The sequence below is a fragment of the Ovis aries genome, chromosome 13 (assembly GCF_016772045.2).
Source record: "Ovis aries strain OAR_USU_Benz2616 breed Rambouillet chromosome 13, ARS-UI_Ramb_v3.0, whole genome shotgun sequence".
Classification (NCBI taxonomy): Eukaryota; Metazoa; Chordata; class Mammalia; order Artiodactyla; family Bovidae; genus Ovis; species Ovis aries.
The window spans coordinates 54513046-54566758 of NC_056066.1; the positions used below are offsets into that span (position 1 = coordinate 54513046).

A 53713-nucleotide genomic window follows, 5' to 3' on the forward strand; every position below is an offset into this window, starting at 1 on the left:
CGGCCAGATTCTGGTTCCCAGAAGCCTGGAAACGACTCTGTGAGGGGAAGGGCAGGAGGCCCTACCATGCTCTGAGGGCTTCACTTCTGGCCTCTGACCTCATCGCTTCCGAATCATATCTCCCGTGTGTAAAACGGGCCAAGTGGTTGGAGGTCACAATTTCCAAGTTCAGTTCTGGCATTTCTTTGCTTTTTGATATGCAGAGGCGCTCAGAACACAGTCACAGGCTGGGCCTTTTGTCTTGACTTCGCAGAGACCCTGGTGGCCAGGAATACCCACCGCAGGCCACATGGAGGGAATCAGGCTGCCCACCTGTGCGAGGAGAGCAGTGAGGCCGTGTGGGGGCAGGATGGAGACAGAGGACAAGGCACGATGTTGACCCCTGACCTCCCCACCCCCAGGGTCTGGCAGTCACAGCCCCCTCTCCCCATGGCCTGTGCCAGGCCATGTGTCCTGGGGTGACACTGGGGGCTGAGAGACCCAAGGAGTTCCCCAGCCCCTCTTGTCTGCGCTGTGCTGCCTCTCGGAAGACAAGGCAGATACGGGGGGAGGGGGGGTGGCAGAGCCCCTGCCACAGGCGAAGCAGGTGAGATCTACCAAAGAATTTGGAGGACACAGAGCAGGTGAGATCTACCAAAGAATTTGGAGGACACACTCCCCAAAATTTTCGTGTGTGTCAGGTAGGACTGCTGACCATGGGCCAAGACGAGCCGTGTCCCTCTCACAGAAGTCCTTCCAGCAAGTCCAAAATGGGCTGGGGGGCTGGTGGTGAGAGGAGTCAGGCGGGGCCCCACACTGCTGGGCCTGTTGGTCAAGAGGAGCCTTTCAACCTCCTCACTGGGGAGCTTCCCTGATGGGGGCTCCTGACTCCCCCAGGCAGAACTCAGAGGTCACCCAAGGGCACTGGCGAGCTTGAGGCCAGCCTTCAGACCCCTGAGGCTGATCACTACCTTAACCCACCCAGGAAACCAGAGGCCTTGGGCTTGAGGCTTGAGGGTGGCATCCCCCTGGAGGACAGGAACGGTCCTCAACTTGAAGGCAGCTCCCACTAGCCTGTCTCTCAACCCCTGGGAGCAAGGAGCAAGGGCTGGGGGAAAAGGGACAGAAGAAGGGCTGGGGGCGGGATTGACCCTTGTCTACAGTCACAACGGGTGGTCTGATTTCCTCAACCAAGTCTGGAAATCCGTCCCAGACACATGGGAACAAAATCAGCTGAGATGAATGGCTTTGGAGGTCCTCCCCCCAGAGAGCCCCTGCTGGGTTCCAGAAGGGTGGAGTGGGGACAGTCACCCCACCACAAGCTCCTCCAAGTCCTCAGTACAGAGCCCGGAGCCCTGAAATCACAGCCCAGTGGTTAGGGAGCGCATAATGGGTTTCTCTGAAGCTTTTAAACTAAACACAGAAAACCCTTAAAGCAGTGGCCTCCTTAAATCAACAGCTCTGAGCCAGCACGTGCCGCCCACTGACGATCGGGGTTCTCCTCAAGCCGCGCCAGGATTTTCTGGAGAAAGATTTAAGGCCCGCCAGCCCGGCCCCGTGAACCTTCCTAACTAAAACACAGGGCCATCCGCTTCCGGCCTGCTGGCCACTGACAAGTGGCCACTCCCCCGCTCTCGTCCCTAGCGGTTTCCTGCACTATGGCCCCCAGACTCTGCGGGGCACCCCGGCCACGCGCAGATAAATCTCCCTTGTTTATTTTATGAATGAGAGGGGACATTAAATACTCACACGAAGTATGTCTCTGCACTCTGGGGCCAAGAGACACTTAGAGCGCCAGCCCTCCCTGGGGCCCTTAGTCATGTTCGACTGTTTGAGACTCCATGGACTGCAGCACGCCAGGCTTCCCTGTCCTTCACTATCTCTAGGAGTTTGCTCAAAGTCATGTCCATTGAATTGGTGATACTATCTAACCATCTCATCCTCTGTCACCCCCTTCTCCTCCTACCCTCAATCTTTCCCAGCATCAGGGTCTTTTCCAATGAGTCAGCTCTTCGCATCAGGTAGCCAAAGTATTGAAGCTTCAGCTTCAGTCCTTCCAGTGAATATTCAGGATTGATTTCCTTTAGGATTGATGGCTTTGATCTACTTTCAGTCAAAGGGATTCTCAACAGTCTTTTCCAGAGGCTGCTCTGAAACACCCCTGGCCCTCTCCATTGCCCCCTCACTATCCCTCTACACACTCCCACCCCTGCCCCAACTGCGGGATCCCATCCTCTGGGCCTCAGTCCAGCTCCAGCTTCCTTGAGACTCAGGTACTCCACCGGTGCTCCCCAAGCCCCCCAACACATGGCTGCTCCCCCAACAAGGTGGGGGCTCCCAGCCTCTCGCCCTCTCCTGCCTCCCCCAGATCCCAGCTCCAAGACAGGTGTGCAGCAGGCATTCCATAAAGGCCAGTCTTGGGCCGGTAAGGATGGAGGGGGCCCAGGGCCCATGCCAGGCCTGCAGAGAGTGGGCTGGGAGCCCCTCCTCTCTCTGTACCCAGAAGTATCTCACGCTCCTGTTCCCTCTACCCCAACACATGGACAAGAACCCTGTCAGAATGACAATAGGCTCTAAAAATACCCAGAGGGCAGGCAGGATTTCCCAGGAACATCGTAAGTTCTGTCCAGCGGAAGTTATAAATACCAAATAATGCTAATTCGGAGTCGTCAGTCATCCGGGGACAGCCTTGTCCTTTGTGACGGCAAGGGATGTTTTTCCAGATTAGTGATTTATTGCTCTTTACAGTTAAATCCAGCTACAGTCAAAAAGAGGAAAAATGGAAAAAACAGAATTTCCCTGGAGCCGCTGAGAGCCAGGGCAGTGCCTGGACCACCTCTGTCCTGGCCCCCAGGCCTGTGAGCAGCCCCACCACTGCCCCCACCTGCCCCTCGTCAGCAGCCCTGACTCGGGTTCCCTCGGGGCCCCAGCATTGTCCTCCGTTGCTGTGCAGTCGCTCAGCTGTGTCCGACTCTGCGACCCCATGGACTGCAGCACACCAGGCTCGCTCAAACTCGTTTCATTGAATGAGTGATGCCAGCCATTTCACCCCCTGTCGCCCCCTTCTCCTGCCCTCAATCTTTCCCAAAGGCATCCTTGATCTTCCTCAAAGCGTGTCCTGGCCCGCCCCCTAAGTAAGGCTCTACATCTGGCGGATTGCTCTGCCCCTCAGGCCATCAGGTGACCTGAAACCTCCCTCACCTGCCTTCCTGATCCTCCCTGGTGTCTGCCTCCCAAGCTCAGCCCTCCAGGTAAGAGCCCTGTGGCTTCCCAGGGCCCAGCAAGCACCACACTTACCCGCCCTCCAGCCTCTGCCCGCCTCCTCCTCGCAGACCCCTGCCGGAGCCCTCATCTCCCACCTCCCCACTCTCACACTTCCGGCCTGGGCTCTGGTCTGCCCCCTCCCTAAACTGTCCCCACTGGGGTCTTGTAGGCTCCTGATGTGGCCATCCACCTGGGGCCCAGCACAAAATTGGGCACTGTCAGTCCCCCAGGGACACACCAGTAAGTGCCGCAGCCTCTTCAGGGAAATTCAGAGGCTGCTGGGCTCCTGGGGCACAGATCTGCCCGGACAGAAAGGTGGGGAACACAGGGGCTGCAGGGCCCATATCACACAGGCCCAGGCCTCCTCTGACACCAGGACAGGCCTGGGTCAGTTAAGAAAAGCCAGGTGGTCAAGGAAGGGTGGCCCATGTTCTAGCACCCAGGGTGGGGCAGCGGGGGTTAATGGCCCTAGAGACATCTGCCACAAGTGGGGTGCATGGGGATCCCAGTGCAAAGGTCTCAGAGAAGAGAAAAACAACCATAAACCAAAGGGCAGCATTCCAATGAACAGAGCGTTCAGGCAGCAGCTGGTGCCCAGTGGAGGAGACTGTGGGTGCTGGGATCTTCCCAGGCCACTGGGCTTAGGTAGGGGAGCATCAGGTGGGGACACTGGACTAGGGGATGCGCACCCCTGTGGTGGCCAGGAGGGACATCAGGGCAGGGTGACGACTGTGAGGGGATGCGCCCGGGGGCAGGCAGGGCTGTGCACACATCACTCCTGCAGTGTGCGTCCCAGACAAGCCCACTCGGGTTCAAGGGAAGCAGTAGAGACCCTTCTCATGGGAAGAGTCCCTGGGCCTGCCCCAAGGAAATGAATCCTGAGTTGCTGGTTCCTCTCTGGGCCCCTCCAGGCAGCAGCCCAGGCACCAGCGATGGATGTGGGCTGAAGGGCTGACCCACCACTTCCCACGCGGGACTGGAGCGTGGGTGCAGGTGGAAGGGCAGGCATGATGGTGGGCCGCCTATCTCCCAACAGCTCAGAGCGGTGACCACGTCAGCTCACAGCTGCCCCCACTCCAGAGAATGGCCCTGGGCAGTGGGGGACCAGGAGATCCCTGGGGACAGATGCCCACCATGCAGGGGCAGCCATGGCTCGAGATAGACAGGCAGAGGCAGGGGACTGATTCTGTGTATTTCCTGCTCCGGAGGGCCCTCAGTCACCACCATCACCACCACCACCCTCCCCCCACCACTGGGAGCAGGCTGAAGCTGGTCTCCAGCTGAGACCACCTCCTGGCTGATACCACCTCCTTGCTCGGTGTCCCCAGCCCCACCCTGCATCCCACCACCTCTCCCTGAGAACCCTCCCAGGGAGTCACAGCACAGGGGTCTTGTCTCAGACTCTGCTTCCAAGGAACCTGTTCTGTCGGGTCCCGGGGTTGGGACAAAGTCTGGGAACCAAGGCTGCACTCAAGACAGCTGTCCCAGCACTGTCTCCTCCAGACTAGAGCTCCTAGCTCAGTTCTCTACCAGGTTCAGGCCAGGTGCAAAGGGGAGAGCTGGCCCTGCCGCCTCCTGGAGGAGGGGGAGAGCTGGCCCCGCCCCCTCCTGGAGGAGGGGGAGAGCTGGCCCTGCCCTGGAAAAGTTGGGGAGGGGAGGGAAGGGAACCAGGGCCCTTGAGGCAGAATCTTGAGGTGGCCTCGCTTCATCCCAAACCCCAGCCAGTCGGACTCTGCAGTTAGTTTCCTCCCCGAAGTGGAAGATTGAGACAGCGTTTGCCGAGGACAGAACCCCAGGCACAGAACGCCCCGCCATGCCCCCTCGCCAATGACAGATGGGGTGGGTTTTCCATTCAGCCTCCTGGCGGACACCCCAGAAGGGTCCAGCCACCTGGGTGGGGTGGAGGTGGTGCCAGCTCTGCTGCCAAGCAGAAGTGTCTGCTGATGCCCTCGGGAAGGAAGGGACCTAACGGAGAGCCAGCGGCCAGGGGAGGGGAGACTCAGATTTTCCGAAGACAGCAGGGTGGCCAGAGGCCCGGTTGATGAGAGGACAGCCCCTTCATCCCCACTGGGTCTGCCTTTGCAAACAGTGGCCAGTCACAGCCACAGGATGTGGCCCGGGGCTTGCCCAGGGAGGTCCGGACTAGGAGCCAGAGTCAGATGTGCCCTCCCCCGAGGGGGTGGCGGCCTCCCCAGGGCCTTAGCCAGCTACAGGCTCCAGAAATGGGCCATAGGTCCCTCATGCAGTTCTTACACCCACATAGGACCGAACAAACTGGGTTGCAAATAGGATGAGGATGAAGACTGCTCGGTGGGAGGGATGAACAGAGGGAGGTCCTCTGGGCCCCCAGGGAAGCACCTGCTCTGTCCCACACAGTCACCAGGTCCTGCAGCCCGGGCCCAGCACATGCCTTACCAACGGGCCAGCAAATGGACAGTGGTCAGCACAGGTCATCAGCACTGGCCCCACATATCCTCCAAACATCCAGGGGCAAGACCTGACTGCACAACCCCACCCCTGCACGTGCCACGGCATCAGGGAGGGGCAGGTGCAGGCTGGTCAGGAGTGAGGACCCTGGCCACACCCCATGGGTCCATCCCAGGCCTCCACACGCTGACTGCGCAGCCTTGGGCAAGTCACTTAACCTCTCTGTGTCCCCAAGCAGCCCTGCTGGTTCCTGCAGACAGCAGAAGCCTCCTCCCCTCAGGCTATGGGGGGATGGACAGAGCACAGCAGGGGGCTGGCCACCTGGCGAGGTCTCCTGGTTGCTCCACTTGGTACAAAACGCCAAGCTGCGAGGTGAGGCATTCGTCTGACCCCACATCTCTGTCTGCGTTCCCGGGGCTGACGCATGGGCCACGTCCTGGAAGGATGAGGTGGCAGGGGGAGGGGACATCGGGGCCTGTGAGTCCACGTGGCAGCCACATTTACCCACACTGCACGTTTTCCCTCCTGGCAGCCCCATTCCATATGCAAGGGCACAGAAGCCCAGGGCTCCAGGTGACACGGCCAAGGCTCCCAGTGAGAACATGCCTCTGCCTGTCCCCTGGGCTCCCCCACCTTACCATCCACCAGGCTCCAGCAAAGTGCATTCACACAGTGGGCACCTTTGGGAGGCCTCTGGGCAGGATCAGCCTGCGGCAGACTCTGGGGCACTGTGGATGGGAATGGGGGACCCTGGGAGGCCTAGCCCCTCCCAACAGCCCAGTGCCTCCCCTCCAGTCAGACTCTCAGATCTGTAGGGCCAAAAGTCAGCCAGCAGAACTGTGATGATCGGTGCTGCCAGTAATGACCCACAGGGCCCCTCCCCACATCCAGGAGCAGCGGCTACCAGGAGACCAGAAAAAGGGCTGCTGATAACAGAACTGTCTCTCTGAAACCCCTGAGCCTGGCTGAGTTTTGCCACCATCCTGAGTAATCACGAATCCCAGGTGTGAGGGTCCACTCGTCAGCCTCTGGACCCTGTGCTGGCCCCTCCTCTCCCCCTCCCCCGCCCCTTAGTTCACAAGGATTAGCGGGAACCAGGGGCAGAGGAGGTCCCAGGTATTCAGCCACGTGCTCAGGAAGGCCTGGCTGCACTGTGTTGGGGTGGCCTGAGGATTCTGGGGTCAGAGGGAGGCAGTAGGGGTGAGACCTGGCCAGGCTGGAGAGGACACATGGTCTGTGCCTGAGGGGACAGGACCTGAGAAGCCCCCAGGCAAAGAGGTCAGCCTGGATCATCACCGGTGGAGGAGATGTTTCCTCAGTTACTCATCCAGCCAGACGTGTTTACAAGTGGCCGTCATGTGGGTGTTAGTGTCCCGGGCGCCTGAAGCAAAGGACTGTAACCTAGGGGGTCTGACGGCAACAGGAACCCACTTTCTCATAGCCTGCAGGCGACAAGTCTGAAATAGGGGGGTCAGTAGGCTGCGCCCCCTCCGGAGGCTCCAGGGGAGGATCCTTCCAACCCGTCCCTGCTCTCTGTGCTGCAGGCAGCCCCTGTGTCCCTGGGCTTGTGGCCGCATCACTCCATTCTCCATCTCTGTCAGCACGCAGCTTCTCCCCGTGTCTTCCGTGGACGTCCTCTTTTAAGGACACCGGTCATTGGATCAGGGCCACCTTGTGACCTCATCTCCACTGGATCACTCCTGCAAAGACCCTATTTGCAAAGGAGGCCACACACATAGGTTCCAAGATCAGGACCTCCTGAGGGGTCAGAGTTCACCCTCAAGAGCTGCCAGGCTCTGGGGAGGCAGCCTTGGGGAGGCCAGGCCCCTCATCTCCTGGAGCGGATACTCCAGTGGGAGCAAGATTGACAGCGTGGGGGTGAAGCAGGCATAAAGGCCCTGAGGCAGGCACCCAGCTGGGGGAGAAAGGGAAGGAGGGCTGAGGCTGGCCAATCATGGGCTCCAGCTTCTCCTGTGAATGAGGTGGGGGCTGCAGGAGCAGGGAGAGACAAGGGCCTCAAACTTCCATTATGGGGGCCTTTGCAGCCATGCTGGGCAGAAGCGTGAGCTGTGCTCAGAGCAGGAGATCAGGTGGCCTTCAAACCGCACTCAAGGACCACTGAAAACAGGACAAAGAAGGATCTAAATGCCAAGCATGGGAGGGCTGAGCAGCGTACCCGCCAAACAACCCGGGGGAGCAAATGAGACGCCCCAGATCCACAAGTCCCTAGGCCTTGAGAAGAGGGGTCCCCAAAGCTGAGAAGCAATCAGGGCAGTGGCCTCCTTCCCTCACTCGTGTGCTCAGCCAGCCTGGGCTCTGAGGGCCTGGGTGGGGGGGGGGGGGGGGAGAGGCGTCTGTCACATCTCCCCAGGGCTCACATGAAAGCAGGTGGAACACCTGGCTCTGTCATGCTGCCTTGTAAGGATGGGGCCTCAGTGATTCCAGGGGACCCCAGGCACCTGCTCCCACATACCCAACATGGTCCTCTCAGACTCCTGGGTGCTGAGCCCCAGGATGGGGCTGCCTCTGAGGGGACCTCGCTCTGGCCAATCACCCTCTCCAGCCCTCAGCCGCATCGCGGTACCAGTGATGAAGGAGGTCCAGGTGCCCCCTAGGAAGACCTGGAGCAGGGTGTCCTGATGCCTGGGGCCCCTCACGAACTCAGCACATCTCCGGAGCAGCGCTGGGCCTCTGCCGGCCAGCTCCCTGGCGCCAGCTGTGGGCCCCGAGGCCGGGCAGCTGGCGAGGCGCCCGGCAGCTTGCTGTTGCTCACTGACCAGCACACTCCACCCTGATGGCCCTCCCTGGACAGGCGCAGATGGCAGCAGTGAGTCCTAATGAGCATCTGAAGCCAGGAACCCGAGGGGCCTGCCTGGTGGGAAGGGGCCCCAGAGCCATGGCTGCCCAGATCCGAGCTCGCTCAGAAGGCCCCGCCTTCGGAAGGACCAGGACGGGTTACTCTGTGTCCTCTTCTCCTCTGAAGAGGAGGTCATCCCTCCCGCCTTTGATCTTCCATAAAGCTCTGCGGCTTCTGCTTCGTGTCGGCCGTGACATTGACAATTGTTTATTAGTTCTAAAATAGCTGAAATTCATGTCAAACATTCCACATGTTAGAAAAATGTTTATGAAGTGTTATCACGGTTTATGTAACTGTGCGTGTTTGGGAAAGCAACATAGGATGTGGGGACCACACAGGCCTCAGTCCCAGGCCGGGCCTGCCTGGGTGAGGGAGGGTCCCAGGAGCACCCCACCCTGCTCTGAGGGCTCCCACTGCCTCTCAAGGTCAGGGAACTTTCCGTCTGTCCCCCTGGCCACCCACCAGCCTCGGGTTCAAGGGAGGGAGGAGTCTTACCATCCCCACCTCTAGGGGTTTATTAAAGGAAGCCTAATATGACTATATTACTATTACTGAAACTTCAAGGGGTCTCTCCCACTGGGCTGGTCCCTGGTCTGTCTAGGGGTGAGAACACTCTCCTGCTTGTCTCCCCAGATTTTGAAGTGTCCACTTATCAGTCACTGGATGGACCTTTCTCTGGAGGCCTTTGCAGTCTGTTCCAGGACAGGGGTGGCGGCACAGGCCACATGGTTTGGGACTAGGAGTCTGGGCTTAGTCGCAGGTGAATTCCGAGTTTCTGACTACTCCGCACAGGACCCTAATCTCTGACTGCTCCGCACGGGACCCTGGACAGCTCACTTCACCTCTCTGAGCGTCAGTTGTCCTAGCTTCAAAGCAGAATCAATACCCCCTGAGAATGGCTAAAATTCAAAGTACTGACAGCTCTGTGTTGGAAAAGACTGGAGAAGCTGGACTCTCATACCTGCTGGCCAGAATGCAGATGGAGCAGCTGCTGCAGAAAGCTCCCTACAGTGTGTGGCTGCTTCCTACAGTCAAGTAGATGCCATGTTAACCACCATCCATCTACTCCTGCGTATTTGCCCGCAGAAAGGAAAACCAACGTTCACACAAAAGGGGCACACAAACAGCAGCTCCACTCAAAAACGTACATCAACAGGAGAGCAGATAAACTAGTGTAGTCCACCGACTCGAGGGAACTCTCTCAGCAAGCAGAGTGACCACCGCAAAGGGACCTGGTGGGTGCCTCTCACACGTGTGACTTTGACTAGCAGAGATTACCCGCTGTGTGACTGTGCTCACCTCTGGTGCCGAATGTGGGCTAGAGACTGGGAAAGACAGACGACAGGAACGTGGATACATACGTACCCGCGGTCACGGCAGCGCTGCTCACCGTAGCCGCAGGAGGGAGCAGCCTGTGTCCCTCACAGGATGAAGGGTCAATAAGATATGTCCATCCACACGATGGACCTCCGTCGGTCATGAAAGAGAACAAAGAACCGCACCGGCTCCCTCATGGATGAGTCTCAGTAACACGATGCTGAGTGAATACAGCCAGACACGGGCTACCATGTATCATAGGACCCCGTTTGCACAGAACGTCCCTTGAGACAGACAGTGGGTCGGTGGTCACCAGGATCTGGGGGAAGAGAACAGGGGGTGAAGGCTTGATGGATACAGGGTCTCCTTTCGGGGAAATAGAAGTGTTTTAGAACTAGACGGAGGTGATGGTCACACAGTGTTGTGAAGGTACTAAATGCTCCCAAATTGTTTGCTTTAAAATGGCTAATTTGAGATCGTGGTAATTTCACTTTAATTTAAAAAATTAAAATAAAGCCTGATCAAAGCTTTAGAAGAGTCCAACCCTGGGTGTGCAGTGTTTTGGGTACACACAGGCAGCAGAGCTAAAAAAACCCCAATGACCGGCAAACCCCGGGGGAGTGCAGCAGAGACAGAAGCACCACCGGACAAGAGAATCTATTCACCTGGCAGCCCATCACCTGTCCTCGCACGCTCTCAGCGCTCAGGGGGAATGACCGCCCACTCGATGGTATGGGACAGCCACCCCGACTTCCACCATCATAGACCCTTCAGGCCCCCTAATCTGCTCATTTGTAGAGGGTCATTCAAGCTCTTCAATCCATAAAATAAAGGCTTAAATTCTGACCCCCAGAGCATTTGCCCTCTGATGGGGAGCCAGAAAAATCCCCTTTCTGTGAAGAACTGGGGTGAAAGGAAGTCCTCGGTACATTCCAGCCGCTCCCAGAGTCAGGGGACCAGGCTGACGGGAGGCCCAGTTGCTGCTCCCAGGCTTCCCTGGACATGCAGTGGCCCCCCTCCCAGGCCTGGCTTGTGAATGTTTGGACGACCCCAGCACCCCTCATCCTATCACGTACCCCCCCCAAACCTCCCAAGGAGGAGGCCCCGAGAGAGTCCACAGCCCGCAGGGGGCTACTGGAGACTGGCGACATCCATCACAGGCCCCTCACCCCCAGGATGCTGAGACCAGCAGGGACAGAGTTTGTGAACTCCGTTCCCACGTCTTCATCATTTAACTTTTTTTTTTTAAAGCCCTAACGTTCTAACTTTTAATATTTTCAGCTCTCATTTCTCGTAAAACAACAATATCAGTATTTCTGTAAAGACACATGGCCCATTAATGTATCTTTATGATGTGTGTGGGATCTGTGGCACATGGGCCATGGCTTTCTGACATCACACTCTGGGCCGCAAGGCACCATTACAACATCCTGGTCCACAGGGCCCCGCCCCCCACACACACCCCCCCCTCCTCCCGAGCATTGCAGGAAGATGCAGTTTTATTATCTGTGAGGTGCCAGTGGACAGCCCAGCCCAGGGCTGGGGTCACTCTCATCACAGACACCTCCTCACCCCTGCCTCCTCTCCTAAAACCCCAGATCAAACCACCCTGACTGGGTGTGACTTCCAGTCTCCACTACGTGTGCCCATAAATTCCCGCAGCTCCAGGAAGCCAGGGCCACTCTGCTCAGACATGCAGTGCCCGAGAGCACAGCCACTGTGGTCGCTGTTTATATCTGGGGACAAGGAAGCAGAAAAACAAGTTTTAAGCTTCCTGGAGTCAGGCAAAGAGGGCAAGAACTGCTGGCTGGGCTCCAGGCGGCCATCACAGCCCTAGTGACCAGGATGCCATGTTCAGGGGCGAAACCACCTTTGCCGACAGCCCTGCTCCCTAAGCCTATGCGTCATCTGGTTGCAAGGCTGAGGTGTCAGTGCCCTTCTCAGCCGCTGACCTCCAAAATGGCAACTAACAAAGAACTCTCAAGACTGCACATTTGAGAGGACTTGCCTGGTGGTCCAGTGGTTAAGAATCTGGCTTGCAACGAAGGGGACACAAGTTTGATCTCTGGTCTGGGGACTAAGATCTCAGATGCCCCCGGGCAACTAAGCCTGAGTGTCGCAGCTACTGAGCCCACGCACCACAACTAGAGGGAAGACCGAGCACTGCAAGAGAAAGATCCCACATGCTGCAACTGAGGCCCGAAACAGCCATACACACACATATAAACTCTGTCTAAAAACAGGGTGCACATTTGCAAGGACTCAGCAGGCCTGGCACCACCGGGGCCTCCCACATGGGCGTTCTCTCATCAAATCCACCAGGAGACAGACACCTCGGACACCCCTGTTGTCCCCAAAATGAAGCTGAGGTAGGTGACAATCCAAGGCACACCAGGTTTAGCCCCAAGCCCCTCTGTACTCCTCAAAGCCCCTACCCCAAAGCCAGCAAAAGCTGTTTCAGAAGGATGTGGAAGATTCAGTGAAATCCCAACCAAGATCCTAGCAAGTTAATCTGTGGATACCAACAAACGGATCCTAAAGTTCATGTGTGGAGGAGGCAAAAGACCCAGAATGATCCACACAACGTTGAAGGAGAAGGGACTTCCCTGGTGGTCCAGTTGTTAAGACTCCCAATGCAGGGGCTGGGGTTGGATACCCGGTCAGGGACCTAAGACCCCACATGCTACCACTAAGATTTGTACACCGCATTGACAAGGGACGGCCCTGCAAGCTGCAGCTGAGACCTGACACAACCAAATAAATAAATAAATATTTAAAACGTTTGAAAGAGAAAAACAAAGCTGGAGGAGTGATTACCCAGCTTCAGGACGTACTAAAATGCTAAAGTAATGAAGACGGAGTGGTTCGGGGAAAGAACAGACAAACAGATCAATGGAGCAAAACAGAGAGCCCAGAAACAGACCCCCATAAACACAGTCAACTGATCTTGGACAAAGAAGCAAAGCAACACAACAGAATAAAGACAGTCTCTTCAACAAATGGTGCTGGAACCACTGGACACCCCTTCACCAGCAAAAGATGAATCTAGAGCAGAACTTACACCCATCACAGGAATGAACTCAAGCGCATCACAGACCTAAATGTAAAGTGCAAACTAAGAAAATCCTAGAAAATAACACAGGGAAAAAAACCTAGATGACTTGGGCAAGGTGATGCTTTTTCAGATATAGCACCAAAGGCACAGTCCATAAAAGAGAAAGCTGATAGGCTGAACTGCATCAAAACTGAAAACATCTGTTCTACAAAAAACAATATTGGGGCTTCCCTGGTGGCTCAGTTGTAAAGAGTCTGCCTGACAAAGCAAGAGACACAGGTTCAGTCCCTGATACGCAAGATCCCGCGTGCCGTGGGACAGCTAAGCCCGTGTACCACAACTACTGAGCCTGTGCTCTAGAACCCGGGAGCTGCAACTGCTGAAGCCCAAGAGCCTGGAGCCCGTGCTCCGCAACAAGAGAAGCCACTGCAATGAGGAGTAGCTTCATCTCTCTGCAACTAGAGAGTAGCCCCACAACTAGAGCAAAGTCCTCACAGCAACAAAGACCTAGCCCAGCCAAAAATAAATAAAATTGCAAATTTAAAATACATATATATTTTAAAAGACAATATGAAGAGAGGACTTCCCGGGTGGTCTCACAGTTAAGATTCTGCCTTCTAATGCTGGGGGTATGGGTTCAATCCCTGGTCGGTGAATCAGGATCCCACGTGCCTTGAGGCCAAACCACCCCCCAAAAAAAACACCCGATATACAATATTGTAACAATTTCAGTAAAGACTTTAAAAAAAAAGATCCACATCAAATCAAAATCTTTAAAAAACATGCCTATAGCTATACCCTAAAACAAAATAAAAAGTTCAAAAAAAAAAAGATGGATACAAACAGCAGTCCCCAAAGGGCACACACAGTATGAGCCCATAGGGTATTTTTGGAATGACAGATTATTCTAGAAATGGAGAACAGGTCAGTGGCTGCCGGGGTTTAGGGACAGGGGCCCCAGGGGCGGTGTTCATAGGACAAGGGGAAGAAAGGTCACAGTAGGTACTGGGAATGCCGTCTCAGCATTGGCGGTAGATCTGGGAAACTACAGAGGAGATGAGACTGTGTAGAACTTCACACACACACCAGGGCAGTTAATGATCTGCAATTCAATGAAGACTTTAAAAATGGTCCACATAAAAAAAAATCTTTAAAAACATTTTTAAAATTAAAGAAAATTAAAAAAAAAATCAAAACCCAGAAATGTACATTATGTCTCTTGATTGCTAAGCTTTTAGTGCCACCTTACATTTTCTTACTCTCGCCTCACCCAGATTCAGCCCTGGTAGGGACTCTAGCCACACGGACAGCCCTCTTCTCCTGGCCCTTGCTCTCCACCAGCCCCCTGTCCAGACTCTACAGGCCAACCTGGGTCCTTCACCTGGTCTCCTGCACGGCTCAGCTCAGGACTGGCACAGCCCTCTGGCCTGGAACAAGCCGGGGTGGATCCTACCCTGAGACTCCACTTCTCATCTTTCTGCAAGAATCAGTTGCCTCCAGCACTCTGTCGCAGGCAAAAAACAAAACGAACCCCAGAAATGGAAGTGACATGGTGGGACTTCCTTGGGGGTCCAGAGGTTAAGACTCTGCCTTCCAATGCAAGGGGTGCAGGTTAGATCCCTGGTCAGAGAATGAAGGTCTCACTTGCCATGGGGAGGAGGAAAAAAAATTTTTTTTAAGAAATGGAAGCAATAGGAAAGTCTACGGGTAGAAATGGCTAAATTCAGTGAGGTCGCTCATGTGGAGGAATGCCCTGAAGCTGTCGGTACGGAATGAAGACTAGCCTGATCCTACAGACCATCTAAGAGCTTGCTAAAACAAGAGGCTCTGGTCTCACCTCCAATCTGCTGACTCCCAATCTCCATACCAGCCTGAACATCATCCATCCATCCATCTATTAATATCATCCATCCATTGATCTATCCATCCATTCATCTATCTATCCACTTATCTATCCATCTATTGATCCATCAATCCATCTGTTATTATCATCCATCCATCCATCCCTCTCTATCCACCAATCCACCTAGGTACCTGTCAGTCAATCTCCCTCTCTCCAGCTATTTGATTACCATCTGTCACTCTTGACCTGCATTTTATGACTACAATAGACACATACACAATTGTTTTCAGTAAGAACCCCAGAAGGCATCAGGATGTGCAAAACATGCTGTGCTAAAGACTGTGTGTGGTTCTCACCAACTGCTCAATTAAATCACCTCATTGTTAAAATTCTGAATCCTCTGGCAGCTCAACAAAAGTTAAAGAGAAAGTCATCATACGACCCAGCACTTCCACTCCTAGGTATTTACCCAGGAGATCTGAAAACAGGTGATCGGTAAAACATGTGTCCATGAGTGTTCATAGCAGCATTATTCCCTGTAGCTAACAGGTGGGGTGGGGGGAACAAAAGTCCACCAACAGGTAAATGGATAAACAAAACATCTGTTCATACAATGGAATATCATTCAGCCCTGAAAAGGAGTACTGCCACATACTACAACATGGGTAAACCTGGGAAATACTCTGCTCAGTGAAAAAGCGAGACAGAAAAGACCACATGGTATGATTCAATTAAATGAACTGTCCAGAACAGGCAGATCCATAGAGGCAGAAAGCAGCTTAGTTGTTGTCAGGGGCTGTGGGGAGTCATGGCTAACAGGTACGGGGCTTGCTCTGGGGATGATGAAATGTTCTGGAGTCAGTGGTGTTGATTGCACAAACCTGGGACTGTCCTAAATGCTCGCTTTTAAGATGATTAAATGCACAGGTAGGTGGTTATACACAGAAAGATCTGGGGGGAAATGCAGTCAGCCTTAGCAGAGGTTACCCTGGGGAGGGGACAAGAGGTGACAATAAAAAGAGACTTTGGCCTTATTTGTGGTGTTTTACTGCTTTGCAAGGTGGGTTGTCCTTACATTTCTTATGTTATCAAAAGGAATCTTCCAAATAGGGTGCCTGGTCTTGAGGCCACTCAGAGGGAGGGTTGGGGGGTGCCACACCCTCTCTCTCCCCTAAGAAATCCCAGGCCCCCTCTATCCTTCCAACTGCCCAGGCCAAGCCCACTGCCAGTTGCCCCCTCCCCCAGCCAGGTCACCAGGAGTCTGTCTTCAGTGAGGGTGGGAACAGCAGTTCCAGACATCACAGGAGCCCCTCCCCACCCCTACCCCCCGCTTTGCAGGGCCATATTAATAGGTGACCCATTTATCTGGGGGCCAGTGCCCCCCACCCCCTCCCACCCCATCCATCAATCCAGTAACACAAACAGCAGGCAGAACAGGCCCAGCTTTTAAAGGTACATTTGCAAAAGTCTTTGATGCCTTATCTCCAACCCCTCCCAGTGCAGGGATAAAAGCCCAGGAGAGCACCTCACCCGGCCAGGGTTTTGCCTCCAGCTGTCCAGGGAGGCAGGGCTGGGGGCCTGGAGCCCTGCTTCTGCAGCCCCAGTCCTCGGGTATCAGAGGAAGGCCGCCTGGTGCAGAGGACCCCCAGGTTGGGCTCTGGGACCTGCCCCAACTCCCTGCTCTCCTGCCCTGCCAGCTCCAGCCTTGAACTGAAGTGGAAGACTGAGGGCCCTGGAGCAGCCCCTGAGCTCTGACACAAGGCCACAGTCTCCTGGACAACATGCCCTCTGAGAGATGGGTGCCCACCTGGTTAGGTCACCCCATCCCCAGCTCCTGGCTCCCTGGGGCATCAACTCTGAATGAATGCATGCGTGATGCCAAGACACAATCTCACCACCTGCCAAGTGGGCATCCTTGCCTCTGGGGTACAGCTGAGTACAGTGATGCTCAAAGAGTGCTCCCAAGCACCTGATTCTGACAGCCAGAAGTCTCCTAAGCGGGAGACACCTGTTTGCATCAGGGTCGCAACCATGTGTGCACCCAGATCTTAGGACTGAGCCCTGTAGAGGCTCGAATGAACACATGAGTGAGTGAGTCTGTGGCTGACTGGAAGCAGAGGGTATCTGCCACCCTCTAGACCCTCTTTTGGATGCCCCTTCCTTAGGCCAGGAGGCACCTTCCCCTGCCCTCGCCCTCCACCCATGACCCCAGAGGTAGAGAAGCTTTGCATGGTGCTCCTGGAAGTTGCTGGCCTGCCCAGTGGTGCCTGCACCTGAACCCTGGCCAGCTGTGGCTCTCCTGATGGTCCCTCAGTCCCAACACACTGAGAGGGGTGTCCCGGACCTCACAGGGCATTTTCCTGTACTTTCATATCCACTGAGCTGGTCCAGCTTTCCCAGGCAGGTCCTTGGTGACGGCCAGTCAGATGAACAGGGAAACTGAGGCTTGAACCAGTTCCCCCAGGGGATCAGGGGCAGTTGAGCTCAAGATCCAGGGCTTGATCTGCCCAGCAGAGTAAAGGAGACTCCAGGCTGGGGACGGGGACCTGTCCCTGAGCTCCCAGGCCCTGCTTTGACCTCATGGGCTCTGCTCACTCCAGGTGTACTCTCTAGCCACGTGGCTTCTCCCTCTTGCTCTCACCCAACGTCACCCTCTGACCTCTCAGTGGATGCCACCTGCTCTGCACTCCCTCTAAAGGCCCCCTCATTCAGTTAAGTCGCAAACACATCTGACTATTCTCAACCCCATGGACTGCAGCACGCCAGTCTTCCCTATTTATCACGAACTCCCAGAGCTTGCTCAAACTCATGTCCATACAACTGGTAATGCCATCCAACCATCTCATCCTCTGTCATCCCCTTTTCCTCCTGCCTTCAATCTTTCCCAGCATCAGGGTTTTTTTCCAATGAGTCAGTTCTTTGTATCAGGTGGCCAAAGTATTGGAGCTTCACCTTTAGCATCAGTCCTTCCAATGAATATTCAGGACTGATTTCCTTTAGGATTGACTGGTTGGATCTCCTTGCAGTCCAAGGGACTCTCAAGAGTCTTCTCCAACACCACAGTTCAAAAACATCAGTTCTTCAGCACTCAGCTTTCTTTACAACTCTCACATCCATACATTACTACTGGAAAAACCATAGCTTTGACTAGATGGACCTTTGTCAGCAAAGTAATGTCTCTGATTTTAATATGCTGTCTAGGTTGGTCATAGCCTTTCTTCCAAGGGGCAAGTGTTTTTTCATTTCATGGCTGCAGTCACCATCTGCAGTGATTTTGGAGCCCCCAAAATAGTTTGTCACTGTTTCCATTGTTCCCCCATCTATTTGCCAGGAAGTGATGGGACCATGATCTTAGTTTTTTAAACATTGAGTTTTAAGGCAGTTTTTTACTCTCCACTTTCACTTTCATCAAGAGGCTCTTTAGTTCCTCTTCACTTTCTGCCATAAGGGTGGTGTCATCTGCATATCTGAGGTTATTGATATTTCTCCCGGAAATCTTGATTCCAACTTGTGCTTCATCCAGCCCAGCATTTCACATGATGTAATCTGCATATAAATTAAATAAGCAGGGTAACAATATATAGCCTTGACGTACTCCTTTCCCAATTGGGAACTAGTCTGTTGTTCCACATCCAGTTCTAACTTGCTTCCTGACCTGCATACAGGTTTCTCAGGAGGCAGGTGAGGTGGTCTGGTATTCCCATCTCTTTAAGAATGTTCCACAGTTTATTGTGATCCACACAATCAAAGGCTTTGGTGTAGTCTATAAAGCAGAAGTAGATGTTTTTCTGGAATTCTCTTGCTTTTTCTATAATCCAATGGATGTTGGGAATTTGACCTCTTGTTCCTCTGCCTTTCCTAAAACCAGCTTGAACATCTGGAAGTTCTTGGTTCACATACTGTTGAAGTCTAGCTTGGAGAATTTTGAGCATTACTCTGCTAGCATATGAGATGGGTACAATTGTGCAGTAATTTGAGCATTCTTTGGCATTGCCCTTGTTTGGGATTGGAATGAAAACTGACTTTTTCCAGTCCTGTGGCCACTGCTGAGTTTTCCAAATTTGCTAGCATATTGAATGCAGCACTTTCATAGCATCATCTTTTAGGATTTGAAATAGCTCAACTGGAATTCCATCACCTCCACTAGCTTTGTTAGTAGTGATGCCCATAAGGCCCACTTGACTTTACATTCCAGGATGTCTGGCTCTAGGTGAGTGATCACACCAGATTGTAGTTATCTGGGTCATTAAGATCTTTTTTGTATAGTTCTTTGGTGTATTCTTGTCACCTCTTCTTAATATCTTCTGCTTCGTTAAGTCCATACTGTTTCTGTCCTTTATTGTGCCCGTCTTTGCATGAAATGTTCCCTTGGTTGCTCTCGTTTTCTTGAAGAGATCTTGAAGATATTTCTAGTCTTTCCCTTTCTATTGTTTTCCTCTATTTCTTTGTGTTGATTACTTGGAAAGGCTTTCTTATCTTTCCTTGCTATTCTTTGGAACTCTGCATTCAGATGGATATACCTTTCCTTTTCTCCTTTGCCCCCTCAGTTCAGTTCAGTTCAGCTTAGTCGCTCAGTCATGTCCAACTCTTTGCGACCCCATGAACCACAGCACACCAGGCCTCCATGTCCATCTCGAACTGCTGGAGTCCACCCAAACCCATGTCCATTGAGTCGGTGATGCCATCCAACCATCTCATCCTGTCATCCCCTTCTCCTCCTACCCTCAATCTTTCCCAGCATCAGGGTCTTTTCCAATGAGTCAGCTCTTCACATGAGGTGCCCAAATTATTGGAGTTTCAGCTTCAACATCAGTCCTACCGATGAACACCCAGGACTGATCTCCTTTAGGATGGACTGGTTGGACCTCCTTGCTGTCCAAGGGACTCTCAAGAATCTTCTCCAACACCACAGTTCAAAAGCATCAATTCTTCGGTGCTCAGCTTCTTCATAGTCCAATTCTCACATCCATACATGACCACTGGAAAACCATAGCCTTGACTAGACGGACCTTTGCCCTCTCACCCTGTCACAAACCATCCTTCACTTCCTGTCCCCCGCAGCTCCAGCATCTGCTCATGTGACCAGGGTGATGGGATGTCACCAGGGCCTGCACACAGCAGACTCTGCAAGCAGCGGCCTCTTTCGGTACTACCCGTCCTCCAGTGGTGCTCTGTGACCCTCCAGGTGGGGTCCTAGGCTGCGTGTCTCCTGTTGCTCTGCACCTGGCTGGTCCCACTGCTCCCACCGATGCGGCATGATTAACACAGGAACAAATGTCTTATGATCAATGTCCACATGTGTCTGGGACAAAGAGAGGGAGCCTGAATAAAGCTGTGGCCCCCCATCACCCCTGGCCCCAGGATTACTGGTCTCTGCACAGTGTGGCAGCAAGCTCAGCCGTTGTCACCTGGGAGCAGCCCCTAGCCTGGCTGGATAGTGGAGTCTTATTCTCTTCAGGAACAGGGCTGGGAGAACAGCATGCCTGCGTATCCTAGAGAGCATTTCAGCTTTCTCAAAATCAACTTCATTCTTATTAAACTAAACATGCTCTGACTATCCATACCATCTAGCAATCATGCTCCTTCTATTTACCCAAAGAAGTTGAAAGCTGTGTCCACACCAAAACCTGCACGTGGATGTTTACAGCAGCCATATTCATAACTGCCTCAGGCTGGATGCAATCAAGATGCCCTTCAGCAGGTGATGGACAGACAAACTGTGATGCACGCAGACGGTGGGGTATTGAATAATATTCAATTGAATGGCATGAGAAAGAAATGAGCTATCAAGCCATGAAAAGACGTAGAGGAATGTATAAGTGAGTGTTACGAAGTGAAAGAAGGCAATCTGAGAAGGCTGCAGACTGTGTGATTCCAGCTCTGTGACCCTCTGGGAAAGGCAGAACTATGGAGGCAGTGAAAAGATCAGGGGTGGCCAGGGGGTGGAGGGAGGGAGGGATGAATAGGTGGAGCACAGAGGATTTTTAGGGCAGTGAAAATACTCTGTATGATGCTATAATGGTAGATACATGTCATGATACATTTGTCCAAACCCAAAGAATGTACAACACAATAGTCAGCCCTGATGCGAACTGTGGACCCTGAGTGGTGATGACGTGTCAATGCAGCTTCATCAGTTGTAACAAATGCACCATCTGGTGGGAGGTTTGGATAACGGGGGTGGAGGGGTGGGGGCAGCACAGGGGGCACATGGGGAATCTCTGTGCTTCCTTCTCGTTCTGTTGTGAGCCTAAAACTACTCTAGTGTATTAATTTTAAAAAAACTTTATTGGGGTATAATTTGCAAAAAACAAAATTCACACTTTTAAAGTGTTAAGTTGATGGGTTTTGCCAAACAGGTACTCCCCTGTAATACCAATCACCACAATGCTGTATAGAATATGCCGTCACCCTAGGAAGTTTCTGCCACCCTTTGTTCATCCGATCCTGGACCCTGGCAGCCTCCCACTGCCTCTGGCTGTTCCCTCTCCACACTCTCATCTTGGAGTCTGCTGGCATCCCCTCCTGAGTTGCCCTCCCCCAGCGGGATGCCTGACATTCACTGCATCGCTGGGGTGTCAGAGGTCTTCTCCTCCCAAAGAGGTGTGGATGGCTTGTGGATGGTTCATCCACGCACCCATCGGTGCACGGTGCGTTGCTACAGACATGGAGACAGTGCTGCAGGCACCTCGGATCCCTGGGTTGTGGGATGGCTCTGAATTTCCCTTTATGGGGAACTAGAGCTTTTGTTCAGCTACTAACATGGTCCAGTTGGAGCCCATGCCCAATCCACTGACAAGCACAGTGAGCACCTCCTGGGGCAGACCCTGGTCCAGCTGCCATCATGAAGCCAGTTTTCACAAGGCCATGGCTCAGAGAGGTGGGGTGACTGGCCCAAGGTGAGCCAGCTCTCAAGGGACAGAGTTGGGGTTCAAACCTGGCTGAGGTGGAGGGAGGGGGGCAGGGCTCAATTAGGCTGACCCTGGCTGCTTTGAGGGTTAACCCTGCCCCTGCCTCTGCCCTCCCCATGGGGACACCCAGACACAGGCACACAAAGCCAAAGCCACACAGCCCACCCTCACATCTACAACCCCAACCTTGAAAATAGCACACCACTTACACAACAAGAGCACACCAAACACGTGAATAGACAAGCTGAGGGGTGAGCGCACACACGCACACGGTCCCCACAGGCCAGGCTGCCCCACGCTCACCATGTCCACCCCCTTGTGCAGAGCACATGCCAAGGGGCCCACAGCATGCAGACACCTCCCCCAGGGGCCCAGCCAGGAGGCATCTGCAAAGCTCCCGGCAGGCTAGAGCCTGGGGGTGCCCACCACTGCTCCCCTGAGAGCCTGGGGTGGGGGTGGGGGGCAGCCGGAAGGGGCCTCACCAGGGAGCAGGAAGTGCCTCCTGGGACCTCACCAGGGCAGCTGGCCTGGAGCCCGGGTCCTCCCCCATGGAGCCCTGAGCACTCCCTGGGGTTCCCTCAGGTACCCCAAGGGAGGGCTCCTGTGCAGAGTTGGGAGTAGGAATTTGGGTGTAGCTTAAGGGGGATCAGGGTGAGGGAGCACAGGGTGGGGGCTTGTGGAGGAAGCAGGGGGGAGCCGAGGGGGAAAAGTAGTGGGTGGCAGCTGCTGCCCTCCGGCCAGCTCTTTTCTGCATGAGTGCAGCCACAGGGTTGCGAGCGGAGGACAAACACGGAAAACCGCAATGCCCGGCTCCTCCTGTGCCCACGGTGGTGGCCCCTGGCCCAGCCTCACAGGGCACCCCAGGCCGCCCTGAGACCCTAGATGCCCACCCGCCTAGGCCACCTGCCTGTTCTCTTCTGGGGGGTGGAGGAGCCAGTGAAAGGCAGGGGCCCCAACCCAGCAAGGCCACTGCCAACCCCACATCTAGACTCCATCTCCAGAGGTCCAGCAGAGGCAGGCCCGTGGTCATCATCCCCAATTTACAGACAAGGAAACTGAGGCAGGACAGCTCAGCTCACGGGAGCCAGGGGAGAGGCTCGCTGCTCTCCTCCACCCCGAGATGACAATGCTCCTTCCTCCCCCAGCTCCCCCACAATCTGCCCCTGCCCTGCCCCTCACGTCCACTTCCAGGCCCTGGATTCTCCTTGCAAACTGCCCGGCTCCAGCCAGAGGCCCAGGCCATGCAGAGATCATGGAGAAACAATCCTCTCTCTGTGAGGGTCAGACCCGACCCGTTCTGCCACTTTCTGTGCGATGGCAGAACCCGTTGGGCGGCTTTGGGCCGGCTCTGCCTCCTCTCTGCTCCTGGCCGGGGGAATCGAAAACCTGTCAAGCGGGTTTGGCCAAAATTATGTCTTGTTCCCAAGCAAGTTCATAGTGCTGGTTTCCATCTCTCAGGCGGGAGCGTCCCGGAGCAGAGCGGAGGTCCCTGGAGGTCGATGCGGACACGGGGCCATGTGAGTACCTGGGGGCCTCCAGAGCCCCAGTGGCTTCAGTAGTTGGGGGCAGGGGAAGGGGCACAAGATCTGGGGTCACTGTGGGGTGCTAGCTACCAGGCAGAGACCCAGCCCCTGCTCGTGGGGGCTGGAGGAAGGGCCAGGGTGGGGTGGTGGCCACAGCCCCTGCTCTGGGGTACACGGTCCAGGGGACTGAGTGGGAGCGCAGGCCGCAGCGAGCTTGCTGGGCAGACAGGCTGGGGGAGTCAAGGCTTGGAAGGCTGGGGTTGGCACTGCTGTGCTGGGAAGTCCCTGGGTCTTCTGGGGACACTGCGAACAGGCTGGGGGCCTGGCACTTCATCCTGGTCCGGCCTCACCGCCTGGATCCTCAGACAGGCTGCAGCTGGGGAATGAGGGGTGGAGCGTGGTGCAGCCAGCCACGGCTCCCTGCCGGGCACTGTAGGACATCAGCTGCCCTCAGTTCGGTGTCCCCTGGGAAACAGTGACAAAAGGCTCCCAGGCCTCGGCCCTGCTCAGCCTCCCCCACCAGGCCTCAGGAAGGCGGCTGAGAAGTATCAGTGGCCCTGGGCCGGCCCATCCTTGAGGAATCAGGTTGCAGGGCCCACTGTTACTTGAGCCACCAGCGACACCTCGGCCTTGCTGAGCGAGTGCACACCTGCCTTGTGCCTCCGTGCACGTGTGCACACGCACATGTGGCACGCGAGTATGTGTGCACACGTGCAAGCAGCTTTCCTCCGTCCTGCGCAGTGCCACGTGCACAGTGGGGGGAGCGCACGCGTGTGCACACGTTTCTCTGTTGTGCAGTAGTTGTCGGGATGTTGTTAGGATACTGTTGTGTCTGCACGTGTGGGCATCACATGTGTATGCTCATGTGCCATGGGTCTACGTGTCTGGCGATGCTAGAAACCATCCAGGTAGTGGCATGTCTCAGGACCTGCCCTCTGAGCTGACCCAGGAGGTCACAGGAGGCTGCCCTGGCCATATCCTTGCGAGCTGGTGACTGTGGAGTAGTGCCATCTCTCAGGACCATAGATCCTTCATCTGCACAGTGAGGGCTGTTATGGCCACTCCACAGGCAACGTGAGCCCAGGGACTGACTACCTGAGACGTTCCTGCCGGACGCCTGGATGTGGGGGCTGGCAGGTTGGCCCCTGACCACCTGCAGTCAATGGGCACTGGATGCCTGCCACATGGAGGAGACCCGGCAGCCCAAGGTGGTGCAGACTCCTGTCCCCAGGAGCTGGGCCAGGACACTGCCGTCATTTTGTGGCCAAGGACACTGAGACACAGTGGGAGAGAGACTCAGCTAAGGTGACCGGAGAAGGGGCTTCTCCCTCACCATGCGGGGCATAGGGAGCCACCGCCAGTCTGACCTGCTTCACACCTGTCCCTGAATCTGTAGAATGGGACAGTGAGTGCCAGAAGGCAGGGGGAGCTCCAATCATACCCGTGGGCTGAGCCAGGGCACACAGCAGGTGCTCCACGAAGACCTGTGTGGGGACATGGAAAGGGCTTGGACGGTGTGCCCAGCCTTGTGAGGCCCCTGGTGACGGGCAGGCGGAGCGTGCCTGGGTCACTCTGGGACCTGGTAGGGGGCCTGCAGTAGACGCCGCACAGCCATAGAGCCCTGGCCCGGGACTCGGCTGAGCGCATGCCCGGGGAACAAGGGCCACTGCTATGGCTATTGCTGCACCATTGTCATCGCGTTACTCACAGGTGGGTGGAGAGATCAATGGCAGAGAAGGCGCAGAACTGGGGGCCTGGGGCCCCTGGACCCGAGGGCATGCTGGAGAAGAGGCCTCAACAAGAGAAAGTGGCCAGGGCCCTGCCGGCCGGCCCAGGAGCCGGGCAAGAACCTCACCACCAAGGCTTTGCGGCTCAGTGGACAACACCCGGACCAGGGCCACAGCTGGGGCTCTGGTGGCCTTCTCTGTACATGGCGGCAGGGGCATTTCCCTGAGACACGGCCACGAAGACCCAGTGGTCCCTGAGTGTCCATGCAGGGCACGAGTGTGTATCATCAATGCTGGCATCTGAGACTCTGCTCTGAACTCAGGGGCTTTCTTGTCCTCCTGTAGAGGGCCTTGGTGGCACTTGAACTTGGGCTTCTGTAAGGAGCCCTGCTGGGCCCCTGGGGCTGCCTGCAGGAGGCACTGCGTGTGGTGGATGCAGGTCTCCATCTGCAGCTAGCTGAATGCCTGCCGGGCCCTGCGCTGAGTACACAAATCACCCGGAAGGCATCGTCTGGACACACGTACTTGGTGGGACACACCCACAACCACCTGAGGAGGTGGCGCGGTTACCTCAGATGAGGGACTCAGGCTCTGGGGACACACTAGTCCTGTCCACAGAGGCTCCAGGCAGGCCAGGGCGCACTGCGCAGGCTGACCTTGCCCAGGTGAGTGGCAGGTGCACAGGGTCACCGGTGTGCCTGACCCCTGCCCTGCCCTGCAACCTGCAGCTTCTGGGGCTCCACCCAGCAGAGACCTTCCAGCCTGGGTGTCCAGAGCAGGAGTAGGAGTGACCCTGGGCCCTTGAGGAGCAGCCCTCAGGTCTCTGCCTCCAGCACCACCACCACCCGCCCCCGCAGTGGGCAACTCGGGCCACCCTCTCCAGCGCCCAGGGCCCCCAGGCCCAGAGGCAGCAGCCAAGACCCCACGCCATAACCTGCTCCCTCCTCCTGACACCACTGTAGCCCCCACCCCAGGCCTGGGGGCAGCCCTCCTGCCTCTCCCCTCAGTGGCTCTCAGCACACCTGGCAAACACCAGGGAGGCCCCCAGGGAGGGCTGGCCCACCGTCCTCGGGCCGAGACCACGTGCACTTTTTAAAAGTAATTTCATTTATATTCATTTACTTGTTTCCGTCTGCACTGGGTCTTTGTTGCTGCACAGGCTTTTCTCTAGTTTTGGCAAATGGGGCTACTCTCCAGTTGTGATGCACAAGCTTTCCATTGCAGTGGCTTTTCTTGTTGAGGAGCACAGGCTGTAGGCAGGCGGGCTTCAGTAGTTGCGGCTCCCAGGCTCTAGAGCACAGACTCAGTAGTGTGGCTTAGTTGCTCCACGGCATGTGGGATCTTCCCAGACCAGGGCTCGAACTTGTGTCTCCTACACTGGCAGGCGGATTCTTATGCACTGAGCTACCAGGGAAGCCCCCACATGCACTTTTACAGCTGAGGTTCTTCCTACCCACAACCACCAAATTCCTATCAGCTGGGGACCCACCTCCTCATCCTCCCGCTGCTTCCTTGGACCCGCCCCGCCCCCCTGCACTCTGAGGGTGGGGGCTGGGTCATGGGCTGCCCCAGGAGACTGACTGGCCTCTTCTCCTTGGCCAAACACTCTCTGTCGCCTGCCCGCCCAGAGGAGCCGCACCACCCCCGTGGCACTGTCACCAGCGGCTGGACAGTCCTGGTCATCCCTGGGAGATGTGGGGCTTCCAGCAGAATACACCCTCCAGCTGTGCTGCCCCTGCCCAGCTCCGTGTCTTGTCCATGCTGCCCCCTGCCCATCAGAGATCCCAGAGGGGCAGCCAGGTGGGGCCTTTGGGCGGTTTGGAATAGAGAGGAGCCTGGGGTACCCAGACAGAGGTGGGTATCTGGGCCTTTACCCACCTGACTCCACACCACAGTGTTGTCTTTAGGAACAATGTTGACCTCTCACTTGGACCTGCACCCATCCCCAGAGCCTCTCCTGGGCCTGGGGCGCTGCAGGTTCCCAGGGGCGGCTCCTTCACGGGCGTTGGCCCAGCCCACGGCCCATGGTAGACGCTGATGGGGAAGAACGGCCTGTCAGGCAGGTCTGGGTGGAATTTCAGGCACAGTGGCTTGGCCCTCCCCAGCTGGCCCACCTCCCCCTGCAGGGAGCCTGCGCTGAGGAGAGCTCCTCCCACAGTCCCGTCTCCCACCATCAGATGAAGATGAGAGAGCCAGCAGAGCAGGGCCACCTGGAGCGCATCCCTGGTCCACAGCGGGCAAGGACACATCCTCAGCCCCAGGGAGAATTCAAGCCCCGACTCCCGTTTCCCACTGGGTAGCCAGGGAGCATGACTTGATGTCTTTGGGCCTCAGCTCCCCTATCTGGAAAGTGGGCTCCTTGCAATGTGGTCAGGGTTAGATGGGCTCAGGAAGTGAGGCTGGATTACCATGTACACCCTACAGCCCTGGTCTCCCCTACCCTCTGCAATTCAGCATCTTGTCCCCTAACCTGCCAGGACATTCCTCTGGCTCCCAGCCTCAAGGAAGAGGCCCCACCAAGCTCCTCTCATTCCCAGAGCCCTCACCCACCCAACACAGAGCCAGTAAGCAGGGACCCCCCCCCCTTCCCTGGCCATCTCTTGGGAGTGTCGCAGAGGCCCACCTTCCTGTCACTCCGTCCGTCTAGCACATCCCTGCCTGTGGGCTCTGGCGGCCACCATGAGACGCAGGACCGTTCTCTGTCCTCTTGCTGGGCCTGGGGTTTGAGGACCCAGCTGAGAGCCAGCCTCCCTGTCAAGTCCCCTTGGAAAGCTCCAGGACAGTGCTTGCCCTGGCCTGGTTTCTCTTGGGGTCACGGGGCCTGCCCCCTCAGTTGGTGACCCCACTGCCAGGGCGCCCACCACCCAGCTTCGGGGAGCCCAGAGCAGCTGCGCCTCTGCTGCGCCTCCTGTGCAGGAATCCTGCAGTGTGCTGGCTTCCCCGGCCTGGCCCTGCTCTGCAGTCTCGGAACCAAACCTGAGCAGCCCCGGACTGTCATCTCTCCTGCCACCGCTGGACACTACCAGCAGGCACTGGAGGGTTTCTAGTTTGGGGACTGCTGATGCAAACACTCCGGTCTCTGAAATGCAAGTGAGACCACACACCTCCTTCAGTGAGGAGCAGGGGGAGGGAGCTGCGTGTGGCCTCGGGCGAGGCCAAGAGGTCTTTGGGCAGAGGTTTCCAGGGTTTGTGAAGAGGCCCTCCTAGGGGAGGTGGAGCACTATGCCAGTTGGTGGTGGCCTGGGCCAAGGCAGGCTCTGCGAAGGAGGGAAAGTGAGGTTCTGGGCATGTACAGACGCAAACCCAGGGGACCCCAGGGCTCCTTGGACTGAGGACAAGGAGGGACCAGAGGGGCTGCCTCCCCCTGGCCTGGAGGTGATGATGGCAAGGGTCTGGGCTGGTGGCATCACTGCTGACCTGGCTATGAGCTGTGGGTCTGACTCCCACTGGGTGACAGGTAGTGCCACAGAGCAATGGTGGCCTGTGGTATCTGCCACCAGAGGTGAGCCACCAGGACTGAGGGTCTCTCACCCAGAGGAGGGTGGTGCCTGGCATCACAGTGAGGAACCTACTGCTGGGCTGAGCCCCGGGCTCACTCCCAGCTCCGAGCTGGACCCTGTGGGACCCCAAGGCATACTCACCAGGCCCACTGGATGGGCCCTGTGGCCACTACCAGAGGGAAGAAAGGGCTGCTCAGAGGGGCCAGAGCTCACGACAGTCACACAGCGGGCAAGGTTACCCAGCTCCCAGCTTGGATTCTTAATCCCACAAACTTTTAAGTTTTAGCAAACGCTTCGTGGAGGTGAAACACAGGCAGGAAAAAGGGCCCAGGCCATGAGGGGTGGCTAGGTGGACTTCTTCCAGTGCACGGCCACCAGTTCCTACAGAGAAAATAGCCAGCCAACCCCCGAAGTCCCCACCTTGGCCCCACGGGGCCATCCATGCCACTGCAGGCACCTGGACCCTCCTGAGAGCTTTCCCATTGGCTGAACACACCCTGGCTTACTGACCCGCCAGCTGTTGGCCAGCTTGGGCATCTCCAGTCTGGGGCTTCATCACAGGTCATGTGCACACTCATGGCCCCAGCACCAAGTGGGAGCTGGTCCCCTCAGGCCATCTGCTTTGCTGTGAAGACTGGATTAGGGAGTTGAGATGAAGTGAGAATGTCCCATCCCTACAGGATGGACATACATGCCCCCCTCAGGCGTGGACATGACCCAGTGGGTGGTCACAGGACAGGACTCCCACACCTACCTCCTGCACCCTGCAGCCCACAGACCCCTCCTGAGCCAATGTGACTGTCCCTTGGTTTCCTGCTCCACAGGCTGGAAACAGAGGGGCAGTAGAGGCCAAGGGGCTGTCCCCACACCTGGAGCACAAAGGACCCAGGGCCGGGGCCGCGGGAGCCATGGAGAGTTTCACAGAGTCACTAAACAGACTGAAGGAAGTCCACGAGAATGAGGTCATGGGTGAGTACCTTGGGGAGGACAAACTCTCAGCCAGACAGTGGTCTAAGGGCCAAGGTCAGGCCAGGGGACTCCCACATGTTGCCTCCAATTCTTGCCAAAACCAGGACCATGCCTTGCAGGACCAGAAAAGGAGTCCTGACCCAGAGCCCAGAGCTGCATCGTGGCCAGGCACCCAGCCTTAGACCAACACCCAAGTGCAGCCCTGGAGGGGTGGCCCCCAAACGGTCAATTCACATCAAAGCAGGAATAAAAGACCAGCCTGGCCACAGAGAGCTGAGACACTATAGCCAAGACCAGCCCCTTGCCCAAGGTGGGGGCCTCCATGTCCCCCAGAAGGGAGGTCACCTACTTTCTTTGTAGGAATGGAGCCCAAGGCTCCAGAGGCTTGTCTGGAACATTCCGGGTGCTGAGCTAAAATCCCTCTGCCCCTTCTAGAACCCCAGGCTAAGCTCTGCCCTGGTACGCATGTCTGTCCAATTTCCCCACCAGCAACAGGACTGACTGCAGCTACCTGCTCCATTCACTCCCCCAGTGCCTGGACCAGACCCTCCCCTGACCTTTCTGAGAGTGCTCACCTCCCCTCCCACATTAAAGGCCCAGAGACCCAGAGGGGCGAGGACTGCTTGGGCTAGACTAGGACCCAAGCCAGACCATGATGAGGAGGGGAGGAGGGGCTCTGCTGGGGTCTCCCTTGGGGGACCATTGGCAGCACCCAAAAAGCATCCCTCCCGGGCCTTAGTTGGGTAATTGGTGACTCCCAGCATCTGGGACCCATCCCCAGCTGACACCAGAGCCAGAGACAAGGGAGGGGAGAGGCTGGGCCCAGACCAGGGTCCCAAGGAGCCAGGAGACTGACCAGAAGCTGGCAGCAGGTGCAGACTGGGAGCCCTCCAAGGGGGTGACCTCAGGGAGTCAGTGCAGGGACCCAGGCAGGGGGCGGGTGTCTGGAGAGGGCGCTGCCAGACAGCCAGGGACAGGAAATGCCCCGGCTCCAGGTAGAGGCGGCAGCCCAGCTGGGCCTGACCTCTGCTCCTTTCCTCACTCCTCAGGCCTGCAGAACAAGCTTCTGGAACTGAACTCAGAGAGGTGCCGGTGAGTGAGGACAGGCCTAGCCCAGGAAACTGGAAGGGCAGTGACTCCCCAGGGTTCATCTCCCTTCTTCCCCTGCAGCCCCAGGGTCCCGGCACTGCCACTAGCAGTGATGCAGGAGAAAGTGAAGATCAGCATAGGGGGTAGGGGGAGTCTGGTCCCAGGTCATGCCTCAAGGAACTGGAGGAAGCGGGGCTGGAAAGTCCAAGCCCACCAGAGTGAACAGGGACCCTCCAAAGGGATGGGCAAGGAACATCCATGCAGGGCACCTCTGGGACCGATAGCTATCAACAGGGGGACTCTACGTGAGTCCTGGAGACCCACAGGCAGACTCCCCAGGTCCCCACTTCACAGAACACTGCCAGGTGGCACATGGACGAGACAGAGTCCTCAAGGCTGTATACACTCACGCTTGGGCGAGCTGGCATTGCCCTTGCGAGGCCCCAAGTCTCAAGGAAGTCCTAGGCTGGTGGCCAGGGAGAGGCTAGTGGGTAGCAGAGAGCTCTCTGGGTAGAGCAGACCCCCCACTTCAGATCGTCCCCCACAGGGATGCCCAGAGGGTGGAGGAGCTCTGTGCCAAGAACCACCAGCTCAGGGAGCAGCAGAAGGCACTGAAGGAGAACCTGCGGGCGCTGGAGAACAGGTGGGGGCACCTCACAGCCCACTCATGATGGGGGCAGGGGTGGAGGAAGACCAGAGCGTTCTGTGGACAGTGAGTCGGGGATGCTCTGGAGTCAACTCAGCCACTGTAGGACTTCTCAGAGCCTTAAGTAAACTGTACTTTTCAAGGTTCCTTCCCAAACTCAACAGCATGTGGCGTGCTTAGCCCACGGGGTGGGCAACACGGTGGGGAAAGGCAGGGCAGGTCCTGGGAGTGGGGTGGGGGGGCATGGCATCCCGGCCCTTCCCTCTCAGAGCAGCCTCTCGCTGTCCCTCCTTGCCCCGCAGGCTACGGGCTGGGCTGTGTGACCGCTGCATGGTCACCCAGGAGCTGGCCAGAAAGAAGCAGCAAGAGTTCGAGAGCTCCCTCCTCCAGAACCTGCAGCACGTCTTCCTCCTCAGTGAGCGCCCCCCTGCTCTGCATCCTGCACCCCGTTCTCCTGTGTGGGCCGGCGACCCCCACCTCCTCAGCCCAACAAGGGGTCTTGGGGAAAGGGGAGGAGGTGATCCAAGGCTGCACTGTCAGGAGGGACACCCGCACCCCAACTCACAGACAGATGGTGCAAAGCCCCCCGCTGGACCCCACAGGCCACCTGCTGCTCAGTCACCAGGCCAGGGAGTCCCTGCCTTCTCAGAGCCTCAGCTCCCTCCTTCTCAGGATAAGGAGGGTCCCGAAGACACCTGGGTTCCATGAGTCCTGCTGATGAGCACAAGCCCCTTTCCTTTGGCTGGGGGGTCCCTCGAGGCTACGGAGCGCCATCCCATTTCACAGCCTCCAGGCTGGTGCTGCTCACTCAACATCCACCCACCCACTCAGGCAGCAAGCATCTATGGGGCACCTGCTGTATGCCAGGCCCCGAGCCAAGTGCTGGAGCCTCAGCTGGGCCAGGACAGGGGGACTCCCAGGGCCATGAGGACCCCACTCGCCCTCCCCCTCCCCAAGTCCTTCCTAACCGGTGCCTTCTACAGCCACTGAGCTGACGCGGCTGCAGGAGGAAAATGACGCCTTGAAGGAGGAAGTGAAGCGGCTTCAGGGCCCAGGGTGAGTGGGGGGAGCCCCAGGCACTTGTGCAGGGGGAGGGGTTCCACAGGCCAGCATCCTGGGACAGACAGCAGCCTCCCCTGGTCTGCAGGCACAAGGCCCCCCAGAAATGGAGCTGGGCTGCAGCACCCATGGCAGCTCTGGCGCTTGGGCCACCCCCAGACAGGTGTGAGCCCACGATGACGTCTTTCCTGGTCACCTGGGTCTCCCGCACAGGTGGCTTGGCCCCCAGGAGGGCGCCCTGGGCTTTCTGATCGTCTCTGGGATGCTGCCCCCTCACCTGCCTCATATTTGCCTCCCACTGGGGACAGGCCCAAGCCCCAGCTCAGGGAGGGCGTCTCGGACCCCCCATCACCCCTGCTGCTCCCCTCCCTGGGCGCCCAGAAGGCCGTCACTGAGAAACCTCTGGGAGGCCACGAGGAGACAGAGGATGGCCATGCAGGTGCAGGTCCAGGTCCATGGGAGAGGGGGGTGTGGGGCAGGGGGGCTGAGCAGCCTGGGACCAGGGGGCCCTCGGGCCGGGGGCTGAGCTGATCCCTCTCAGCAACCGTCCTGCCCTCTGTTCCTCCTCCCACAGAAAGGCCAGGGGTGTACGGGACGTCTCCAATGGCCAAAATCTCCCCAAGTCCCAATCTTCCTGAGGCACGGACCCCGGAAATGGTGAGGGTGAGGGACCCCGAACCCCTGAACCCACTCCTCCCTCTTCCCGGGCAGCCCGAGGAGGAGGCCAGAACTGCCTGCTATATGCCATGCACATGGCAACATGCCCATCCTCGCGCCAAGCAGAGTCCTGAGCTCCACGTGACAAGGGTGGAAGCGAGGCTCAGAGTGGGTGGGAGACCTGCCCAAGGTCACACAGAGAAAAGGGCAGAAGGTAGCAGCCAAGCCCACCCAGGCTGACCCACCCACCCTGTGCAGAACCCCCAGCGCATCTCCAACCAGCTGCATGGGACCATCGCCGTGGTGCGGCCTGGGTCTCGGGCCTGCTCCGCTGACCAGGGCTCCACCAATGGGACGCCTCCACTGCCGCCCACCAGGCACAGCCCACCCAGCCCACCTGGCAAGCACAGCCTCCCTCTGGACAGGTGAGCGCCCGCCCTCTGCCACCACCAGGAGCTGCCTCAGCTGGGTACCCAGTCTGCTCCCCTGGTCCCAGCTTTAAGGCAGAGGCCAACAGCAGGGCGTCCCTCCCTTTGTCCCTTCAGGAGACCTGCTCTCCCTGGCTTGGCTTTCCCCTGCCTGCAGCATAGTTCCTACATTGACATCTGAACAGCCAGGGTGGGGTGGGGGTTCGTGGACAGAGGAGACAGGGACTGGGCACCCCCTTTCATCGTGGTCTGAGGAGAGTGGGGGTGGGGTTGTGGGCAGGGTGCTCCAGAGGACTGGGTAGGCAGCTGACGCCCAGAACGGGGAGAGGCCTTAGTGGCCAGGTCCCTTCTCTGACCCCCAGGCCCCAGGTCAACTCTGAAACCAGGCACCTGATCCCCAGGGGCCCGGGCATTCCCCTCCCCACTGTCCACCGTGTCACGTGGGCACCCATCTCACCGCCAGGAGCCCTAGTCCTCCCTGTGAAGTGGGGCTGACCACGCCCCACAATCACCAGGCTTCTCCTTACCCACAGCATCCTGCAGGCCTCTCGGCCCTCTCCCAAGACCTGCGAGTCCCTGAAGCACTCCCTCCAGGCCGACCGCCTCTGCCTCCTGAACCGCCACCTAACCCTACACCTTGGCAGCCCCCCGGCCCCTGCCACAGCCCCCAGCGGCCCCCAATCCCAGGGCCTCAAGGCTGGGGAAGCAGAGGCCTGGGAGGAGCCCTCGGGCCTGCTGGGCCTGCCGGGCACCCTGGTGGGCGTGCGGAACCCAAGGCTGGAAGGCGCACTGCACATGCTCCTGGCCCAGCAGCTGCGAGCACAGGGCAGAGTGGGCAGTGCCCGGCTGAGGGGCCCTTGGGGGCCCAGGGGGACGCCACCCTCCCCACCAGCCGACTCAGACTCCGAGGGTCCTGAGGGCGAGGCGGCCAGGGAGAGGCACTCACAGCCCGGAGGCCCGGGCAGCCCCCAGGGGAAGGAGGGCACAGCCACACAGGACTATGTCCCAGACAAGCCCCTGGACCTCTCAGAGAGGGGTCGATGCCGGGCCAGCGCTCCCAAGCCTGCCAACCAGTCGGGGTCACTCAGCCCTCCACGGGTCCCCACGCCCAGCCCTGAGCCACCCCAGGGAGTGGGACCATCTGCCCAGTGTGGAGCCCAGAGACTCAGCAATGGCACCCAGGAAGCCAGAGAGCCAGAGGCGGAAGAGCATCCATCTTCCCCGGTGAGGGACCAAGCCCCGTTCCAGGGCTCTATGTGTCCCACCCAGAGCACCTGGGCCCCAGGCTGCCCTCTCTTCTCTGCTCCACCAGCCAATTGCCGAGGGAAAGCCTGCTGCCCAGGTCACAAGCCAGGGGGAGCCAGCTGACCCTCCAGCCCCGCCCTGTCCATGGCCCCTGCAGGCTCTGCCTGAGGCCGGGTGGGGGTAGGGGAGGAGGAGGGAAGTTGCCTTACATGAGCTCAAGTCTTTTTCTTCTTTCCCATTAGGACGCCCCCTACTTTGCTCCAGGGCCCCACTTCAGCCTGCCCTCTGCAAGTGGGCCAGGAGAGGAGGACAGAGGGAGGCCTAAACATCCACCCTACCCACCAAGGCCTGGTGGAGATGGCCACCCAGGTGAGGATGCGAACACGGGAAGTGTTCCATGGTGGAAGTGGAACCATACTGAGCAGGGAGGGCCTGACCCAACAAACTCTGGTCTCAGATTTGGTTCCCTACCTCCAGACCCAGAGTGGAGCAAGGGGCCCAGGGAGGGCACGTTTCTGACCACAGGAAGTGAATGGAGAGCATCCTAGCAACTGGGGCTTCAGGGCAGGTGATGAGTTCTCTGTCACCCAGCAACCAAGCCAGGGGGACCCCAGTGGGTGGGGTCATTGCAGGAATGCAGGGGACTTTGGGCTTGGACCCTACCCCAGGGCAGGTTACTCGGGCTCTCTGCGCCTCAGTTTCCCCAGCTTCAGAGGTGTTGCCACTCGTCCCAGCCTGGAAGGTTAGGGGCCTAGGCTTCTACTAGATGTCCAGGCCACCATCCTGGCCTGACCCACACCCTGCATCCTGCAGAGTTCAGCGAAGTCCAAGGGCAACAGCCGGAGTCGGATGAGCTGGACGAGCCAGACACCTCGGACAGAGAGGTCAGTGCAGCCGCACACTGGGGTGGGGTGGTGGCACCCTGGCTGCCCCAGGCTTGGGGGGGTTTCCTCACCATGACCACACCCCACCCTTCAGATGGGCCTGAGCACCAGGGCGGAGTCCACACAGAGCTCGCCAGGGGAAGGACCCGGGTGTGTCTGCAACAAGGAGTGTGGACGGGGCCCACAGAAGAGGAAGCGGGCCTCCGACCCCTGGAGCAAAGGTAGGTCCCTGGGTTGGGGGCGGGGCAGTTGCAGCGCCGATGCCTCCAGCCTTTCTGGCTACTCAGAGCTGTTCCCAGAGCAGTCTTGTAAGAGGACCTGGGTCAGGCCTGGGCAGACCCCGAGTCCACTTCCTCCTCGGTGGGCTGGCCCCTTCACCCCAAGCCTGTCTCCCTCTGGAAAGGAGGCGATATCATGGCTGATATGAGACAGCAGTGGGACACACAGTCTTCAGGGGAGAAGGGGCATCCTGGGCCACGAACAGCCCCAGGCCTGGGGGTCCTAGACCGCTCCCCTCTCACAGCCCCACCTGGGAGGGGGCAAGCTCGCCTGGACCACCTTATCCACTTTTAAGGAGGAGACCCAGCAGAGGCTGCTGCCCCCTGGCGTGGGTGTGTTTGTTCCCGATGTGGGGCTGGGGGCTGCTCTCCCGTTTGCCAAGGGTGGTGCCTGTGGGCTCCCCCTCCACCCAGGCTGAGGGTATAAGGACAGCTCCCACTTCCTGCTCCAGCCACAGTGGCAGCTTGGGCCGGGTCTCCAGGCGCCCGAGAGAGCCTTTGAACACCTGAGCTGATACTGCACGCCGCCTGGTGTTTGTCCAGGCAGGTCCATGTCTCAGGCTGGGCCATGGCTGCCACAATGCACCATTGTTGCCGGGAAGGTGACTGCAGCCTGTGTTTGTCAGGCGAGCGCTGGAGGAGGCCAGCATGCTGGTGTGACCTCACAGCACAGCCAGCTGGGCATTTTCGGAAGCCGTTCTGGGAGGCACGGTCCACAGGGGTGTACCACATCTGCCCCCACCTTCCACATGGTGTCAAGCCAGCCCCTTGCCCGCCCACCCAGACCAAGGCAGGGGCTCCCCAGATGGCACGCATACCCTCAGCACCTCACGGGTGATAAGTGAGAATAGCGCCCTTGTGTCGTGTGCCCATAGAGAGAGAGGCTCAAGGAGCGTTCAGTCGTTACTGTCTTTGGGCCTCGTGGGCCTGCCCGGGTATTAGCCATCACTGTCTCACAGATGCGAAAGTGGGGGCTCAGGGTGGGGTAACTTGCCCAGGGTCACAGAGGTGCTACACGGGGACAGGATGCCAACCTGATCCATCTGACCCAGAACCAGAGCTGGTTCTGCATCAGAGGCATGCCCGAAGCCCAGCATCGTGCAGGTCTCACCTGCAAGGGTGCCAGGAACCATATGTCCCTTCTCTGGGACCCCAGAGGCAGTGCCCAGCTGAGGGGCCCTTGGGGGCCCAGAGGGACGCCGCCCTCCCCACCAGCCGACTCAGACTCCGAGGGTCCTGAGGGCGAGGCGGCCAGGGCAGCCCTGCCCAGAGAGAGGCACTCACAGCCTGGAGGCCTGGACAGCCCCCAGGGGAAGGAGAGCACGGCCACACAGGACTATGTCCCAGACAAGCCCCTGGACCTCTCAGAGAGGGGTCAGTGCCGGGCCAGCGCTCCCAAGCCTGCCAACCAGTTGGGGGCCCATGGAAGCACCTGCCAACATCCCAGGTGTTCTGAGAACATTTCCCTGTGAGCTCGGCTTATCCAGATACCCCAGACCCTCTGCAAGGTCACAGGGGAGGCCTCAGGGCCGGGCGGATTCCAGGGTCACATACCTTCTACCAAATTCCCAAGGCTTCCCTCCGATCAGGCCACCCTGTCCAGCATCCGCTGCCATCAGGAACAGGTCGACTCCCAGTGTGGGCTCCTGTGTTCCCAGAAACTGCCCACGAGGCCCTGGGCAAAAGCCCAGTGTCCCTGTAAGAGAGGACACGCAAGGTTACTACCGTGCCTCCTAGCTTAACTTTGGTCCACTTCCCACAGCCTCCAAGAAGCCGACCTGAGGAAGGAGGAACCAGGGAACCAGGAGTCCCTCACCCAGCACCAGCACCTGGGAAAAGACCAGGGCATCCCAGCCTGCCCAGTCATGCACCCCACCCGACTGATTGCCCGCAGCCAGGACAACCCCTACCACCAGCCAAGCAGACAGCCCCGGGAGCGGGGTAGTGGACTGGGTCCTGCCACATCCATGGGGGTGTGAAGGCCAAGATGATTGGTCTTTTGAACCCCTCCATCTTGGAAACGATCTTACCCACCGCTCTCACCCCAGCATCTGCTCCGTTGTGGGGAGCAGGGTCCTGGGAGACCGGGATGGCTCAAGCTCCAGCCGAGCCCCGCCCCCAGCTCTGCTGTGCATGGGCAGGCCCTCCTGGGCAGTGCCCCTCCTCCCACCAACCCAGACTCCACTAGTACCCTGGACCCAGGGGCTGCATGCCTCGCTACCCATTCCAGACGGGGTGTCGAGCTCCAAGCAGTGGTCTCGGGCGCCCCCTTGCGGGGTCCTACAAGTGTGCTGCCCGGTGAGGGCTAGGAAGGCCGGCAGGCGGCAGTGCAGCGCCTCTGCAGAGACGGGGTCCCAGGACATGGGGAGAATAAAGTGTAAAGAAGGATGGCGTGTGCAGCTGGCAGGACTGGGGTTCAGCCGGGCCTCCACCTTCCCCGGGTGGGTGACTTGTGAGTGTCCAGGGATGGGGAGTCTGAAGGGTAGGATCCAAACCAGCTCTGTGTGCTGAGCCTGTGGGGAGGGCTGTGGGAACAGAATGTGCGCCAGACGCCACGTAGACCCCCTCCTCATTGACACCTCCGTGTCCCTGGCCCCACACCCGCCACTGAACCGTCATCACTCTGCACAACCACAGGGCAGCTCACCCAGGACACTGCCCCGCACAGAACCAGGAAGACCGTGTTCTGCCCGCCGCCCCGCTATCTCTGCAGCAACCTCAAAGCTTAACATGGTGCCAGCTGGCAGAAGAGAGACCACCCCAGAGCCCAGCCCCATTATCCAGCAGCAGACAGCATGGTTTTGGAGCTGAGGGCCAACAACCAGATGACAGCCATCCCCCTTTATCTTCCTCATCTGACATCAGTGTAACTATTGGCCACCAGCTTGTGGGTCCTGCCCCCTCCACCTGCCAGGGCCCTCCTACTAGAACAGCAGGCCAGAGGGCCCTAATCCAACAATGTTGACCCCGGCTTCTCCTCGCTAACAGAGCAATTTGTGTGCCATGTGTGGCACATTGCGTGGGGAGCATTCACAGAGCTGTGTGGCAGATTTCACGGCTAGTGCCCAGTCTCCAGCCTCCAGCATGGCGACGTTCCCTGGCTGAGCCGCTCAGCCCTGACAATACCCTGAGGTCACAGTCGCTGTCCCCAGCTGAAGGATGAGTAAACCTACAGGCGGAAAGCTGGACAGAGCGGGCCAGTGCCGTACAGGTGGCCATACGACCCTGGCCTGCGAGACACAGGTGGGCTCCTGAGCATGAAGCCACTGGCTCTGGAGTCTGGGCCGGGAACAGAAGGCCTGGTACCCCGCAGATTCAAGGTCACTTTGCTGCTGAGGGACAGAAGTGCAGGACTCTGCCTGGGGCTGAAGCTCCAGCACACCCTGCCTGCCACCCCAGGCAGGTGCCTTCTCCCCTTGGGCCTGCGGTCTTCAGTCGCTGGAGACCAGGTGGCATTGACAGTCATTCTTGGAGCTCCTCGAGGGGCCGCCCTGACCTCTGATGGCGGGTGCCACAGCTCCAGTCCTGCACCTCAGCCCCACCCCCCACCCCCCACCCCCGCGCAAAGACACACACCCTGAGGGGGGATGTGGAGCCTAAAGACAGGCTCCACGGAGGCTGACAACGAACGCCGCAGCCCAGCAAAAGGAATAGGGCACTGGAGTCCTGGGGCCGCGACTTCTGAGCCGGGGACTCGAACCCACGGCAACACCACCACTCGCCCCGAGTCAGGCCTCGCGGGCTCAGCCGCAGGCCGACTCGCGGCTCCTAGATTCCCCAGGGCAGCATGAGATCCGACTCTAGGACCCAGGGGAGCGCCCCGCCCCCGGCGCCGCGCTGGCCAATGGGCTGGCGCGATGGCGATATATTTGCATGGGGGTGCGCCCCGGCCAATCGGTCGCGGGCCCGGGCGCGTGCGCGAGCTGGCGGGCGGCGGCCGGCGGGCGGCGGGCTCAGTCGGAGGATGGCCGCAGCCGCGGCGGGTGGAGCGCCGGGCACGTCCCCCGGCCCCGCCGCCAGGGCAGCGCCACAGGCGCTGCGGAGGCGCGGGGACTCACGGCGCCGCCAGGCCGCGCTCTTCTTCCTCAACAACATCTCCCTGGACGGGCGGCCCCCGAGCCTGGGTCCCGGGGGAGAGAAGCCCCCGCCGCCGCCGCCACCGCCCACCGAGACCCGCGAGCCTCCGGCGCCGCCGCCGCCTCCGCCTCCGCCGCCGCCCGCGCCCCCCGCCGGCCTGCCCCTGCCCGGGCCCGGAGGCAGGACCTCAGCGCCCCAGGGCCTGCTCAGCCCTGCTCCCGCGCCCACCGGCTTGGGCCTCGGCCTCGGCCTGGGCCTGGACGGGCAGCGCCAAAGGTGAGTGCGGCCCGGGTCACCTGGAGCCTGGGGGCGGCGGAGTGGCCCGAGGCTGGGTCAGCGCGGGGGTCGGGGTCACCTGGCAGTCACCCAGGGTTCAGAGTTGGGGTAACTGGGCTCCAGGTGAGTGGAGTGGCCCTGGCTGGGTGGGCGTAGGGTTGGAGTGACCTGGGGCCATCAGCACAGTGGACAGGGTGGCGAGGTGGCCGTGGGCTGGCTCAGTTCATTACATGGGGCGGAGGTGACCTACGGAAAACCAGGATCAGCCCATGACACAGGGCTGAGTGACCTATCAGCATAGGACTTGGAGATCAGGAGGTGACCCTGATCCCCTGGGAGCCCCAGACATGTTGGGGTGTCCCGGGCCCTGTCAGTGAGGGACAGAGACTTAGGGTGTCCTGGGTCTTGCCAGCCCCGGAAGAGAGTCTTGCCTGGGCCCCTCCCCAGCCTAAGGTGTCAGAGTCAAGGGTCTTCTGGGATCTGTCAACCCCCTGGACAACCCCCTGTATGTTAGGGTTTCCTTGGGCCTTGTTGATTCCCAGACTTAAGGGTCATGGTCCCGTTAATCCTGCCATCCCTGAATATGAGGTCAGGGTCTTCTCGATCTTGTCAGACCCTGAACACAGGTCAGGGTTCCCTCAACCCTTGTCAGCCCTCAGAAACGGAGCTCTGTCTGCTCCAGACACACACACCCCTCCCCAGCCCATTTTATCAGTTCACTGGACACAGGGACTCGTAAACGTCCACCATACATTCCCCTTCATTCTCTGAAGTGGGGCAATCCCCATGAGCCAGGGATCTTCCCTGCACTGTGACCTTTCCCCAGAGTCTCCCATACCGGGCCAGACTCCCAGCCCACAGCTGCTGGTCCCTGGAGCCCCCCATCACCGTCTCCTCTTTTATCCTCTCTGAGCTCAGTGACCCTGGGCCCATCACATCCCAGGTCGCAGGCACTTTCCCTGCCCCTCACCCATCTCAGAGCCTCCCTGACCCTGAGCCCTGCCCCTGTAGTCTGTGCCCCTTGCCCACATGCTCTGGGTGCTGGACACCCCACTTCCTTCCCCCAGAGACCCTTTTGCGGGCCCTGGAGGTATGCAGAGTCCCGAAGCTGGTGCTGCACGTGGGTGGGCCGAGACCTTGAACTCACCGCAGTCCCCTGGAGTCCAGAGGCTCTTCTTACCTGGAGGTCATGACGGCTGCACTGGCTGTCGCTGCCTCGCCGCCCTGGTCCTCAGGCAGTTCCAGGTGATGGGTTCTTCTGAGGGACTGCGGTTGGGAGGTGGAGGCCCAGGGTATGGTGCTTGTGGCTAGATTTCTTGACTCTACATTCGGAGTCCTTCTGAGTGGCCCTGAGGCCACCGTCACACTATGTAGGTAGACTTCAGCAAGAGCTGCATCTGCACAGGCTAAGAAGCCTGATCCTGTCTGCAGACGAGCCTGGCCAGGGCTCTGAAGGGAGTCGGGGGCTAGTTGGGACAGAGTGGTCTGTTTGTCCCAAAAGTGGCAGTAAGTGTACCATGTCCCTAGGGAGATAGGGCTGCTTACCCGATGGGACTGAGAGGACGTCAGTCCACTCTAAAACAGCCCCAAAGCCTGCTTGTCCTCAGTTGGCAGACTCCCACAAAGGGGTCCTGTCTCCTGGCGGCCTCAACCCAAGGACAGTTTCCTGGTCACATCAGGTCTCCTTCAAGCCACTCTAGGACACAGTGGCACGGCTGTCCGCTGTGTGAGGCCCTCACTCCCACTTGGCCTTTGCATCCCCGGTCAGATGTCCTTCCTGCCCTTCAGGCTGCACCTGCCCACGCAGACTCTGCCCCACCTCGGTTTCTGCTACTGAGCCCAAGGCCCCGCCCTTGGGTCTGACGGATGGAGGGTTCCTGGGGTGGGCACTGTCCATTTCTCTGTGCTCTGGGAGTCCAGAGGCAGGGCCGTGGATAGTCACTGCTGAGTGTGGGAGGGTGGCTGGTCTAGCGAAGTAGGCTGCCAGCTACTGGCTGTGGGCTTCAAGGGACACTTGTTCTGGGCATGGAGAGAGTGCTGAGGGTCTTTTCCCAAAGTCTGTGTCATGAGAGGAGTGGTCTGAGCCAGGCTCTGGGAACAGACCTGGTTGGAATTCTGACTCCACTCCTTATGAGCTCTGTGACTTGGAGCAGGTGAAACCGCCTCTCTGAGCCTCAGTTTGCTTCCCTGTGAAATGGGTTTGTGTTAAGTACTACCTGCCAGAGGGGCTGTTGCAAAATCAGATGGATGGTCAGGCTCAGCAAGGGTGGCTTGGCCAGACCAGGGCTGGGGAATGGAGACTCTTGTTACATCCGGGCTTCCCAGGGCATGCTCACAGCTCGGCTCACGGTGGAGAGTATGTGTGCCACACTCAGGCAGTCTGCCGTGGCTTTTTCACTGAGCCAGCGAGTGAATCCTCAGAACCCTTACTTTCTTTCCTTGAACTTCAGATTCCCTAGAATTTTCTTTTCGTATCAACACCGTGGTCTCTTAACACTTGGCAGGTTCCAGGCTTCCCCAGCTGGTCAGAAGTGGGCGTTCAGGTGCCCCACCTGCCCCACCAGGCCTGTGCCCTCCTCCGCCGCTGCTGCGTCCCACTCCCCTCCCCCGTGGAAAGCGTGACAGCTTCATGCAGCAGCAGGGTTCCCTCTGGCAATCTTGGAAAGCCTCGTCCCAGCAGGGCTCTCGGCCTCCCTCAGGCTGCAGGCCTCTCCTCTGGAGTGGGGTGGGGAGGGAGGCAGGAAAGCAGCAGCCCCTCACTTGGCCAGCCTGGTCTGTGCTTAGAATTCGCGGTGCCTTGTCAGCACTGTCCCTGTCTCTGCACCCAGACACCGGCCAGGTTCAGGGAAGAAGCCCTGAGAACATGGAGTGGCCTTGATTCCAGCACCCCTGCTATGGTCAGGAGGGCAGCAGGTGGCAGAGTCTGGCAGCAGAGGCTGGTGCGCAGCTCGTGGGATGCAGCTCCCAGGCCCGCCCCCACCGGCTCTGTGCCTCAGTTTGGCCCCTGTATACTGAGGGCTGTGAGGACTGACTTGATGTGTAAGATGCTTAAAATAAGCAAAGATAAAAGGAGACAACAGTGAAGACAGCAGTGCACAAAACCAGCTGGGACAGGGGCTCAGGTGCTCAGCTTGCTGAGGGGAAAGGCCTCTCCCGCAGGGACCCGAGACCAGCAGGAGGAGCCAGGTCAAAGGTCAAGCAGCCTATAGGCTTTGGGGTGTGGGCGCTGATTGTGCCCCCAAGGGCCAATGGCATCTGCCAGGCACCGCCATGGAGACCGCCGCTGGCCCAGGCCCTGTCAGTGAGGTCCCAGGTGTGCAGGAGCCATTGGGCCCCACCTGGGAAATTACCTGAGGAAGAGAGCCTGAGAAAGCCATGCAGGACTGCTCCTGGGGCCTCTGAGCCCGCCTGTGGGGTGCGATGCACACACCTCCCCAGGGATGGTCTGGTCTCCACTGGGCCAGCTTTGCTGCCCGGCTTGAGTCCTTTCTGCATGCCCACCTCCAGCAGGGCACCGTCTCAGGGCAGGGCAGGTCCTGCCTGATTGCCGACTGTGGGTTGGTGCTTACCCGGCCCCTACCTGGGACATTCCCGGTTGCTGGGCAACAGGCAGGAATGGACAGTTCCTGAGACGTGGTCCCAGGATCACGGGTGATGCCAGGGCTGCGTGGAAGGATGAGGGCCACTTGTGAGCTGAGCATCCAGTTGAAGGGAATATAGCCACAGGAGGACCTGGAGAAGGAGGGTCCAGATGGAGGGAACAACCCCGGCGAGGGCCCTGAGGCAGGGGAAGGGCTGACACAAGGAGTGGAGGGCAGTGAGGGTGGCCTGGCTGAGAGTGAGAGGCTCCTGGGTGTCCCTAGCCGGGGACTGAGCAGGCTGTGTCAGTGCTCGTGGTCGCTCCACACACTGAGATGGGCAGAGCGGGTTGGCGGGATATGCGCTCGTCTGCCCTTCAGCCCTGCAGAGCCACTGCCAGGCCCCCATGTCCCCTTTCCAGGCTTCCACTAGGTCCCTTCCAGAGGTACTTCTGCCTGCAGCCTGCTGTGGGCACGCATGACCTGTCTCACCCCATTCCTAGGGAGCCCGAGGGAGCTCTCGGGACCCCTAGGCTGAGCTTCGAGAGGCGGCGGGCAGACTAGCCTTTCGTCTCAGCACTCCCCCCTACCTCAGGCTCTTCTGGCCTCGGGTGGCCCTGTCCAGCACTCAGATCTGCCTGCAGACCTGCTTCTGGCCCATGGCCTGGGCCCCCTTCCCGAGAGCAGAACCCGGTACCGAGGCAGCCTGCCGTCTGCCCCCTGAGTCCCCACCCCCTGAGGCCCTTCTATCCTCCTCACAGAAGGCGCGTGGCATCTCAACGCTGCTCCCTTGAGTTTCTGGAAGACACAGTGGGATGTCCCTCGGGTCAAAGGTAAGGACCCCGCCTGAATCCCCTGCCTGTGTCCCCCGCCTCTCTCCTGGGGCCAGGATGGGTCTGGGAGGGGCAGAGTGACCTGCTTTTCACCTGCAGAACCAAACATATATCTGGATCCCCGAGACACAAAGGCCTGAAGAAGACACACTTCATTAAGAACATGCGGCAGTACGACACCAGGAACAGCAGGTACAGGCACGCGGCCCACCGCGTCCTCCATCCGGCCCGGCGGGGCCTTGTCCCGCCTGTGTCAGCAGCCCTGTCTTCCTTCAGCTCAGGAGACTCGTCCCCACAGCCCGTCCCTTGTCCCCTTGGAAGTGGACCCTCCTTGGCTCCCACCCACCCTGAGCGCCGGAGTCCACAGCACGTCCTGGGCGAGGGGCTGCCCGGTAGATTCTGGTCTTGAGTAGAAATGCTGAACATTGAGAACACAGTGGGGACAGGCAGAGTGGTGGGGTGGCCAGGGGAGAAGGAAACAGAGGGCACCTGGCTTCCCTGAGCCGGGCGCACAGCCCTCAGAGGCCTTGTGTGGGAGACGCCGGGTCCCTGGTGCCCATGTCCCTCATGCCCCACCCTCCTGGCCCTGAGGCCATCGTCCTGACCCTGAGTAACCCTTCCTGCTGGAGGCCGTGCCCAGGTACCCACCAGGTAGCCCTGCCTGGGGAGTGCTGAGTCTTCCCCATGGTGGCCGTAGCTCAGACAGTCCAGGACCCCCAACATTTTCCCCATGATGGGCTCCGTCTGGTGCTTAGGAGCAGGCCCCAGGCAGACTGAGTGCTAGCCTGGCCAGGAAAGGGTTCCCCTGCCATCGTCCTCCCTGTTGGACTGGGGCTGGGCGAGGCAGAGCTGTGCCCAGAGGGAGGAAAGGCCAGCCCTCCTGCCATATGCCCCACATAGGGCCCCTCTCGGGCCACTTTGGCTTGGGATGTGGAAGTTGGGGCTTCATGATGCTCTTAGGCTCCTGGGATGCCTGGGGACTGGCTCCTTCACCTAACCAGTCCTGGGGACATGCCTCTGCTGTCCCGCACAGCCTGTTCTCTCCTGGATGACCTAGCCTCCGGCTTCCACCCTGCCTGCACAGTGTTGTACATCACGTGGGAGGGCTGCGCTCACTGAGGGGATGGGACACAATGCCCTTCTTAAACTCCTAGAAAGATTGGCGAAAGCTGGGCAGCCAGATGGACCAACCCTGGCCACTGGGCCCCCTTAGCTGGGCGTCCCCTGACCCTTGGGACGAGCCCAGCCTTAATCCAGGCAGGAAGGGGGTCTCCTGGGAAATGCCAGCCACCCTGTTCTGACCCATCCCTCCTGCAGGATCGTGCTGATCTGCGCTAGACGGTCCTTGTGCGCGGCCTTCTCAGTCCTACCCTATGGAGAAGGCCTGCGAGTCAGGTGAGTGGCTGATCTCCACACAGGGGGGGCTCCACACCCTCACAGCTTTATCCAGGGGCCAGCAGACCAGCTTCTGCTCAAGTTTCTCAGGGGCTCCAAAGGCCCTGTGGGTCCTGGTTCTCTGGGAGGTGCTGCTAGACATGGGTACCTGGGACATTCCTGCTCAAGGGTACAGAGGTGGGGGTGCTGCCAGCCTCAGGCTCAGCTCCCAGCCTCCGCGAGGTCAGCAGTGGGGAGTGGCAGCTGTGAACCGTCCTATGCGTTGCAGTGACCTGAGATTGGACAGCCAGAAGCAGAGGCACCCATCTGGCGGCGTTTCTGTGTCTTCCGAGATGGTCTTCCAGTTGGAAGGTGTTGAACTGGGGGCAGATGGAAAGGTGGGAGCTGGCACCATGCTCAGCGGGGGCACAGGGCTTATGCATGTCTTCTGGGAAAGTAGACTCAAAGATGTGTTCGACTGAAATCCTCTGAAGTGTGAGGTCCCCGTGGGAGGAGGCCAAGAAGCCTGTGCAGACCGGTCTGGTGGCTGGGTGACAAGATCGGCTCTAGTGGTGAGGGGCTCAGGACTCCGGGACCAGAAGTTCCAGCTGCAGATCCCAGTGAAGGATGGGGCATTCTGGAACCTCGGAGGGAGTGAGCAGCATCAGTCCTGGGCAGTGGGAGCTGTGGCGGCCGGGAGGGAGCTCACTGGACCTCTGGTCTTGGACGGGGCAGCAGGGCTGAGCCAGACGCGCTGCCTCTCCAGGTTGTGTCTTACGCCAAGTTCCTGTACCCCACCAACGCCCTGGTCACGCTCAAGCCAGACAGCCACGGCCCAGCGCCTCAGCCCCGGCCCAGCGTGCCCCGCACTCTGCTGGGGTCCCGCTGCAAACCTGTCCCGCCCAGGGCAGCACCAGCCGGCTCGGAGCTAGGTAGCCAAGGGCCCTGACTAGGGGCAGGACAGGTGGCCCCAGTGTCATATCCCAGCCCATGGTCCTTGGGGAGGAGGCTTGGGGAGCAGGTTGGCCATGACCTCTCAGGGTGGGACCCGCACCAACGGCTCCAGGGGTCCTTTGTCATCAGGACACCCTTCCTGCCACCCAGCCCCAGGAGAGAGGACCATGCCTGGAGCCCCTGAACCCCACTCTCCTTGTCCTACAATGACACCCTCTACCCAGCTGCCCCCTGGTGCTGACAGGTCCTGCCCCAGGCTGGGGTCGGCATAACCGCTGACCCAAGCTCTGGGCTCGTGGTGGGTCAGGGCTGCCCTCTGCCCACAGGGGCCGACGCGGGGGATGCCCTGGAGTACAACCCCAATCTGCTAGATGACCCTCAGTGGCCCTGCGGCAAGCACAAGCGTGTGCTCATCTTCGCGTCCTACATGGTAGGGGGGTCACCCCCGGGGGTGGCTGAGGGTTCGGCACTGAAGGGGTGTGCACCCGCCTCCCTTGGCCGGGCAGGTGCCCCCAAGCTGCATGGGGATGGTCTTCTCTGCTGCAGACCACAGTGATTGAGTACGTGAAGCCCTCCGACCTCAAGAAGGACATGAACGAGACCTTCCGGGAGAAGTTCCCCCACATCAGGCTGACGCTGAGCAAGATCAGGAGGTGAGGAGGCCTCAGTTGTCCCCAAGCCTGTGGCATCCCCGTGCCCACAGCCCAGCCGGCTCGGCCCTTTTCTCATCCCCCATGGAGTCCTGAGCTTGAGAAACCCACGGCCCCTCTCCTAAGCCCACCCTCCTTCTGTCCAGCCCAACCAACCCCGGCAGCTCCCTGCCACCTCCTTGGTCAGGCACCCTCAGTTCAGTCCAGTCGCTCAGTCGTGTCCAACTCTTTGCGACCCCATGAATCACAGCACGCCAGGCCTCCCTGTCCATCACCAACTCTTGGAGTTTACGCAAACTCATGTCCATCGAGTCGGTGATGCCATCCAGCCATCTCATCCTCTGTCGTCCCCTTCTCCTCCTGCCCCCAATCCCTTCCAGCATCAGAGTCTTTTCCAGTGAGTCAACTCTTCGCATGAGGTGGCCAAAGTATTGGAGTTTCAGCATCAGTCCTTCCAGTGAACACCCAGGACTTATCTCCCTTAGGATGGACTGGTTGGATCTCCTTGCAGTCCAAGGGGCTCTCAAAGAGTCATCTCCAACACTACAGTTCAAAAGCATCAATTCTTTGGCGCTCAGCTTTCTTCATAGTCCAACTCTCACATCCATACATGACCTCTGGAAAAACCATAGCCTTGACTAGACAGACCTTTGCTGGCAAAGTAATGTCTCTGCTTTTCAATATGCTGTCTAGGTTGGTCATAACTTTTCTTCCAAGGAGTAAGCATCTTTTAAATTCATGGTTGCAGTCACCATCTGTAGTGATTTTGGAGCCCCCTAAAATAAAGTCTGACACTGTTTCCACTGTTTCCCCATCTATTTGCCATGAAGTGATGGGACTGGATGCCATGATCTTAGTTTTCTGAATGTTGAGCTTTAAGCCAACTTTTTCACTCTCCTCTTTCACTTTCATCAAGAGGCTTTTTATTTCCTCTTCAATTTCTGCCATGAGGGTGGTGTCATTTGCATATCTGAGATTATTGATATTTCTCCTGTCATTCTTGATTTCAGCTTGTGCTTCTTCCAGCCCAGCATTTCTCATGATGTACTCTGCATATAAGTTAAATAAGCAGGGTGACAATATGCAGCCTTGACGTACTCCTTTTCCTATTTGGAACCAGTCTGTTGTTCCATGTCCAGTTCTAACTGTTGTTTCCTGACCTGCATATAGGTTTCTCAAGAGGCAGTTCAGGTGGTCTGGTATTCCCATCTCTTTCAGAATTTTCCACAGTTGATTGTGATCCACACAGTCAGAGGTTTTGGCATAGTCAATAAAGCAAAAATCGATGTTTTTCTGGAACTCTTGCTTTTCGATGATCCAGTGGATGTTGGCAATTTGATCTCTGGTTCCTCTGCCTTTTCTAAAACCAGCTTGAACATCTGGAAGTTCACGGTTCACATATTGCTGAAGCCTGGCTTGGAGAATTTTGAGCATTATTTTACTAGCGTGTGAGATGAGTACAGTTGTGCAGTAGTTTGAGCATTCTTTGGCATTGTCTTTCTTTGGGATTGGAATGAAAACTGACCTTTTCCAGTCCTGTGGCCACTGCTGAGTCTTCCAAATTTGCTGGCATATTGAGTGCAGCACTTTCACAGCATCATCTTTCAGGATTTGAAACAGCTCAACTGGAATTCCATCACCTCCACTAGCTTTGTTCATAGTGATGCTTTCTAAGGCCCACTTGACTTCACATTCCACGATTTCTGGCTCTAGGTGAGTGATCACACCATCGTGATTATCTGGGTCGTGAAGATCTTTTTTGTACAGTTCTGTGTATTCTTGCCACCTCTTCTTAATATCTTCTGCTTCTGTTAGGTCCATACCATTTCTGTCCTTTTTCGAGCCCTGGCTGCTGCTTATTCCTGCCCGCGCCTGTGGGGGCCCCCACACCAGCGCCCACAGCCCCTGAGCTGGCCGCTGACCGTCCCCACCTGATCGGTAGGAGGTCAAGGCCCCACACGAGCTGCCCACACCCCCTAGATGCCTTGGCCCTGCCCTTACCTCCCCACACCAGTCCCCTCGCTGCCACAGGAGCCCAAGGACCCAGTCCTCTGTGGTGTCCGTTTGTGGACAGTGTGGGTGCTGTAGGCTGAGCAATGACCAAAACCAGCCTGCCGCTGCCCCCCACCACCCCAGCGATGGGTCCTCGTGCTGGACAGCGCCCTCTGGGAGGAAACGGCGTTTTTCCCAGGGCTCAGAGACACGCCCACCAAGCGGGGAGTGGCCACTTCCCAGCCCCGCAGCCCGTGGCTCCCTGTGAACCCGCAGTTTGAAACGAGAAATGCGGAACCTGTCCGAGGAATGTGGCTTGGAGCCTGTGACCGTGTCCATGGCCTATGTGTACTTCGAGAAGCTGGTGTTGCAGGGTAAGCTCAACAAGCAGAACCGCAAGCTATGCGCCGGCGCCTGCGTGCTGCTGGCCGCCAAGATAAGCAGCGACCTGCGCAAGAGCGACGTGAAGCAGCTCATCGACGTGAGTACGGGCCCGCCCCCGCCCCTAACCCGCCGGGTTTCAGAGGAGGGCTCCGTCCCCGCCCCCGCCCCGGCCCGGACCCTGAGGAGGGGCCCGGCTCAACCCCTCTTTCTTCTTGGACGCAGAAGTTAGAAGAAAGGTTTCGGTTCAACCGACGGGATCTCATCGGCTTTGAGTTCACAGTGCTCGTGGCCTTGGAGCTCGCTCTCTACCTTCCTGAGAACCAGGTGTTACCTCATTACAGACGCCTCACGCAGCAGTTCTAGCCGGCCAGCCTCCACACCCTGGCTTCCATGCCTGAGCACACCACACCGCCACGGTACTTTTGAGAGCCCTTCTGCGTTCCACTGAACAGACCTGGGGCTCTGTCAGTGCTGCTTCTTTTCCTGTGCCCACGGCTGCTCTGGCACCAGGACTTCGGTCTACAGCGTCCAGTGGTGAATCCGCCGTGCTTCTCCTCTTTGCGTCCCCAGTCTTCTGCTGCTGTCAGAGCCACCACGCTGGTGTCTCGTGGAGGCCTGGGTTTCCAGACCCTACTGCAGACGCTGGACTGCTGGACTTAACCCATTGGAGCATTAATCTCGGCTATTTGGGGTTTTCGGAGGTGGAGACCGCACTGTGGAACCCCCGCAACCCCCTCAGCCCAGCTCCCCTCCCAGCCCAGCCCCTAGGGGTGTCTGCCCACCTCCCCATATCCACAAGCAGAGCTGTGCGTCAGCCTAAGCCAACGAGGGCAGACTCCTGGTTAGTCGTGATCTCATTTTTTACTCTCAGACCTCTGTTCTTCCAAGGATCGCGTCACTGTGAAGTCCTGAGGGCCCGGGTGGCACATACCCCAGCTGGCCTCACCATGGAACCAGCCTGCACCATGCAGGGATCTGTCTCACTGGAAAATCCCACTTGCCCATGACACCCAGCACCTTCCGAATGACTGGATTACTGGTTCTTGATCTTCCTAAGCAATATTATGGGGGGAAATGTATTTATTATCATTTAGGATTTGGTTCTGTGGGTCTTTTTCTAAGGGAACAAAAACTGGTTAAACAAGCTCTGCTGAGGATGTGACCTGAACCACACTTGATCCTCCAGCGGGGAGGAAGACAGACCACTTGAACTGTCCTGCTCAAAAGGGTAAAGGCTCTGCCTTCTTCCTCCCAGGCAGGAAGTGAAAGCCACCTTGGCCAGAGCATTAGTCACACCAGACCCCAAGGGCAGGCCTGTGTCCAGCTCCTCCACCTCACCAGGCTACATGTTACCCAGTTTTCCCACTTGCTGCCCCACCATAAACACTGAAGACCTAGGACTGGAGCTTCTCCCTCACCAGGCAGCTGCTCTCAGAAAGGACCATGCCGGCTGGGTCGTCAAGCTGCTTCCCACTGTTGTCCCAAGAACCGCACTGGAGGGGCGCTGGGGCAGCCCCACACTGCACCCTGCCCATGTGGACTGGTCTTTGTGCAGAAGAGATGCCAGCCTTTATCAGCACATTCCACCACCAGTAGTTCAGCGAGATCCCAGCCCAGGGGGGCACAGGGACCCCCACGGGGGCACAGGACAGCTGCCCTACCCCACTCGCTGCTCTTTCTTGGTCACTCGCTTAGGTTCAGGGGGACTGCAGGATGGAATTCGAAGCTCAACTCTGTACCCAACCTTATTTATCGAGTGCCTCTTTCCTGTTCTCCTCCCAGAACACCCCCAAACTCTGATGTGCACCAAGGGGGCATGAAGGATGAAGCTGCTAGGTCCCAGGCAATCCTGGAAGGTGTCAAGTATCTCAAGGACACTCCTATTACAGGCACCTAAAGGGACCAACTTCCAAAGTGTATCTGCTGGTTTACAGTTAGCTTTGAGGAACACATCTTGAGAATTTCCGTACAGATGTTAGAATGGCAGTACAGTGTTTATATAGTGAGAACTAGTCATTCACCAGGCCCTGTAACCTTCCCTTTAGTGTGTTGTGTCCTTGTTAATGTCAAGAGCTGCCACCGTGTGGTACTCAAGTGAAGCCAGTATTTAAGGCATTAAACTTCAGGCTGAACTGTCACCCCAGACACCTGTGTCCAAGGGCTTGGGGCTACTCCCTCAGCGCCTGGAAGGCACCATAGACTTAAAATGTGCGCTAAGTGGCTGTCTGACCTCACTGTCAAGTGTCAAGATCTGTTTGCAAAAAGTAATGTATTTGTGCTTTAAGTAAAATTTGGTTTTGCAACATGTGTCACAGGCTGTCTTTCAGCGATCACCCCCAACACTCCAGAGCCCAGAAGAGCCTGCCACGCCCCCCCAAAAAAAAAACACAGAATGAAGCAGATAAATTTTCACTATTTATTTATAACAAATATTCCATATCCAGGATCCTCTTCAGTCAGAAGTTCCTGGAACAAAAAAGGACAACATTAAAACCTGGTTTCTGAAGCATCCTGGGCCCCAATGCCCAAACTCCAGTCCTCTTACTTTGAGACGATGCCATCAGCCTTGGCCAGCCGGAGAATGGAGTCATCTGACTCGCCCTAGGGGAAAAAGCAGGTTGGGACCAGCTGCCCACCGGTTGGACCAAGTGGAGACTAGCTAGCAACAGGCAGACCGCCGACTCTGCAGTGGGGGACAGGGTCTCAAGGAGGTCCCTGTGACAACTGGAAAGCTCCGAGGTTTTCCAAGGTGGGCTGGCCCTTTTTTTGGATCCTGAGCGTCCTATTTCCAACCCCAGGAAGAGGCTGGCAACCAGCACAATCTGATCCAACAGGCTCCAGTCCATTTCGCCAACAAACCCGCTCAGGCTTGGGGACAGCGAAAGGGACGCTACTCCAGTTCAAAAGCCCACAAGGTAAGCGAGGGGCCCCGAGACACACACCATCCTGCGAATGGCCCCGCAGATAGCGTAGGTTTTAAACTGGCCGTTGAACCTGCCTGTCACCTTGTCAACCTAAAAATTGAAAAAAGGAGTCATAAAGAGGTGCCCAAGCATCTTCGGGTCGAAACTTGAGGTTTGGAAATCAACGTGCAAGTCCGCCCGACCTCGCCCCCTCACACAGCGGGTAGGCCCTGCGGCCGCCCAGCTCACCTCGGCCACGTTCATCTGGATGGACGCATGATCCTTGGCGCCGATGATACGGTTGCTGGCGGAGCTGCGGGAGGCAGCGCAGTGAGCTGGGAGATGTAGGTTGGGGGTGGGGGGGTTTAGGGGCAGGAGAGGGGGAAGCTCACCATTTCCGCGGCACATACAGGTCCACGAACTCACCGGCGTCGTTCTGCATGTTGAGCGAGCGTCTGCGGGACCCCAAGGCGGCTTCTTGAGAACGGACCGTGTCCGCGCGCCCCTCCCAGTCCAGCCCCGACCACCGCGCGCCTGGCTAAGTTCCCGTCCCGATGCCGGGCCCAGCGCCGACCCCCCACCCACCGACCGCGGACCCTAAAGCCGTTCTCCTGCACTGATCCCAGACCCCGTGCCATCCTCCCTCCCGACCTCGGGCCCCGCGCCGTCCTACTTGCCCGGACGCCAGCCGCGCACCCCACCTGATGGTACCACGATGAGCGCGAGCGCAGAAAGGAAGGGCCGCTTCCCCCGGCAGCGCTATTGGCGGGCGAGGCGGGACCTCGGCGAGTACTTCCGGGTCCCGCGCTCCGCCGCGAGTTTGCGCGCGGGGGAGGGTCCCGTCGCTGTGACGCATTTCCGCTTCCGGTGGCCTGAAACTTCCGGATATACCATGGATATGGGCTGGTGGCTGGTGCGAACTTGTGAGACCGCAGGTGGGCGCGTCTTCACAACGGTGGTTTTCGCCCAGGTGGACGCTTCCCGCCGCCGGGATCGGCTAGTGCCAAGGGCCGCCCAGGCTGGACCCGACCCAG

General features: G+C 58.2%; 3 protein-coding genes across 8 annotated transcripts; 2 read left to right on the forward strand and 1 right to left on the reverse strand.

The window, feature by feature from the left end:
- Positions 1-23087: 23087 nt before the first annotated feature.
- Positions 23088-38046, forward strand: RBBP8NL (RBBP8 N-terminal like). Of its 3 annotated transcripts, none has more exons than XM_042229901.1 (14): positions 23088-23170; positions 29228-29372; positions 30422-30464; positions 31009-31104; positions 31410-31522; positions 32091-32163; positions 32475-32605; positions 32741-32829; positions 33082-33248; positions 33785-34475; positions 34739-34865; positions 35310-35380; positions 35475-35601; positions 37421-38046. In XM_042229901.1, the coding sequence occupies exons 1-14, from the start codon at positions 23153-23155 to the stop codon at positions 37438-37440; spliced, it is 1911 nt and encodes a 636-aa protein (XP_042085835.1). In that variant the 5' UTR covers positions 23088-23152; the 3' UTR covers positions 37441-38046. The 3 variants fall into 3 exon arrangements, with proteins under 3 accessions (XP_042085835.1, XP_012044253.4, XP_042085836.1); XM_012188863.4 differs by having other exon boundaries at positions 32741-32823; XM_042229902.1 differs by lacking the exons at positions 23088-23170; positions 30422-30464 and having other exon boundaries at positions 29266-29372.
- Positions 38047-39613: 1567 nt separating this feature from the next.
- CABLES2 (Cdk5 and Abl enzyme substrate 2) lies at positions 39614-52079 on the forward strand. Its single transcript, XM_027976972.2, has 10 exons — positions 39614-40011; positions 44351-44422; positions 44522-44614; positions 45740-45817; positions 46086-46194; positions 46563-46728; positions 47077-47180; positions 47297-47403; positions 49669-49873; positions 49999-52079. Exons 1-10 carry the CDS (start codon positions 39623-39625, stop codon positions 50137-50139), a joined length of 1464 nt encoding a protein of 487 aa, XP_027832773.1. The 5' UTR covers positions 39614-39622; the 3' UTR covers positions 50140-52079.
- Positions 52080-52178: 99 nt separating this feature from the next.
- Positions 52179-53415, reverse strand: RPS21 (ribosomal protein S21). Of its 4 annotated transcripts, none has more exons than XM_004014418.5 (6): positions 53381-53415; positions 53072-53134; positions 52929-52992; positions 52719-52790; positions 52322-52377; positions 52179-52242 (listed from the first exon to the last, which is right to left on the reverse strand). In XM_004014418.5, the coding sequence occupies exons 2-6, from the start codon at positions 53119-53121 to the stop codon at positions 52233-52235; spliced, it is 252 nt and encodes an 83-aa protein (XP_004014467.1). In that variant the 5' UTR covers positions 53122-53134; positions 53381-53415; the 3' UTR covers positions 52179-52232. The 4 variants fall into 4 exon arrangements, with proteins under 4 accessions (XP_004014467.1, XP_012044255.1, XP_042085837.1 ...); XM_012188865.5 differs by having other exon boundaries at positions 53357-53415; XM_042229903.2 differs by having other exon boundaries at positions 53353-53415.
- Positions 53416-53713: the final 298 nt, after the last annotated feature.

Coding starts and splice junctions, on each gene's coding strand:
- CABLES2 (XM_027976972.2), top strand. CDS start 39,623: ATGGCCGCAGCCGCGGCGGGTGGAGCGCCGGGCACGTCCCCCGGCCCC. Junction 44,615..45,739: donor TACGACACCAGGAACAGCAG/GTACAGGCACGC, acceptor TCCCTCCTGCAG/GATCGTGCTGATCTGCGCTA. Junction 47,181..47,296: donor TCATCTTCGCGTCCTACATG/GTAGGGGGGTCA, acceptor TCTCTGCTGCAG/ACCACAGTGATTGAGTACGT.
- RBBP8NL (XM_042229901.1), top strand. Junction 31,105..31,409: donor CTGCGGGCGCTGGAGAACAG/GTGGGGGCACCT, acceptor CTTGCCCCGCAG/GCTACGGGCTGGGCTGTGTG. Junction 31,523..32,090: donor GCAGCACGTCTTCCTCCTCA/GTGAGCGCCCCC, acceptor TGCCTTCTACAG/CCACTGAGCTGACGCGGCTG.
- RPS21 (XM_004014418.5), bottom strand. CDS start 53,121: ATGCAGAACGACGCCGGTGAGTTCGTGGACCTGTATGTGCCGCGGAAA. Junction 52,993..53,071: donor CTGTATGTGCCGCGGAAATG/GTGAGCTTCCCC, acceptor TGCCTCCCGCAG/CTCCGCCAGCAACCGTATCA. Junction 52,378..52,718: donor GCGGGGCCATTCGCAGGATG/GTGTGTGTCTCG, acceptor TTTTTCCCCTAG/GGCGAGTCAGATGACTCCAT.